This window comes from Hyperolius riggenbachi, chromosome 6 (assembly GCF_040937935.1).
Source record: "Hyperolius riggenbachi isolate aHypRig1 chromosome 6, aHypRig1.pri, whole genome shotgun sequence".
Taxonomy (NCBI): domain Eukaryota; kingdom Metazoa; phylum Chordata; class Amphibia; order Anura; family Hyperoliidae; genus Hyperolius; species Hyperolius riggenbachi.
The window spans coordinates 336,132,808-336,193,755 of NC_090651.1; the positions used below are offsets into that span (position 1 = coordinate 336,132,808).

At 46.3% G+C, this 60,948-nt stretch overlaps 1 protein-coding gene across 1 annotated transcript; it reads right to left on the minus strand.

Annotated features, from left to right (window-relative positions):
- Positions 1–29,741: 29,741 nt before the first annotated feature.
- On the minus strand, positions 29,742–59,042 carry LOC137522937 (phospholipase A2 inhibitor NAI-like). Its single transcript, XM_068243094.1, has 5 exons — positions 58,961–59,042; positions 54,882–54,998; positions 40,124–40,273; positions 38,778–38,918; positions 29,742–30,039 (listed from the first exon to the last, which is right to left on the minus strand). Exons 1-5 carry the CDS (start codon positions 59,010–59,012, stop codon positions 29,804–29,806), a joined length of 696 nt encoding a protein of 231 aa, XP_068099195.1. The 5' UTR covers positions 59,013–59,042; the 3' UTR covers positions 29,742–29,803.
- Positions 59,043–60,948: the final 1,906 nt, after the last annotated feature.

The window sequence follows — 60,948 nt, forward strand, 5'->3', positions numbered from 1 at the left end:
AAAACTGGTGTGTGTGGGTATGACTTTGTGGCTCCATTGATTGATGTGTGGGAACTGATTTTGGATGATTTTTATGTGACCCCGAATTCGCAAATTTGGCGTTCTGACCCGCCTGCTTCAGCACCTTTGGCTGATTAAGCAGGTGATTCGGAGCTCTTTTTGTGTGAAATTGAAGTTCCTGCAATTCCACCCTGTACCATGGATAACTCAGTGTTACTTACCAGTAAAACAGAAGCCACTGATACATTCTTAACCTTGCCCTGCGCAAATTTCTCAGCAGAGAATCCAGAGGTCCTGCTGACTTCCGAGTCCAGCCTAGCCAGTACTCATGACTCTTTGTTCAGTGAAACAGACACCAGAAAAATCTTGCCTGCCTCTGCAAACACTTCTGCAGAAATTACCTGTGTTAATAAAGTTCAACTCCTGTCTGATCCAGCAGATGCCAATAGATGCACTACATCAGTTTCCGAGTTCCAGCAATCCTGTCTAGAAACCTCAGAACCCCAGCATCTGAATTTTCCAATTTTACAAATGAATGGTGATTCAGATGCGCAAACATTGTGTCTTGATCTTCCTGTTTCTACACCTCGCTCTAGTTTCGTGAATAGCTCAGAGCATCTGCTATGTGAACCTGAAATCGCAGAATTATTACCTTGTTCAGAAAATATTCCAGTAAATTTGCCCTGTACCATGAATTGTGCAGTAGATCTTTCCAATGAAACTCAGGTCACAGAATCATTATGCTGTCCAGCAGGTGCTTCCATGGTTTTGCCCTGCAATATGGACTGTTCAGTGATCCTGTCCAGTGAAGCTGTGGTCGCAGAGTCTTATGCTTCACCCAGTACTTTGGATACTTCAAACCCTCTAGCAGAGGAGTCTGAGGCACTGCTTACCTCAGTTGGTGTTGCAGTAATATTCACTTGTCTAGCAGCTGTTTTGGAATTACAGTCTGCTCTAATAAAACTTGATGAATTTCTGCCCAGCAAAGCAGAAGCCATTGAAATATTGTCCTCGTCAGCAAGTGTGTTAGATACCTTGCCCTGTACACAGTCTGATTTAACCAATGTTGTTGAGTCCCTCTCCAGTGTTGTAACAGCCGAGGAACTCCAGCCCTGTCCTCTGAATGTTTCAGAAGTCTTGCCCTGTAACATGGATAATTCTGATTCTCTGGTCAAAATAATAGAAATCTCAGAATTTCAGTCCGGTCTGATGAGTGTTCCTGAAACCCAGCCCTGTATCCTGAAAGATTCTGGTTCTCTGGCTGCTGTGGCAGAGGTTCCAGAGTCCCCTTCCTGTCCATGGAATTCCTCAGTTTTGCCTAGTCCAGTGGGGGCTGCTGCAATACTGACTTGTTCTGCAGCGCCTCATGAGCTCCAATCCAGTGTATTAGATGAGTCTCTGTCCAGTCCAGAGGTAGTTGTGGAGTCCCTATCTGGTTCAGTGCATACATCAGAAGATTTGTCCTGTCTTGTTAGTGCCCCTGAATCTGATTTGTTACTGACTGCTGGAATCAGCGACATCTAAGTCTGATCCTGCATTCTCGTGTAAAAGTCCAGTAGTTGCGAAGTCTAGTCATAATGATTTTTTTTGGCCAGTCCTGGTTTTGGTCCTGTCTGGGCTGACCCTGAGGCTCACAGTTCCTTGACATGCCCAGAGGTTTCTCTTGTGCCAGTGTGCCCAGATGTTCTTTGTGTGCCAGAATGCCCAGGTGTGTCTAAGGTGTTAGCGTGCTCTGATGCTTCCTTAGTGGGAACATGTTCTGATGTTGCCAGTCTGCCTGCATGCCCAGAGATGGTTCTGGTCCCTGAAAGCCCTGATCTTGATGTTTGTCCTTGTGGCCCTGACTCGGGAATTGCCCTAGGTTCCATAGGGGTTCTTGATAGTTCTCCATGTGAGCGTAAGGGGCGTTCTGACCTATGGGGATCTCTTTGGAGCTTCAAGGTGTTCTGGGAGGTCTCTGAGAAAACTTGTCCTGGTGCCTTGGACTGGTTCAACAGTGGGTTTTGTGTTGGTAAAGACAGTCCCGGTGGGCATTGCAAAGGCTTTGGCGTTTTTGAACGGTTCCTGGAAGGCGGTGGGTATCGCTCAGGGAGTTTCGGAGGGCTTTCTTCTGGAAATCATGGTTCTGATGGGTGTCACACTGGGGCTTGTAGTACTGATGGGCATGGGTCTGTAGGTTCTGGTTCTGATGGGTCCAGTCTTGTGGGGACTGATTCTGGAATTCGGTCTTGCCGGGCTGTCCCGGTCATCATGAATTATCAGTCAGACTGTTTTGTTGGGAATTTCAGTTTTGAAAAGCGTCTGGAATCCGCTTTTAAGGGCGGGGGTACTGTAATGATCGCTGCTGCAGCAGGTGTTGCTGGAAGTAGTAGTGCTGCAGCTCAGGCAGATCTGATCTCTTTCCATGCAAGCTGCATAGCTTTGTCTGCCTTTCCCTGCTGTCAGCTTGTGACTGATTATTATTCACCTGTGTGGGAATCTGCATGTCTGCTCCCATTGGATGACCTCAGTATAAAGATCTGCTTCCTGCAGGACTCCTCGGGTTTTCATAGCTTCAGTTTAAGCCTGCCTTGCTGTCGCTTCAGCCCCCGATCGTGTTTCTTGTTCTAAAGATACTTTGCTGGTTTTGCATCATATATTGGTTCATTGCCCATATATATGCATACCAGCACGTTTATTATTTTCCTTGTATTCGTGTTACGTTGATACATCAGTGTCGCTGATGTATACGTACAGGAACTGTTTATATCCTGTGTGCAGTTAGTCAGCTTTCCAGCACGTTTTGGTAGTTTGCGCGTATCGTGAGCACCCGTGCTGAGCTAGTATCCTGCTCCTGGTCATGTTCGTGGATTGCGTTCATCTCTGCGAGGAGATAACAAATCCTTCTGAATCCTGTCCTGTTACCGTTTGTGGATTGCGTTCATCTCTGCGAAGAGATAACGAATCCTTCTGAATCCTGTCCTGTTACCGTTTGTGGATTGCGTTCATCTCTGCGAAGAGATAGCGAATCCTTCTGAGCCCTGTTCCCTGTATTGCTCCAGTGCTAGTCAGCGTTCCTGCTTATGTCATATATCGGTTCATTGCCGATATATACATATGTTAGTCAGACGTTACAAATAGTTTCATTGATAGCTGTAATTGTAATACGCTAGGAAAACATACTTATTGTATATTTGTCTGTGTTACGTTCATCTATCTTGATCCTGCTACTTCCTGACTATCCTGTCCTGTCTTTGTGAGGCACGCCATCGCTGCAATCGCATTGGCTGCCTCATTCCAGTCTGTCTTGTTTTGGACGCTTGCTGTCGCTAAGTAGCCGCTAGCTAGCAAGCGTTCATTCTGTCTACCTGTCCTGATCTCCTCAGTTCTGGTTTATGCGCTCAGCGCTACTTTGCGCTGAGATGTTATAACGAAAGCATTGTTTGTGGCTGTCAGATCTGCACCGGCTCTGTGCGCCACAATCTCCTATTGGAGTCAGTCCTCCCCTCCACTATACTAGGGATAGCCTGTTTCCTTGTGCTAGTGTGTGTACCTCCTTCACGTCAGCTCATGCGTTGCATGCTGACTGTGGAGAATACACCACTAAGCCTTACATGGGGTACTAACAGTGTGCACAGGAAGATAACGGGCGGGCACATCTTGTGGCCAAATAGTAAAATGACACATCACCAATTTTTTTTTTTTTTTTTTTAATAAAAATACATATCCCATTAAAAATAACCTCTTAACTTCCCTACTCTCTCTCTCATAGTGACTAAAATAAAACATTTGCATATAAAAAAACAAACAAACATAGTTGCCTGAGGGACTCAACTTTTTTTTTTTTTAATATGTATTTCATGGGGTATATTACTATTTTTGCGAGTAAGGGCATGTAATTGGTGATGGATGTAAAACGGAAAAAAAGACACCTTTTTATTTCCAAATAAAATACTGTTGCAATATGCTGTACTAGGGACACAATTTAAATGTTGTAATAACCAGGGCAAATAAAGTGTGCATCTTTTATCCACAGTAGTATGTATTATTTTAAAGTAGAATGGTCAAAAACTGAGATGTGTTCCCTTTTTTTTTTTTTTTTTTTAATTTATTTTTTATTCCCGTTTAAATGCGTATCGATGTATGAATTTGTATGTATGTGCCGCGATCACTCAAACGCCTTGACCGATTTGAGCAAAACTTTGTATACAGATCCCTTACTACCTAGGATGATCTAAGGGTCTCGCGTAATCACTGCACACCTGCACGGAGCTTCAAACAGCAAATCAGATTTCACCCATTCACGTCAAAGGAAAAAATATAAAAGGCTGCCATTTTCACAGTAATCAAGCCAGAGTTCCCACACCTGGCCCAGTTGGTCACCTGGTGACCAAGGTTACAAATCCAGGAAAAGTGGGTGGAGCATAAAACAGCCAATCAAATTTCAGCCATTCATTTTTAATGGGAATATGTAAACTGCATTAATTCTTAGTCAATCGCAGGGTTCTCAAACTTGCCACACTTGGTCACTGGGTGAATGTGATTAAGATTTAGGAAAGTGGGTGGAGTCTACAACAGCCAATCAAACTGCTGCCATTCTTACACTGTTTATGGCAGAGACTTCAAACTTGCTACAGTCGGTGATTGGGTGACTGAGGTTCAAATGCACTAAAGGGGTGGCGGGGCCACAAACAGCCAATCAGGTTTCCTTGCTGGATAAAATGCTTCCATTCTCACATTTTTGATGCCAGGAACCTGAACGCTTACAAACGTGGTCATTGAGTGACTGTGTGTCAAGGTTACAAAAAAGTGGGCCGAGCCAAAAACAAATTTCACTGGTCAAATATAAACCGCAGCCATTCTAACGCTGTTAATGGCAGGGTTCTGAAACTTGGTGACTGGGATTAATATTCAGGAAAATGGGTGGAGCAGACAATCAAAATTCACAGATTGATTTTCAAGGGGAATATTTTATATTGCTACCATTCTTACACTGTTAATGGCAGAGGCCTCAAACTTGGTACAGTCAGTCATTGACTGGGGTTGTAATTCACGAAAGGGGGTGGAGCCAAATGCAGCCAATCACATTTGTAAAATTGATTTTAGCCATTCTGTTATTGGCAGGCTTCTCAAACCTGACACAGATGGTCACTCGATGACTGGGGTTAAAGGACAACTGTAGTGAGTTATATTGCCTGGCAGTCCTGCTGATCCTCTGCCTCTAATACTTTTAGTTATAGCCCCTGAACAAGCATGTCATATTTGACAAGATTAGCTGCATGCTTGTTTCTGGTATGATTAAAACACTACTGCAGTCAAACATGCCAGCAGGGCTGCCAGGCAACTGGTATTGCTTAAAAGGTAATAAATATGGCTGCCTCCATGTATCTTTTACTACAGTTGTCCTTTAAAATTAAGAAAGGGGGAGAGGCGACACAAACAGCCAATCAGATTTGTTTAATTTTACTGGGAATATACAAATTATTGATACCAAGGACCCCAAAGATCAAACTTGGTAACTGAGCGACTGTATGTCAAGGTTACAAAAAGTGGGCAGTGCCAACAAGAGGGTGGAACCACAAATGGCCAATCAAATTTGTTAGAGTGATTTCAGCTATTCTGATATTGGTAGTGTTCTCAAACTTGACACAGTTGGTCACTGGATGACTGGGATTAATATTCAGGAAAGTGGGCAGAGCCTACAACAACTAATCAAAATTCACCTATTGATTTTCAAGGGGAATAGTTACATTGCTGCCATTCTTAAGGTGCATACACACATCAGACCATAGTCTTTGGAAAATGACAGATCACAGACCAATTTTACCCCCTTCCATGTAGTAGGAGAGCCATACCTACACAGTCTATTCTATTGAGCTGAACTCCCCATCAGATAGAAATCCTTGGAAGATGCTGCACACAAAGATGCTGTACACATTCAACTGATCAGTATCTGCAAAAGATCAGTTCCTGCAAAATGCATTCATAGTCTATGATATCTGCAGATCCTCATACACACCTTGTTTAACAGACATTTATCTGCAGATCTAAAGATCCATCCTAGTGGATCTGATCTGCAGATGAATGTCTGTTAAACAAGGTGTGTATGAGGAGCTGCAGATATCATAGACTATGAATGCATTTTGCAGGAATGGAGCTTTTGCAGGAATGGATCTTTTGAATGTGTGCAGCATCTTGCAAAGATTTCTATCTAGGCTCATCTGACCACTGCATCATCCACCTGATACCTACTTACAAAAGGCGCTTGAAAACCTCAAAACCTGTCACCAAATCCTTCAAAGTGTGGTCAAGTGAGGCTAAACTACAACTTCAGGCCTGTTTTGACTGCACAGTCTGGAAGGCTCTGGAATCGCTTAACCTGGACTAGTGGGCAGACAATGTATCCTCGTACATTGGCTTCTGCGAGAGCTCCTGCATCCCTACAAAATCCTTCAAACTATATCCAAACGATAAACCGTGGTTCTCAAAAAGACTTAGACAACTGCGACGCAGCAAAGAAGCTGCACACAAGTCTGGCAACCAGGAGGACTACAAGAGGGCAAGGAACGACCTAAACGGGGAACTGAGGTCCGCAAAGAAGTGCTACGCAGAAAAGCTGGAACAGAATCTCTCCTCAAACGACTCACGAGCTGTGTGGAAAGGGCTTAAGGCCGCCACAAACTGCAAGCCTCCCCCTCAGCATACTACACCCAGCACTGAGCTGGCAGAGAGTCTCAGCGACTTCTACTGCAGATTCGATAACCAGCCAACACCTGAGGGACTCCCACAGCCGCCTGCACAATCCTCTGCAATTGACGCCCTGGGCCGGAACCCGCCCTCACCATCAGTGAGGGAGGCGGATGTACTGAAACACCTGCTAAGGCTAAATGCTAGGAAAGCCTCCGGTCCGGATGGTGTGTCACCAGCCTGCCTGAAAACTTGCGCTCGTCAGCTTGCTCCCACCCTCTCTTCCATCTTCACAAGGTCCCTCCAGGGAGGCAAAGTACCCGCATGCTTCAAGAGGATCACCATTATCCCCGTCCCCAAAAAGCAGGGTACCCTTGACCTCAGCAACTTCAGGCCCGTGGCACTTACATCCGTGATCATGAAAGCTTTTGAAAGCATGGTGCTCCCCCTCCTTAAGCACTCCACAGAGGGACTGCTAGATCCACACCAGTTTGCGTAGAGAGCAAACAGGTCCACTGACGATGCCATTAACATCTGCTTGGAGCTCATCTATGATCATTTGGACAGACCAGACTCCTACGCCAGGATCCTCCTACTGGACTTCAGCTCAGCATTCAATACCATCAGCCCCAAAATACTGCAAGACAATCTTGCCGCAATAGGAGTTCACCCCACCATACGCCTGTGGATCACGGACTTCCTCACCAATAGGTCCCAGGTTGTTAGGCTGGGCACGATCTCCTCACAACCTAGGATCACCAACACAGGAGCCCCACAAGGCTGCGTTCTGTCGCCGTTTGTGTTCTCTCTGTATACAAATAACTGCAAATCCACGTCAGATTCGGTAAAAGTAATCAAATTCGCTGACGACACGACCATTGTCGGTCTCATCACCAATAATGATGAGAAAGAGTACCGCCACCAGGTTGAAGGTGTCTGTCACTGGTGCAGAGAGAATGGATTGGTCCAAAAACACAGCGAAAACTGTGGAGATGATTGTTGATTTCAGGAGATGCGCCTCCACCACGCCCCCAATCTGCATCGATGGCAAGGAGGTGGAAAGAGTCCCCAGCGTCCGCCTTCTGGGCACAACCATCTCTAATGACCTGAAGTGGAAGGCCAACACTGCCTCCACACAGAGGAAAGCCCAACAGAGACTTTTCTTTCTCCGCCAACTAAAAAAGTTTGGTATTGCCCAAAAACTTCTGACAAACTTCTACTCCGCTACAATCGAATCTGTCCTATGCTCTTCCATCCTGGTTTGGTACGCCAGCTCCTCTGCCAGCGACAGACTCAAACTTCAGAGGGTCATCAGATCAGCGGAGAATATCATCGGGAGATCCCTTCCCTCTCTGGACCTCCTTTACCATTCCAGGCTGTACTCCAGAGCATTAAAGATCACCAGCGACCCCTCACACCCAGGCCATCGCTTCTTTAGTCAGCTCCCCTTGAGCCGGAGACTCCGGTTCCGGTCCATCTTCACCAAGACCTCAAGGCATAAAAACAGTTTCTTTCTCTCGGCTGTCAACCTTCTGAACTCTCTCCACGTAACTGCCCATCCCCACACCAAACACCATGCCGGCACTGCAGCACTCTGAACATAGATAGACGGCGCTCTAGCTCAAGCCGACTTTCTTTTGACTTTCTTTTGGTTGTTTTTTTGGGTGTTTTTTTTTTTGTGTTGTAACTTATGCTACATTGTCTCTCTCTGCAAATGTGTTCCTTTCTGACTGCTTGTTTTGTCCTGTATCTGTATTTATATCCTGTATCAGTACCCTGTACGTGCCTAGCCCAATTCCGGGCACGACCCAGTCATGCTTGGCGATAATAAAGATTCAGATTCTTATTCTGATGGGGAGTTCAGGTCAAAAGAATAGACTGTGTAGGTATGGCTCTCATACTACATGGAAGGGGGTAAAATTTAGTCTGTGATCTTTCATTTTCCAAAGACTATGGTCTAATGTGTGTATGCACTCTTAATGGCATAGGCCTCAAAGTCAGTCACTGGGAGACTGGGGTTTAAATTCTGAAAAAGGGCTGGCTACAATCTGCCAATCAGATTTGTTTAATTTCAATGGAAAAATGCAACTTATTGATGCCAAAGCTCATAAACTTGGTCATTGCGCGACTGTATGTCAAGGTTAGAAACAGTGGGTGGAGCCAAAAACCACTGTTTACATGGGGAAATATAAACTGCAGCCATTCTTATTTATTGCATTCTTATTTAATGTATTCTTACACTGTTAATGGCAGAATTCTCAAACTTGACAAAGTTGGTGACTGGAATAAATAGTCATAAAAGTAGGTGGAGCCTACAACAGCCAATCAAATTTCACCTATTGATTTTCAAGGGGGATATTGAAACTGCTGCTATTTTTACACTGTTAATGGCAGAGGCCTTCAACAAGCTAGTCGGTCATTAAAGAGGAACTCCAGTGAAAATAATGTAATAAAAAAGGTGCTTAATTTTTACAATAATTTATGTATAAATGATTTAGTCAGTGTTTGCCCATTGTAAAATATTTTAAATCCCTGATTTATATTGTGACATTTATTACATGGTGACATTATTGCTGGCAAGTAATGTAGCTGCTACTTGCTGTTTTGGCAGTTGGAAACCTCTGTAAACAGCTATTTCCCACAACGCAACAAGGTTCACAGACAGGAAACTGCCAGAAGTACCTCAGTACTCAGAGCTTCTTGTGGGAGGGGTTTCACCACTATCAGTCATACAGCGCCACTCTGTTTGTGAAAAGGAATAATTTCTCATGTAAAAGGGGTATCAGCTACTGATTGGGATGAAGTTCAATTCTTGGTCGGGGTTTCTCTTTAAGTGACTGAGGTTCAAATTCATTAAAGGGGTGGGGCCACACACAGCCAATCAGATTTCTTTGCTGGATAAACTGTTTCCATTCACACAATTTTGATTCCAGGAACCTGAAAGCTCTCAAACTTAGTCATTGAGTGACTGACTGACTGTGTGTCAAGCTTACAAAAACTGGGTGGAGTCAAACAGATTTCACTGGAAAAATGTAAACTGCAGCACATCTTCACTGTTAATGGCAGAGTCCTCAAACTTTGTACAGTTGGTGACTGATTAATATTCAGAAAAGTGGGTGGAGCCTATAATAGTCAATCAAAATTCATCTGTTGATTTTCAAGGGGAATATTACAATTGCTGCCATTCTTGCACTGTTAGTGGCACAAGCCTCAAACCTGGTACAGTTGGTCAATGGGTCACTGGAGTTTAAATTTAGAAAAGGGGGGGGGGGAGCTACAAACAGCCAATCAGATTTGTGTTTGTTGATGCCAAGGACCCAAAAGCTCATAAACTTGGTCATTAAGTGACTGTGTGTACAGGTTGCAAAAAGTGGGCAGAGCCAAAAACAAATTTCACTGGGAAAATGTAAACTGCAGCCATTCTTACACTGTTAATGGCAGGGTTCTCACACTTTGCCCAGATGGTCATTGGGTGACTGAGATTAATATTTAGGGAGTGGGTGGAGCCTATAATAGCCAATCAAAATTCACCTGTTTTTCAAGGGGAATATTTATTTCTGCCATTTTTGCACTGTTAATAGCAGATGCTTCAAACATGCTACAGTTGGTCATTGGGTGGCTGGGGTTCAAATGCTGGAGAGGGGCGGAGTCACAAACTGCCAATCTGATTTAATTTCTATGGAAATATACAAATTATTGATGCCAAAGCTCGCAAACTTGGTCATTGAGTGTTTGTGTGTTAGGGCTAGAAAAAGTGGGCGGAGCCAACACCAGCCAAATACATACCCGAGCAACGTCGGGCCATCAGCTAGTTTAGAATAACATAAAATAAATCTTAAAGTACCACCCAAAGAGAGCCTAATTTGGTAGTGAAAAAACAAGATATAGATCATTTTGTTGCAATAAGTTTATTGGCGAATTAATGGGAGGAGCGCTGAAAGGTGAGCATTGTTCTGGTCCATAAATGGAAAACCCCTCAGTGGTTAAAGGGACACTTAAGTCAAACAAAAAAAATGAGTTTTGCTCACCTAGGGCTTCCAATAGCCCCCTGCAGCTGTCCGGTGCCCTCGCCGTCTCCCTCCGATCCTCCTGGCCCCGCCGGCAGCCACTTCCTGTTTTGGTGACAGGAGCTGACAGGCTGGGGATGCGAGTAATTCTTCGTGTTCCCAGACACATTAGCACCCTCTATGCTGCTATATGGTATATGATATATGCTATAGCAGCATAGATGGCGCTATTGTGGCCAGGAACGCGAAAAATCACTCGCGTCCCCAGCCTGTCAGCTCCTGTCACCGAAACAGGAAGTGGCTGCTGGCGGGGCCAGGAGGATCGGAGGGAGACGGCGAGGGCACCGGACAGCTGCAGGGGGCTATTGGTAGCCCCAGGTGAGTGAAACTCTTTTTTTTTTTTTTTTACTTAAGTGTCCCTTTCAGGACACCTGAGATCCCCCCCCCCCCCAAAAAAAAAAAGTATAATGGTAGTACATATTGACCCATCTTTAGTGATTATTTAACGGACATCTGAGACCAAAATAACCTATGTACTTTTTGTTATTTGAGGCCTTGTTCACATTATAAATCGACAGAGCTATCGCAAGCAGTGGTGCTCAGCAGAGCTCGAATATTCGAGTAGCTCGAATATTCGAGCTCTTTTCCAGCTATTCGAGCTCGGTATTCGAGCTCCGAATAGCTGCAGCTATTCGAATGGGCTATTCGAGTAAACGCGAATAGCCCATTCACTATTCGAGCTTTTCGAGCAAACGGCGCTATTCGAGCTCGAATACAGAGCTCGAATAGCGTCATAGCCCAGATTGATGTCCTTAGAGCCAATCAGAGGGCTCCCAGGCCCTCTGACGGCAGCCAATCACAGAGGGGGACCCTGGCCAGCCCCTACCCTATAAATAGCGGCCGCCATGTTCCGTTTCTCCGTCCTTGCCTGAGACTTGCATAGAGAGAGAGTTGCTCCTTTGTGCTTTGGCTTAGCAAGAGCTCTATTGTGGTCATTTACCTAGCGTTTTTGCTCACATACACCTCCTATACACACCTATATTGTTGTTAGTTAGATAGACATTGTATTTTAGTTAGTAGCTTTTGTGTTACATAGAGAGAGACTCAGACAGCTGCTGCAGGCTTACAGCTTTAGGCCTCAGAGCCTTGCCTGTGTGGGCAGCTGTCCTCCTGTCCTCTGTTAGTTTATTTCTCATTAGTATTTAGACAGTATTAGATAGTATTAGACAGTATTTCTGCTGTCCTTTACTACTTAGTGATTGTATTTTGTATTGTAGTTATATACTGTAACTGTACTAGGGCACTCACTGACTGTCACTGTTCATAGGCTAGCTCCTGCGTGTGCTTGCACTCACTGTCTGTGTACACACACTCTATTTCCTTCTGAATAGTTATATACTGTAACTGTACTAGGACACTCACTGACTGTCACTGTTCATAGGCTAGCTCCTGCGTGTGCTTGCACTCACTGTCTGTGTACACACACTCTATTTCCTTCTGAATAGTTATATACTGTAACTGTACTAGGACACTCACTGACTGTCACTGTTCATAGGCTAGCTCCTGCGTGTGCTTGCACTCACTGTCTGTGTACACACACTCTATTTCCTTCTGAATAGTTATATACTGTAACTGTACTAGGACACTCACTGACTGTCACTGTTCATAGGCTAGCTCCTGCGTGTGCTTGCACTCACTGTCTGTGTACACACACTCTATTTCCTTCTGAATAGTTATATACTGTAACTGTACTAGGACACTCACTGACTGTCACTGTTCATAGGCTAGCTCCTGCGTGTGCTTGCACTCACTGTCTGTGTACACACACTCTATTTCCTTCTGAATAGTTATATACTGTAACTGTACTAGGACACTCACTGACTGTCACTGTTCATAGGCTAGCTCCTGCGTGTGCTTGCACTCACTGTCTGTGTACACACACTCTATTTCCTTCTGAATAGTTATATACTGTAACTGTACTAGGATACTCACTGACTGTCACTGTTCATAGGCTAGCTCCTGCGTGTGCTTGCACTCACTGTCTGTGTACACACACTCTATTTCCTTCTGAATAGTTATATACTGTAACTGTACTAGGACACTCACTGACTGTCACTGTTCATAGGCTAGCTCCTGCGTGTGCTTGCACTCACTGTCTGTGTACACACACTCTATTTCCTTCTGAATAGTTATATACTGTAACTGTACTAGGACACTCACTGACTGTCACTGTTCATAGGCTAGCTCCTGCGTGTGCTTGCACTCACTGTCTGTGTACACACACTCTATTTCCTTCTGAATAGTTATATACTGTAACTGTACTAGGACACTCACTGACTGTCACTGTTCATAGGCTAGCTCCTGCGTGTGCTTGCACTCACTGTCTGTGTACACACACTCTATTTCCTTCTGAATAGTTATATACTGTAACTGTACTAGGACACTCACTGTCACTGTTCATAGGCTACTAGCTCCTGCGTGTGTGTGTGCACTCACTGTCTGTGTACTGTACACACACTCTATTTCCTTCTGATTACTGATTGATTATTGTAAATTCTACTTCCTGACAGTTACTACTTACTTACTGTAGTAGGGACACTCACTCAGTCACTGTTCATAGGCTAGCTCCGGCACGTGTGTGCGCGTGCGTGCACTCACTGTCTGTAGTGTACACACACTCTATTTCCTTGTGATTACTACTGATTATTGTAACTTCTAGTTGTACTTCCTTACTGTTACTACTTACTTACTGTACTAGGGACACTCACTCACTCTCTGTTCATAGGCCAGCTCCTGCGCGTGTTTGCGCGTGTGTGCACTCACTGTCTGTAGTGTACACACACTCTATTTTCTTGTGATTACTACTGATTATTGTAACTGCTAGTTGTACTTCCTGACTGTTACTACTTACTTACTGTACTAGGGAGTCGGGACACTCACTCAGTCACCTCACCCACCAACCCACTCCATTAAAGTACCCCACTTTTCACCCGCCCTTTTCAAAAACGTTTGTGTTTACGCCCAAAACATCGAAGATGTCTGGAAGTGGCAGCCAGCGCGGTTTGGGCAAGGGGAAGGGCAGCAAGGGAATCAGGAGGAGAGGGAGCAGCATTGTGGCAAGCCGCGGGCGCGGCCGTGCCACCATGCACAGTTCCGCAGCAGCAGCAGCAGCGTCAGTGGCTAACATTCCTCCCATAGCCACTGGCCGTGGACGCCTTGGGCGCCGCCCAGCAGGAGCATCTGCAACTCACGCTGCAGAGACACAGCAGCAGCAGCAGCGTGTAGCACCTGCTCCGATTTTCCTCCAGCCGGGTCGGAAACGTCCCATTGAGGAAAAGGATGCAGACACTGTGGTGCAACTGATGACGGAGGATGAGCAGCCTACCATCAGCTCTGCATCCGAGGCCTCCACCCTCACCACCACCACCACCACCCCAGCAGCCGCCCAGCAGGGCCTGGGGAGGAGGCCAGTTCACCGTCAGTCGCCGACCTGTCACTCAGCACTCTTTTGAGCCCAGGCATGATGCGTCAATTGTCTGCTGTTGTTGGCGATTTGGAGGAGGAGATGCTGATGGGCACTTTGGGGGATGAGGGATTGGACAGCAAGACTGTGGCGACAGTCAAGCAGCCCATCCATGCATCAGGAGAGGAGTTTGGGGGGTCATCATCCCAGCAGGACATGTTTCAGGAGGGGGAGGCTGATGATGACACGGTGACAGACAGAGACTGGGTGCCACCACCTCCAGGGGATGTCATCTTCAGCAGCTCTGAGGAGGAGGAGGAGGATGCGCTTGTGGGCCTTGCAAGGAGGCGCATCATTGCAAGCATTGGCAGCAGTAGGCAGGTCCCACAGCCTGCTGGTGTCTCAGGCTCAGCAGCAGCAGCAGCAGCATCTGCCAGTACCACCACCAGCCGCACCCAAGCCCCCCCCCCAACCACCACAGGGAGACAGGCAGCAGCGGTTCCATGCCGTAGGGGGTCGTTTTTGTCACCAATCTGGCGTTTTTTCACCATGCCCACAGTGTACAGCAAGTACGCCACTTGCAACCACTGTCAGCGGAAGTTGAGCAGAGGTGCAGACCCCTTAAAGTTCAGCACCAGCTCACTCATCAACCACCTTGCTGCGAAACATTTCCACCAGCATGAGGAGTTCCAGAGGCTGAAGGCATCTGGTGCTGGCAGTGGCACCACACCCATCACTGCACAGCCTTCAGCAGCAGCAGCAACAGCAGCCACCCGCCCTCCTGCTCCTCCAGCAGCACCAGCAGGAGTGCGGAAACGCACTGCTCCTCCCCCCTCTGCAACTCCTGCCGCCGACACTGAGGCCTGTTCTGGCAGCCAGTCCTCAGTGGCCTCCTCTGCTGTGTCTGCTGATTCCCGTGCCAGCAAAAGGCCACGCCAGAGCCTTTTGAGCGAGTCCTTCCAGGGGGTGGTTAGGGCTCTGCCTCCCAGCAGCCGTCGCGTGCGGCAGCTGAACGGCTTGCTGGCACGGGCCATGTGCTCCCAACTCCTGCCGTACACGCTTGTGCAGGAGGGGAGCGAAATGCGTGCGCTGCTTGCTTGCGCAGCCCCAGACTGGCAGCTCCCCAGCAGACACTTCTTCGCCCGCAAGGCCATTCCTGCACTGCACCGCTTTGTGATGGCCAATGTGGAGCGAGGGCTGGAGCACGCGGTTGGTGAAAGGGTCCACGTCACCATGGACTCCTGGAGCAGCCGCTTCGGGACAGGCCGCTACCTGTCCTTCACTGTCCACTGGGTCAGCTTGGTGGAAGGGGGTGAGGATGGGAGAGCAGCAGCGGGCACAGCAGCAGCAACACAGTGGGTGGTGCCCACCCGCAGGGTCAGGGGAACTGCAGCAGGTTCCTCCGATCCTCTGCCATCCTCCGGCACACCTGGCCAAACCCCCCGCCTCAGCAGCAGCGTGAAGGCCCACCACTGCCAAGCGCTGCTGCACTTGGTCAGCCTTGGGAAGACCAAGCTGACGGCAACCCATGTGTTGGCCAAACTCCAGGAGCAGGAGAGGATTTGGCTGACCCCCAGAGGCCTCAGAGTCGGAGAGGTGGTGGCCGACAATGGAGCCAATCTGGTTGCCGCAATAGACAGGGGAAACCTGACCCACATCCCCTGTCTTGCCCACGTGCTGAACCAGGTGGTGCAAAAGTTCTTGCGCACCTACCAGGGGATGGGCGAACTGCTGGAAACGGCAAGGAACGTTGTGCGTCACTTCCGGCGCTCGGCTGCAGCCTGTGCGAGCCTGGAAGACGTGCAAAAGGAGCTGGAGCTGCCACGCCATCGGCTGATCCTTGACGTTCCGACTCGCTGGAACTCCACCCTGGCGATGTTGGAGCGTCTGGTTGAACAGAAGCACGCTGTCAACCAGTACCTTGCCCTAGCCACTGTTTCCGCCGCTCGGAGAAGGGACAAGACCAGCAACATCCCGTCCATCGTCCCCGATGATGACTGGAGGCACATGCAGCAGGTGTGCTTAGTGCTGGCTCCCTTTCTGCAGGCCACTAACATGGTGAGCAGGGACCATGCTATGGTCTGCGAGTGGGTGCCCCTGGTTTGTCTGCTGAACAGGGCCCTCGATGCTTTGCTGGAACAGGGAGCGGCAGCCTTGGACCAGCAGGAGCGGCAAGCAGCTGCACAGTCCACCTCTGAGGGGGAGGAGGAGGAGGACTTGGTGGAGGTCCCTGACCTTGCTGCTGATGAGGGGGATCAGCACAGCGCAGCTGAGTTGGTGCGGGGGTGGAGAGAGGATGAGGCGGCAGAGGAGGAGGATGAGGAGGACAGCACTGCCGTCGATGTGCCAGCACACGAGGCCCGCCTCTTCCCAATGGCAGCGCACATGCTGGCGTGCCTGCGCAAGGACCCCAGGGTGATCCAGATGAAGCAGAGGGAGGACATCTGGATCAGCATGATGTTGGACCCACGCCTCAAGGGGAAGTTGAGCCAGTTCCTGCCGCCTGCAGGAGGAGACCCAGCGCAATAAATAAGGAGCTTGCAGCAGGCCCTTGTTGAGCGCTTGGAGGAAGCCTTCCCCCAGCCTTCCACCCCCACTGTCCAGCAGCCAGCACAGAGGCAGCAGCAGGTGCCTGCATCCAGCAGCAAGCGCCCCACAGACCTGCTGTCTCTCAGCCACGAGCTCTACAGGACTGTAGAGGCTCCGGCAGCAGTGACTAGAGAGGAGGTGCATGATGCAGCAGCATCCTCCTCCGGTCACAGCCAGCGCCTGACCCGCATGGTGGCTGACTACATGGGGTCCTACAGCGGGCTTGACAGCGATGCCCCTGTTGATCCCATGGAGTATTGGGTCAAGCGCCTGGAGATCTGGAGCGAGCTGGCGCAGTACGCCCTGGAAGTGCTGTCCTGCCCCCCTTCCAGCGTGCTGTCCGAGCGCTGCTTCAGTGCAGCTGGTGGCGTGGTCACCGAGAAACGCTCACGTCTGTCTCACAAGTCTGTGGACAGACTGACGTTTCTCAAGATGAACCAGGCGTGGGTGGAAGGCGAGTTCCTGGCCCCTGTTGTCGGCGAGAGGGGGACATGAACTGGCTAAGAACCATCGTTAATGTGCCTTACCACCCTTTACCACCTCCTGGCTCCTGCTCACTAAGCCAGCCTGGTTCAGTTTGACTATTACGTCGCCTGCAGCCACACATTTTACACCTACAGTGGGCTGCTGTGTACTGCTCTTCTGCTGTCTGTCTGTGTTTCCCACTGCCAGGGTACACAGAATTACATTCTGCTGCCACTCTGCCACCAGCTATTACGTCAAACAATAGCTATATATCTGTGTAATTGGTTGTACAAACAAAACCAAAAAACCATTAAAAAAAAAAAAAAAAGGTTTAATTTTTCTGAGGTGCCCGGGTTGAAAACTGTGTTGTCCCAGTTGTGTATTGGACACGATGTGGGCTGCACGACCGCTGTCTGGGACCTCCTGTTGTGTTTATTTACAGCCCTGGTATCACCGCTAGGTACTAGGGCTATTATGTCACGCTGCCTGCCTGCTGCCACACTCACACTACTCCTCCATTCCTCCTGCTGCTGCTGTCTGTCTGTGTTTCCCACTGCCAGGGTACACAGAATTACCTTCTGCTGCCACACTGCCACCAGCTATTACGTCAAACAATAGCTGCTCACATTACTCCTCCATTCCTCCTGCTGCTGCTGCTGTCGGTCTGTGTTTCCCACTGCCAGGGTACACAGAAATTGCAGAATTACATTCTGCTGCCACTCTGCCACCAGCTATTACGTCAAACAATAGCTATATATCTGTGTAATTGGTTGTACAAACAAAACCAAAAACCATTAAAAAAAAAAAAAAGTTTAATTTTTCTGAGGTGCCCGGGTTGAAAACTGTGTTGTCACAGTTGTGTATTGGACACGATGTGGGCTGCACGACCGCTGTCTGGGACCTCCTGTTGTGTTTATTTACAGCCCTGATATCACCGCTAGGTACTAGGGCTATTATGTCACGCTGCCTGCCTGCTGCCACACTCACACTACTCCTCCATTCCTCCTGCTGCTGCTGTCTGTCTGTGTTTCCCACTGCCAGGGTACACAGAATTACCTTCTGCTGCCACACTGCCACCAGCTATTACGTCAAACAATAGCTGCTCACATTACTCCTCCATTCCTCCTGCTGCTGCTGCTGTCGGTCTGTGTTTCCCACTGCCAGGGTACACAGAAATTGCAGAATTACATTCTGCTGCCACTCTGCCACCAGCTATTACGTCAAACAATAGCTATATATCTGTGTAATTGGTTGTACAAACAAAACCAAAAAACCATTAAAAAAAAAAAAAAAGGTTTAATTTTTCTGAGGTGCCCGGGTTGAAAACTGTGTTGTCCCAGTTGTGTATTGGACACGATGTGGGCTGCACGACCGCTGTCTGGGACCTCCTGTTGTGTTTATTTACAGCCCTGGTATCACCGCTAGGTACCAGGGCTATTATGTCACGCTGCCTGCCTCATTGACTGCCTGCTGCCACACACTCATCCTCCTCCTCCTGCTGCTGAATTTACCTCCTGCTGTCTGTGTGTTTCCACTGCCAGGGAGCACATACAATGGCGCTTCCAACATGCGTGCGCCACCAGCTATTTGTTACGCTCAAAAATAGCTGCATTTCTGTAAAAAAAAAATTGAAAAGAGAAATAAGTGAAGAAGAAGACGATATAGAAGAAGATGAAGAAGATGAAGAAGAAGAAGAAGAAGATGAAGAAGAAGAAGATGAAGAAGAAGAAGAAGGAGAAGAAGAAGAAGATGAAGAAGAAGAAAATGATGAAGAAGAAGAAGAAGAAGAAGAAGAAGAAGAAGAAGAAGAAGAAGAAGAAGAAGAAGAAGAAGAAGAAGAAGAAGAAGAAGAAGAAGAAGAAGATGAAGAAGATGAAGAAGATGCAGAAGAAGATGAAGAAGAAGAAGATGAAGAAGATGAAGAAGATGCAGAAGAAGATGAAGAAGAAGAAGATGAAGATGAAGAAGATGAAGAAGATGAAGAAGAAGAAGATGAAGAAGAAGAAGAAGAAGATGATGATGAAGAAGATGAAGAAGATGATGATGAAGAAGATAAAGAAGATGAAGAAGAAGAAGAAGAAGAAGAAGAAGAAGAAGAAGAAGAAGATATAGAAGAAGATATAGAAGAAGAAGATATAGAAGAAGAAGATAGAAGATAAAGAAGAAGAAGAAGAAGAAGAAGAAGAAGAAGAAGTATATACAGTACTGAACAAAATTCTGGACACAACTTCTCTTTTCACCTTTTTTTTTTTAAAGGAACATCCCCACATAATCACTTGCTGTTGTTACTTGGAAAAAAAGATGTTTCTTGCATCATTCACCCTCAAAACAAGTGTTGGAAGCTATTTAAGGCCAATTCGAATAGTCAGCTCGAATAATGAGCTCGAATACCGACTCGAATAGTGAGCTTGAAGTCCGAGGTCGAATCGAATAGTAAAAATTATTCGACTCGAATATTCGACTGACCTCGAATAATTTACTATTCGAATTCGACCAAACTCGAATTTTAAAAAGGGGTATTTGAGCACCACTGATCGCAAGTGCTGAGCAATTTATTAGGATTTTTAAAAGTGCTTTGTACTTAGAAAAGCGCTTTTGCTGGCGATTCTTCTTCTTTACTGATGTCAGGAAGTGAACTCTTTGACCCAGAAATGAATAAATACAATGTATTTATTCATAAAAGCGCTCCTAAAATATGCTTTGCAATTTTTCTTTCTACCTTCCATTGAGCCAAAGTGCTCAGAAAATAGGTACATGTAGCGGGTTTGTGATTTCAAATCGAAATGCTCACATGTGAACACTCTTTCATAGGAAAACATTGCACAAGCGCTTTTAGGGCAATTTCTAAAATTGCCAGTGCTTAAAAAAAAAAATCGAAATGTTCATAGTATGAACGAGGCTTGATGGCAGGCTGTGTCCTTCAAACCCCCCCCCCCCCCCCTTCCAATACCCTTCGGTATAAGTCCCATTAGTAGGCTCCGACTAGAACTAGTCAGGACCTTTGAACAGGAAATAATGGCCCTTGCGCATGCACAGTAGCCACCGCATGCCTGGTGCTTGATCATGACTATGGGGGAAGCTACTGCACATGCACGAGGGCCATTACTTCCTGTTCAAAGGTCCTAACTAGTACTAGTCACAGCATAGTTACGGGACTTAACCTTCCTGGCGGTAAGCTCGAGCTGAGCTCGGGCTATGCCGCGCAGGAGGATTTCATCGGCCCTGCTGGGCCGATTTGCTTACTTTTTTTTTTTTTGCAACACGCAGCTAGCACTTTGCTAGCTGTGTGTACATTTTGATCACCGCCGCACCGCGCTCGATTGCCGCTGTTCGCTGCGCCGTGCCTCCCCCCCCCCAGACCCCGTGCGTTGCCTGGCCAATCAGTGCCAGGCAGCGCTGAGGGGTGGATCGGGAGTCCCTTAGACGTTATGACATCGGTGACGTCATCCCGCCATGGCGACGGGGGAAGCCCTTCAGGAAATCCCGTTCTTTGAACGGGATTTCCTGATCAAAGAATGCCGGAGGCGATCGAAGCGGGCGGATGCCGCTGTACAGTGGCTATCATGTAGCGAGCCCTAGGCTCGCTACATGATTTGAAAAAAAAAAATTTAAAAATAGTGCTGCGCTGCACCTTGGCGGTTTCTAATAGACCGCCAGGAGGGTTAAAACTGACGAAAGGAGGCTACTTACAGGACTTATGAGTGAAAGGAGGCAGATGGGGCAGGGGGACAGAAGACAGAGCCTGCAGAGGATGCAATTGGTAATAAAAGTGTGTATTCCATAATAATTTTTTTTTCCGTCTCGTCTCAGATGTCCTTTTAAAAAAAGGCAATCATTAGTGATGGGTCAGTGAAATGCAAATAATTCTGACTTGCATGCAAATGTAATGCAGATTATAATGTATAAATCAAAAAGTGCAATTTCATTGACTCAATTCCAATACTGTAGCTGCACAAAATTTGCCTGTAAGTTGGTATTACTTGCATCTCTGGTATTTACATTTGATTGCATTTACCTTGCCTGAAGCTCCCATAATATTAACTAGCGGACCTAAGCCCGTTTAAAAACAAGCTCTAGGTCTGTGTTTTTCGCCGCGGGCGCCCGCCACCTGCTGACCAGCCGCACACCCAGCCTCCCGCTGACCACAGCCGCACACCCGGCCGCCCGCTGACCACAGCCGCACACCCGGCCGCCTACTCACACGCTGCCCGCTCAGCTCCCTGGCCCCGTCCCTCTCCTCCTGTCTCTGTGAGGCTTAGAGATGGCCCAAACCTCCGATATTTTTTTTTTTTCCGCGAACCGCAATAGACTTCAATGGGGATGCAAACTTTGAAAACTAGAAACATTTATACTGGCCACAAAAGTGATGGAAAAGATGTTTCAAGGGGTCTAACACCTGGAGGGGGGAATGGATGAGTGGGATAGACGCCAAAAGTCCCGGGGGAAAAATCTGGATTATACGCAAAGCATCGTTTTAAGGGCAGAAATCACAGTGAATGTTGAATTGCAGGCCTAAACTGCTTTAAAACATCTTGCAGCTGTATACATCTATCAGGAAGTGTAATCCTTTCCCTTCCTCCCTCGCCTCCTCCTCCGGAGGAGGAGGATCTTGTCTTCCAGGAATTTGTAGGATGTTAAAAGCAAGCTCACATACATTGGCCAGGAATCAAACCCAGGTCAACTGCTTGGAGGGCAGCTATGCTCACCACTATACTACCAACACTACAGGCTGAAGCCAGCCTAGCTGGCCTGGGAAGGATGAAAAGCTAGGTGGCCATTCCTGCTAACCTGAAGCTTACTTGTGTCTTACAACACATTGGCTTAAGACTTTACCAAATCCAATGCTTCAATATGGGGAAACTTCTCTGTTTGCTGTTTTTTTTTGTGTGTGTGTGTGGTGTCAGTTCACTCATCTCTTCAACTACAAGACAGGCCCAGGAGTAGTCTTAGCTGCCGTACTATCTATGTTATGGCAGGGCCCTTATTACACTTTCTCTTACAGGGCTATGGAAACCAGGGGCGTAGCAATAGGGGGTGCAGAGGTAGCGGCCGCATCGGGGCCCCGAAGGGCCCTCCCTCAACTAAAGTATTAGCTCTCTATTGGTCCTGTGCTCATACTAATCACTTCTATAGATACTTTGAATAGTGGTAATTATTAACAAGCTGTTCCCCATCCCCTTCTTGCACCTCTGACACTGTAGTTGCCATTGGCAGGTTTTGGTGCGCTGTATCAATTGTTCTGTATAGAGTGCTAGGGGCCCCATTGTAAAACTTGCATTGGGGCCCGCAGCTCCTTAGCTACGCCACTGATGGAAACCGTTTTACCCATGCGATAAAGCGAGGTGCAAAAATGAAATCATGCCTAGCAGAGGTTGGTTTCAATCCATCAACCTTTGGGTTATGGGCCCAGCACATGTCTTCCACTGCGCCCAAATAAACACCTTTATTTATTATTTGGGAACATAAAATGTAACAAAGATGAGGTGAAAAAGCTTTTTGAATTGCACCAAATGTGTTTTTTTTTTTTTTTTTTAAACATTTCAGATTCATTTACCGCAAACCATTTCATTTAAAGGGATACTGTAGGGGGGTCAGGGGAAAATGAGTTGAAAATGAGTTGAACTTACCCGGGGCTTCTAACGGTCCCCCGCAGACATCCTGTGCCCACGCAGCCACTCACCGATGCTCCGGCCCCGCCTCCGGTTCACTTCTGGAATTTCAGACTTTAAAGTCTGAAAACCACTGCGCCTGTGTTGCCGTGTCCTCGATCCCGCTGATGTCATCAAGAGCGCACAGCGCAGACCCAGTATGGTCTGTGTCTGCACAGTACACTCCTGGTGACATCAGCGGGAGTGAGGACACGGCAACGCAGGCGCAGTGGTTTTCTGACTTTAAAGTCAGAAATTCCAGAAGTGAACTGGAGGCGGGGCCAGAGCATCGGTGAGTGGCTGCGCCAACACAGGATGTCTGCGGGGGACCATTAGAAGCCCTGGGTAAGTTCAGCTCGTTTTCCCCCGACCCCCCTACAGTATCCCTTTAAGTAAACCTTTAAACTGTAATAAAATCCTCACCTGGGGCGCCTTCAAGCTCCCCATAATCTTTGTGACCCCTCTGTAACCCCCTCCATGGCTTCTCTTCAAATCTGACAAGGTCCCTATTTTGCAGCTGTGACGCACTCTGTCCTGTCTGTGCCCCTCAATCTCCCTCCTGAGCAGGTGGCCATATGAAAATTGGAAATTATGATTTCTGCTGAGAATATATATATATATATATATATATATATATATATATATATATATTTTCTATAAAATTAAGCAATTTTAAAAGAGAGGCCCAGTGCACACCAAAACCTCCAGCAGATCTGCAAAACGCTAGAGGTTTTTGATGCAGCTTTCAGAGCGATTCTAGGCATGTTTAGAGAGGTTTTCTAAACACGCCTAGCGGTTTTTGGACTGTTTTTGTGTAGCAGATTACAAATATTGTTACAGTAAAAGCTGTACAGCTTCTGTAACAAAAACGCATGGAAAACCGCTCTGATCTAGCGTTTTTTTTTGTTTTTTTAGAGCGTTTTTCTACTTTCCTATACTTTAACATTGAGGCAGAAACGCCTCAGAATTCTAAAAAAATGCTGCAGTCCCCGAGTTTGCGTTTGTGGAAAAAAAAAACGCTCTGGTGACTGGTGTACATCATCCCATTCACTTTCATTAGCCAAGAGGTTTTCCCTCTGCAAGCGCTTCAGAAGCGCTCTGGTGTGCACCAGCCCAGAGGTTGTTTTTGCGGAATTTTTGAGGATGCCCATTACTATGCGGACATTCTTGACACACTACCGAATTCTCTGAATGGCCAAATATTTAAGTCAGAATTATTGTACCGAATCAGGGAATGAAAAAAATTACAGCGGAAATCAGAATACTGCGGACATTTTAGACCAATCTCAAGACTGGGATATTACCAAATTTTTCTGAGTCTTATTTGCCTGCAGTTTTCGTGGTAATCAGACATCTGCAGTAAACCTCCGTATTTCTTGTCCAATATACTATTTATTTATTTTTTTAGTCTTTTGATTGGCCTAAACTTTCCTGTGATTATAGGGATAGCTCCCAACTGTCCCATATTCAGAGGGACAGTCTCTTTCTTCCTCATTTGTCCCTCTTTCAGGACTGATGTACAGATCTATGTAAATATATTTTTCTACTGAAATTTTTTTTAATCTAGGCCTCCTTTTCCCACGCTCATTTGAACTGTGTGCTCAGCAAGCAGTTACCAGGCAGCAGTTACCAGGCAGCAGTGAGCAGTTGTGAGAGTTTGAGAGGCATTTCACTGCATATCAACAGTCCATGGAAAAGAGACCTGGATCCACACTATAAGCGCTTTTGTTAGTGCTTGTTAACAAACCATTTATTCATTCAATCCGTTCACTTTCATAAAAATCGCATAAAAATTGACGCGTACATGAGAAAATTTATGCGATCATCGCTTTTTTTACGCGTGAATGGGAGTGATTTTGTTTTGCTTTTTACAAGTGCTCAGCAAGCGCTAATCAAAGCCAAGCGCTCACAAAATCGCTTATAGTGTGGTGGATCCGGCCTTACTCTAAACTTTATCCCTACTCTTTAAATTGACATACAGGTATTTCTTGGTTTAATTAGGTGAAATGAACCAGGCAGGTTTGAATGAACTACGGGCTCGCTTCCACTATTGTGGTGTGGAATCGCCTGGATTCCACCTCTGATGAAATCGCATGCGGATGCGATTCACCAATGCGTTTTTTGCCGCGAATTCGCATAGGTGAGGGTATATGCGACTTTTAACCATGTCACTGCCTGTGTGAATTTACATTGGTACCTATGCGAATTCGCGGCAAAAAACGCATGGGGAAATCGCATGCGATTTCCCTATTAAATACATTGCATGTGATTCGCATGCATTCCACTCTCAGGCGAATTCTGCGGCTCTTTTGTGCGTTTTTTCACTGCTGAAAAAAATGCACCTCAACAACGCTACAGTGGAAACAGGCCCATCCACTTGCATTACATGTGCGAATCCGCATGCGTTGGACGCATGCGGATTCGCGATAGTGGAAACGAGCCCTACATCTTTTGCTAATTGATTATTTGTAATATGTGAGAGTAGGGGTGTGGTTAGAGGGGTAATAGGGGTGTATTTAAAAGGGGTCCCTCTTTATTATCACAAAAAGCTGGGAGGTACAAATGTATGTATGTATGTATGTATGTATGTATGTATGCATGGCCGGATTTCTGGCAAGGCCACATAGGCCATGGCCTAGGGCACCAGATAAACAAGGGGCGGCCTGCAGACAGAGGGCATTATTTGCAAGTGTCCAAACAAATGAAAGGGGTCAGGATAACTGTACTATTAGTACCAGCTGGCATCTGTCTGTGAAGTGCTCAGGCAGCTGCAGTCCGTTAACCAAACGTTTGTGAACAGTGTGTGACTCGCAAAAAGCCAGACCTTGTCCAATGACATAGCAGCAGCTGCAGGCAGTTACAGAAGGCCGGTTCTCACGTACTTGGTGTGGGGGATGAAAGGACCAGGGGCAGCACCAGCAAATAGTACAGAATGCAGAAAGCAGCCTCTCACAGTACCCATTTCTTAATTATTCATTGGCCAGCGCTGTTACCTTGGAGACAGCAGTGGGTACAGGACTCACTTTTACGTGTTGCTGACCCCACCCAATGTCCAATTGTGAGCCACTTTTGACTATGTGTGTGTGGTGGACGGCTCCCACCACGCCCATCACCTGTAGATCGCTTGATTTACCAGTTCCCCCGTGTGACGTGATTGATTCACTTCACGTTGCCATGGAGACCTCGGCACTAGCCGCAATAGTGGACACCAGCGGCCCAAACATTTTTGTGTGTGTGTTTGTGTGTGTGTGGAGAGAGGTGGTATGATACGGTTTTGGTTGGGGCGGCTGGTAATAGTCGCCTTGGGCGGTAGGAAGTACAAATCCGGCCCTGTATGTATGTATGTATGTTGAAATGAATAATGGCACATATGATTTCCTTGTTGTTGTGTGTTTTTTTTTTTTTTTTTTTAAATGCACACATAAACACAGCCATTACATAGTGTTTTGATGCCAGTCAGTGGATTAGCACAATTGTTTGTGTTTTTTTCTTTTTACTGTTAATTTTTGGGAAATTCTTAGCCCGCCATTAACTGAAATTGTAAAAGGACAAAAAATAAATAAATAATACTCCAGGGAAAATATGTATTTACGTTTGGGTAGGGCAGTGGGGAGTTGGAACCTGTTGTTGAATTTGTATTGCTGTCTCCCTCTAAAGAAAAAAAAAATCACACCCAGTCTAACATTGACTTTGTTTGCAAATCATGGCTACATTGGTGTAGAGGCTGTGGTTCCACTTACAAACACACGGTGGCAGTGGTCTCCCCTCTGTTGGCTGGTTGTTAGATTGGTTATTGTCACACCCAGGACTGCAAGTATTCCTCTTTCATGCCACAATGCTCAATGTAGTCCTCAGGGACAGGAAGAAATCTCACCAGTGGGGCAAAGAAAAAAAAAAAACCTCAAATGTTTGTAATCCCTCTCCACGCTATGCAAAACTAATATGAAAAATATAAAAAAAAAAATACTCTTGCCATATAGCATAACTCCAAATCTGAAAATAAGCATTTATCAGGGGTTTCCAATCAATCTACAGATCCACATGTAGGGACATTTATTGGTCTGTCTGTGGAAGTAAATACAGATGCATGTTTCTGTACACCACAGTGTATATTGATGCTGATCTATTTTTAGACTAACGGCAGCGAATCTCTCTAGTGTGGATCCCCCTCTGGCCCTTCCCAGAACTCTATTTAGAAGCCGGTCAGATGTCAGGGATATCAATGTCTCATAGTTATTTCACTCCCAGATTCCAGACACTCCAGCCACAGACTGAGCGTCTCTTGGAAGTGGTGTAACAGAGGCACAGGGGCAACAAGCAGGCTGTCACTATACAGCAACTGGCAGGCTGTCGCCATAAATTGTACAATTAAACATAAAGCTACATACCAACGGTGTGAATGTACAAATGATTTTTCCCATTACTGATTATTTTTTGAGAGATTTGCGATTTTTTTTTTGATTGTCCCTGCGATCTTGCGACGTGAGTATGTGTGCGCAATTAAGCAAACGACACGTGGTGATAATGACTGTCATGGTGGATTGGATCTTTAAGATCCCTGACAACTCCCATGCAAAATGCTGCAATTGTTTGAACGCCCAACGTGCGACGTTGCGTGTTCCTGCGGGTCAGAAGATGGATCGGGGGAACTCTCGTTCCTCAGGCTGCGTCACTGAGCGTTCCCCGATTCATCTAGCAGTTGGTACAGGGCTTAACCTTTTGTTTCTTAGGCTTGTTTCCACAAGCATCTGATGGGCAGCAAATTCAAGACCTGTCAACTGCTCCCATCCACCAGCCTGGCGCTTGCTAGCGCTCGGCACAGGCAACGAACAGGCGCCCACTCCCCCCCATGGAGTTGTATCTGAGTATAGTGGTTGCCATGCTCAGATGCAACATGAGACTGTTTTGCACCCCACTTTAACACCTCCATGTGGCAGCTCTTGACATACGCGGTGTTACAGCCGCTGTCATGCAGTTGCATTATAATTGCACCCGAATGGTAGTCATGGGAGGCAGACAGGACCCTGAACTGCTCGACTAACAAGCAGTTCAGATGTCCATGGAAAAGCAGCATTAACAAAATTCCCATACATGTGTTCTATCCAGTTGGAAGTCAGGGGCAAGGCGTGTGAAATACAAAGCAGACATGTTAGGGCCCATTTCCATGGGCATTGAAACCACGATAAATGCCACACACTCGATCCCATCGATCTGGCCCTCTGCACCTCCTTTGAGACACCGCGCTGCCAACTGTCCTTTCTTCACACGTTGAAATTGTTTATTGCAGATTGATTTACAAAGCTATGAAAACAACAAAAATGCTTTTGATAACAACTTGCCAAAGCAGCAGGTAAAGATCCAGAATAGATACCTTTTTAATTTGCAATATACCAATATTATAGAGATAAATATAGCTATAGAATGTATATTGTAAAAAATAAGAAAACAAATCACTCTACATTCTCTTTTGAAGCCGGTTTTAAACTGATTTGTTTTTTTTTTTCATATGCTGATTTAGGCCCAGTTCACATACGTGTTAAAAAGCAGAACGGAACGCATAATGTGCAAACAGATCGGATGTGAACAGATCCACTGTTAACCTATGGAACCGTTCACATGCATCCGTTCCTTTGGATCCGTTGCGTACATTCCGCTGAATGAAATTCAACTTTGCTGCAGCACCTATTTTTCCCGTATATGAAGCCCTGCATTGGGGGCAATAGGGAACAGAACGCCTGTTCACACTAGTGAAGAAATGGACTGTTCTAGAACCAAAATCCACTGGGGGTCTGGGGGGGATGTGGGTATTGTGGATGCTAGATTCCTGAGCGGGCGAGGGAGAGAGGGAGGGTTTCTTATCCAGGTTTCTGTTTCTTGCCCTTGTCTCACGTCACGTTACCACTAGGCTTCCTGGTAGTCAATGAGATGCCTGTGTCACTTCCGAAGTAACACAGCTACGCAATACTTCCTATTTGCGTACTTATTGTACGGGAGTAGGATATAATGTGCAAGGACATCTTGTGGTCAAGTAGTAAAATTATATCTACAGACATAAGGGACTACATTTTAATTGATGTGCTTGCATATTGTGATGAATGTAAAACTGAGCAAATACACCTTTATTTCCAAATAAAGTATTGTCACCATACATTGTACTAGAAATATAATTTAAACATTGCCATAGCTGGGACAAATGGGCAAATACAATGTGTGGATTTTATCCATATTTTTATGCTTTATTTTGAAACTATAATGGCTGAAAACAGGGAAATAATGATTTTTTTTTTCATTTTTTTTTTGTCATTATTCTCAATAAGATGCATTTAGCATTAAACTACTACTTAGCATAATGTACTACCCATAGAAAGCCTAATTGGTGGTGAAAAAAAAAACATCATTTTGCTGTGATAAAGTTATTGAGGAATGAATGGCAGAAGCACTGAAATGTGAACATTCCTTTCATCCATAAGGTGAAAACAACCTGCAGCCTGAAGTGGTTAATGAAAACCTGAAATAAGCATACACAGGTCATACTTACCTCCCATGTAGTCTACTCGTTAATCTTTCTCCTCTCCCACATCCTATTTTTCCACTGTGATCATTAGAATTCTCCATACTACATTTTAAAAATGACAAACCTGTAACAGCTTCTGGGTCAGCACATTGTCAAACTGTAATATCCACTGGAGCCATAGGAAAACATGGACATTCCCTTGTACATCAGTTGTACTTTCAGTTATAACTGATTGCCACTGATATATAACTGATAGCAACTGAAATATTTCAGTTCTGACAAAATGTTGTTAGAAATGGAAGGAATCGTTGTTAAAAGAAAATGGTAAGCTTCTGAGAGAAAGTATGTAATATACATTTGCAGGTATATCATGTGTTTATTTTAAATAATTTTACTTGATTTAGGTTCACTTTAACTGATCTACCACTCTTCTACTAGTATATAGCTGCCTTTACAATATACTCCACAGATTTAAACACACCAGTCCACTGATAAGAGGTCCTAAAAGGTAATGACCATAATTGGAAGGGCTGGAATTTCCTGGGTCGGTGAGGGTCTGGTTTTCACCCGGAGTACACGTATGGGTTAGTTCTATACTCCTTGTCTCTGATTTCACAGACTGCTTGAGAAGATCACAGTAGGTTTTGGTGGAACACCCTCGAAAGGCCTCCTGACTGGGCGCAGCACCTGTAGAGTGAAATAACAAACTCACGTAAGCATATACCGAACGGCCATATTGTGTAGAGTCACCCTGGTTTCCCTCTGAATTTCACCCTTGAACCTGTGTGTGCCCCTGTTTATAGAGTAATAGTCTGCGATCTGTGAATAGCCCCCCCCCCTTTCCTCACTAAGCTGTAATCATGGTCATGGACCATCTTCCACATCTTCCACCATATCTGTGTGAGAACGCGGAAAAGCCGCTGCGTGTGCTCAGAACAAGGCGGCTGATTCCGCATCCAACGCAGCGGTTTGCACGCGTAGGCCTAAATCTGCCAGTATGGCTGAACGCGGAGAAACCGCCGCATGCCTTGATAGCGGCGTGGCTGGCTCCGCGTCCAGCACGGCGGGTGGTACGCAAGACATGTCTGGTGTGGCTGGGACTGATAGTTCACACAGGTTCAGAAGGACGCGCGTGCGCGCTGAGAGGCAGAACTTTTATGACAGCCAGAAGGGAGTCAGCTGACCAAGGCGGTCAGCTGACGATTGTACCAGTTCCCATTGGTCCAGCAATTAGGGAAGGCGCTGGAGAGCGCTGGGCTATATATACTGGGTGTTGGTCATTTGCTGGTTGTCTGCCGTTGCGATCACTACGTGGAAGCACTCAGACCTTATTGTCAGAATCTGTGTTATCATTCTGTTATACTTCAGACTAGTTCCAGGGTGTTGATGATCAAGGACCTCACACCCAAGATTAGGGACTTGTGTTATCATTCTGTTATACTTCAAACTAGTTCCAGGGTGTTGATGATCAAGGACCTCACACCCAAGATTAGGGACTTGTGTTGTCATTCTGTTATACTTCAGACTAGTTCCAGGGTGTTGATGATCAAGGACCTCACACCCAAGATTAGGGACTTGTGTTGTCATTCTGTTATACCTCAGACTAGTTCCAGGGTGTTGATGATCAAGGACCTCACACCCAAGATTAGGGACTTGTGTTATCATTCTGTTATACTTCAGACTAGTTCCAGGGTGTTGATGATCAAGGACCTCACACCCAAGATTAGGGACTTGTGTTGCCATTCTGTTATACCTCAGACTAGTTCCAGGGTGTTGATGATCAAGGACCTCACACCCAAGATTAGGGACCTGTGTTACCATTCTGTTATACTTCAGACTAGTTTCAGGGTGTTGATCACGGAGCTCACACCCAAGACTAGGCATTGTTTATTATCTGTTATGACTTTCTGCTTTTCTGACCACTCTTCTGTTCACTGATTCGGTACTTCGCTATATCTGATACTCTGTTGCCAAACCCTGCTTGCCTTAGGATTACCGAATCAGCCTCCTGTCTTTGTACCTTGTATGTCCGTGTGTTGCCGACCTGGCTTGTCCGACCTTGAGAGCTATCTCCTCAGTTAAGAGAGAGTTCACAGATCAGTTAGTGACATCCTCCTATTGGTGTCACTCACGCACTGGTCCTGCCCTCTCCCAGTCTGACTCCTCCCGACAGGAGATTCTCAGGCTGCTTGAATGGACTCATACTCTAGCAGTATTCCTTACTGCCTTGTACCTGTCCTCCTGTTATTGTTCTCAAAGTATTACTGTTGCACCAAACACTCATATCCCTCAGGTGTCCAGAGGTTAGTAATATATCTGATTATCGGTGATACTGCAGATCATCAATAATCAGGTATATATCTGTATTTTTGGTGATACTGCCGATCACCAATAATCAGATCCTCTCTGTGTTACACCGATTGTTACAATGTCTAGTCATGTGATGTTTGTGACAGGATTAGTGGGCACTGGTCAAGTGACAGTTGGCCAATAGGATGAGTTTGGTGAGGCATGAAGGGGCAGGCACAATTTACAGCAGTGGCCCGAGTCTCTCTCCATAAAGGGTACTAACACAGCATATTTAGTTAACCTCCCTGGCGGTAAGCCCGACCTACGTTCGGGGCTAGCCGCTGGAGAGGATCACATGGCCCCCTGAGTATTTTTTTTTTTAAATAAAATTTGTTTTAAATGCTTAAGCTAGCACTTCACTAGCTAAATATGCCACCCAGGTGCCTCCGCTCGCCCCCGATCCCCGCCGTTATATGTACCCCCCAGAGATCCCACGATGGCGCAGCCTCCCAATTAGCTCCAGGCTTTGCTATGGGGAGGATCGGGACTGCGCATGACGTCGATGACATCATGTCCGATCATCGCCATAGCGACGACTGAAGCTAAATAGTGAAGCTGCGGCTCTCGCGGGATCGCGGACGGGTAAATATTGCCGGCGGGGATCGGTGGGATCAGAGGGGTGCCGGAGGACTTGGGGGGCATATTTAGCTAGCGAAGTGCTAGCTTAAGCATTTAAATCCAAATTTTATTTTAAAAAATCCTCCCGCGGATGCGGCATTTGAAACTGCGTACCGCCAGGGAGGTTAAAGGACAGCTGAAGTGAGAAGAATATGGAGGCTGCCATATTTATTTCCTTTTAAACAATACCAGTTGCCTAGCAGCCCTGCTGATCTATTTGGCTGAAGCAGTCTCTGACTCACACCAGAAACAAGCATAGGGCTAATCCAAATCCAGTCATATGTGACAATAATGTCAGAAACATCTGATCTGCTGCATTCTTGTTCAGGGTCTATGGCTGAAGGTAATAGAGGCGAGGATCAACCAGATAGCCAGGCAACTGGCATTGCTTAAAAGAAAACAAATATGGCAGCCTCCATAGCCCACTCGCTTCAGTTGTCCTTTAAAGCACAACTGAAGTGTGAGGAATATGGAGGCTGCCATATTTATCTCCTTTTAAACAATGCCAAAATGTTAACCTTTTTTTTTTTTTTTTATTATTAATAACAAAATAAAAAAAACTAGAAATCACAGCAGCTATCAAATACCACCAAAAGAAAACTATATTTGTCAGAAGAAAAGTGGGTCAAATTCACTTAGGTGCTACGTTGAAGGACTGAGCAATAAACTGTTAAAGAGACACTACGTTGAAGGACTGAGCAATAGACTGTTAAAGAAACACTTAAGCGAGTCCCCTGCAGCCGTCCCATGCCCTTGCAGTCACATACGGAGCCTCCTGTCCCCCGCCGCCAGCTAGTTTCACTTTCGCTGACAGGACCTGACAAAGAGTTGACGGGCTTCCTATGCCTGCACAGGCCTGGCCACAAGTATCCTTCATGTTCCCATCCTCAATAGTGTCAAGCATAGGTGCAGGACGTTATTGGGGATGGGAGCGCAAATGAAAATACGTGTGGCCGGGCCTGTCAGTGAAATTGAAACTAGCTGGCAGCGGGGACTGGAGGACGCAGGACGGCTGGAGGCAGGGCCGGCCTTTGACCTGAGCGACCGGTGCGATCGCTTAGGGCGCCGGCTTCCAGGTGGCGCTCCTGTCCCCTGGCCGCATGTTTAAACGCGGAGGCTGCCGCTGCAGCCCCAGCTGGGTCCTCCCGCTCCGCCCCCTGGTGCCGGTGATGGGGGGGGGCAAACATGGCCGTGATGGAGGAGGGAGCCGCAGCACGGGGAGGGCAGCCCGACCTCTCCCTCCCTTCCTCTCCGGGCCACCCTCCGTGCTCCCCCCTCCGATGCAGCAGAGAGAACAACTCACCTCCCTGGTTCCGATCGCCGGCGCCTCTCACTTGCCGCTGGTATCTTCTACATTAGTCACTGATGCACACTAAACTTCCTGCTTAACAGGAAGTTTAGTGTGTATCAGTAACTATGTAAAAGAGAGTATACCAGCGGCAAGTCACTGGCGAACTCAGGGGGCTGTTCCGGGTGTCTGGAACCTCCCCCCTGCACTGAGCTGTGTATTCAGCCAGGGAAGCCCGCATAATATAAACAGCCTCATTCTCCCTCCCTTCTTACTTCTGGTGCTTCCCTCCAGCTAATAGAATGAGAGAGGCAGCCGAGCTTCCCTCACAAGAAGATGCAGCCTACAGTGAGAGAATGTTGATTATGGAGTCCTGGACTCTCCACAGCACAGAGGTGTTAGACATGATGAAATTAGAGTGCAGGCAAGCTGGTAAATATGCACAGCATGATGCAGAGCTTGCCTGGACTCAGGGTCCGTGTGCAAACATCTGTCTGGTCTCTCCCCATTGTTATAATGACTGCATGTGTGGGTAAGGTGTGGATAACAAGCTGAAAAGTTTTTGACAGTCCCTAGACTCCAGGAGGGCTTCTTTCTGACTTGTGTGAGAGACTGACAGGGACAGGAGTCCGATTACAGGCAAGTAGCCTGTGTGATGTGGGACTTCAATACAGATAAGTTCTCTGCTCCATCTCCGGAGCTATTCTCAATTTCTCCACTCCTCTCTCTGGGCTAGTGCACGCCAAAATGACAATAGCAATCGCTAGCAATTTGTGAGTGTGATTTTGTGAAGTGATTTTCAGAGCGATTTTTGAATGAATTGCTCAAAAACATGCTACATGCAGTATACCTGCGATTTTGAAAAAAATCACAACGCTGCTGTGGGAACACCCACATAGGGTAACATTAGCCAAGCGCTTTTCAAATCACTGTTGATTTGAAAAACGCTCAGAAGCACTCTTGGTGTGCACCAGCCCTCCCTCATTCACCTTTGTTTCCCTCTTCCCCTAGAGCTGACTGTGTGTTCTTGTCTTACAGGAAAGCTAAATAAAAGTGCAATCCTGGTGAGGCAAAATATTATTATTTAGTATTTATATAGCGCCGCCATCTTCCGCAGATGCATTTATCCCTGCATCATATGGGTATCGCTTGCGCTATGTGACACTATGTAGCATATTCCACTGAATTGTCCAAACTAAGTCTATCTCCTGTTCCTCTCTTGGGGAGTTGTTCCAGCGCTGTACCCCGTTCACATTTGCTGCTACCAGAAGCCCTCAGAAACACTCGTGTCCTTGAGTACTTCCAAAGATAGGCAGCTCCGTAATACGCCAGCGCACTTTTGTGCATGGGCAGTATGGAGCCACCTGTATTCGGAAGCACTCGGGACATACGTGCTTCTGGACTTGCTTAACAGGAAGTTTAGTGTGTATCAGTAACTATGTAAAAGAGAGTATACCAGCGGCAAGTGAGAGGCTCCGGCGATCGGAACCAGGGAGGTGAGTTGTTCTCTCTGCTGCATTGGAGGGGGGAGCACGGAGGGTGGCCCGGAGAGGAAGGGAGGGAGAGGTCGGGCTGCCCTCCCCGCGGCTGCCCCCTCCACTATGAGGGGAGAGGAGGGGTGGGGGGGGGGTACCTACCTACCTACCTACCTACCTACCTACCCTATACTGGGGGCAGCTACCTATCTAGCCAATACTGGGGGCACCTACCTATCTAGCCTATACTTGGGGGCAGCTACCTATCTAACCTATACTGGGAACGGCTACCTATCTAACCTATACTGGGGGCACCTACCTATCTAACCTATACTGGGGGCAACTACCTATCTAACCTATACTGGGAGCAGCTACCTATCTAACTTATACTGGGGGGCAGCTACCAATCTAACCTATACTGGGGGTATCTACCTATCTAGCCAATACTGGGGGCACCTACCTATCTAACCTATACTGGGGGCACCTACCTATCTAACCTATACTGGGGGCAGCTACCTATCTAATCTATACTGGGGGCAGCTACCTATTTAATCTATACTGGGGGCAGCTACCTATCTAATCTATACTGGGGGCAGCTACCTATCTAACCTGTACTGGGGGCACTACCTATCTAACCTATACTGGGGGCAGCTACCTATCTAACCTGTACTGGGGGCACCTACCTATCTAACTTATAGCTGGGACAAATGCCTACCTAACCTATACTGGGACAAGTATACTGGCTACCTATACTGCGGGCACCTACCTGGCTAACCTATACTGGGGGGAATCTATAGCTGGCTACCTTTACTGGGTCACCTATGCCTGGCTACCTATACTGGGGGGACATATATATATATATATATATGTCAGGAATCAGGATGGACGGAGGCACGCTGAGCCTCAGGCTGCTGCAGAGAAGCGCGCAGCACGTGTGCCACTCAGCCCTGTGACAATATCCTGAGTGACGACGAAGTCCCTCTCTCCTGCTCCCAGAATCCTGGCACTCAGCCCCTCCCCCCCCCCATTAGTGTATGTGTGTGGTGCGCTCACACGCAAAGAGGATGAATGTGGGGGGGGGGGGGCACCAAAATCTGGTTACGCTTAGGGCGCTGTGAAACCTAAGGCCGGCCCTGGCTGGAGGTGCTGGTAGAAACCCCACGAAAGTAAAACAGATTTTTTATTCCTGGCTTAAAGAGAGTCTGAAGCGAGAATAAAAGCTCAGTATGTGTGCCCCTGCTAAAACGCCGATATCCCGCAGCTGAACGGGGGTTCCTTACCTCCCAAATCCCCTCCGTTCTTTGCGGGGATCTCTTCCTGGTGAGGTAGGGCTAATGGCCGCAGCCCTGCCTTACACGCGTCTGTCAGCGTGTATCTCCGCCTCTCGCCCGCCCCTCTCAGTCTTCCTTCGCTGAGAGGGGCGGGGGAGAGGCGGCGATGCGCCGCTGATAGACGTGCTGAGAGGCTGGGCTGCGTCCGTTAGCCCTGCCTCCAGCAGCAGCAAAATCTACGACCAAGGTGGTCATAGTTTTTGCAAGGGGGGATTTGGGGGGTAAGGGACCCCCGTTCAGCCGCGGGATAGCACACATGCCCCTGCTGAATATAAGCTCTGAAGCGAGTTTTATTCTCGCTTCAGAGTCTCTTTAAGTGTCCCTTTAAAGATGTGAAGTGAGAATTATAAAAAATGGCCTGGTCACTAGGGGGGTATAAACCTCTGGTCCTCAAGTGGTTACATTTTTATACGCCTAGGAACATTTTAGTGGCCCAGTCTGTGCTAATTGCATATATTTTGGTTGTTTTTTTACACATACTTTAGTTGTCTCCATTTGACTTCTCTAGACATGTCCATAGACCAACAGCCAGATCTGAGCACTAGTGATGTGATGTGGCCCTGGCTCCAGACAAAATGACATGTCTTGGAGGAGAGAGGGATACACGCCCACTACTCAAAAATCGCTGTACTCACTACTCAGTTCTACTTCAGTTTTTCCTTTTAGATAGACTTTTATGAAATTCAAAAGGAATCAGAGTACTTCTACTTGATCTGCACTTATTCTGGGTCAGTGACTCTAAAAATATGAGGGGAAGGAGATCTTTGCAATAGCCAGGCAACAAGTGTTTTCTTATGTCCATCATGTCCACTTACACCGAAAGCCGCTTTCAGATTTTAGATTTCTCTTTGCTACCCTTGCCCAAAACGACTTTTTTTTCTCCTATTAGGTTTTGTTGGGGTCAGTGAAAAATGGCGCCCAGCACCGTTAGATAAAAATGGCGCCCCATTCACTTACATTAGCAAACGATATTTATCGTTTAAAAAGGTTAAAAAATGGCGCCGACCTTTCGAACGAAATTTATCGTTTTAAAACTTTTTTTTTTTTGTCCTGCCTGAACGATATTTATCGTTTTAACCCCTGCTTTGCTGCCATTTGGAAAATATCTGCCCGCCGGCTTTAATGTTTAATAGCAAAGCCCCCTTAAAAGCTAAAAACACCAAATTTGCAGGGAATGTTAAGAAGAATATTGTGAACAAGAGGACATTTTTTTTTTCAAAAAGACCTTAGGGGGAGGGGGGACCCCACGTCGTTTTTTTTTTTAAATTTGGTATCAATTTTTATTTTTTTAATGTTCTGAGTGTGGGAAATAAATAAAAAAAAAAAAACGACTTGGGGTCCCCCTCCCAAGCCTCTGCAACCCCTTCTCTCCCATGCAGGCTGGGATAGCCAGAATGCGGAGCCCCGTCCGACTGGGGCTTCGCACCCTGAGCTATACCAGCCCGCATGGTCCATGGTATGGGGGAGCTCCGGGGGGGAGGGGCGGCCAAGCCTTCCCCTCTTCAATCAAGATGTATCAGAAGATCGCAAGATGGAGGATACTGTCGTGGGACCTAATTGACGTGGGATTTTTTCCTTAAAGGTACAGGTAAGTATTTCTGAAGATCGCAAGACAGAGGATACTGTCGTCGTGGGACATAACAGATTATAGCGCGGGACCTTTTCCGAGGATAATGGCGTGGGAATTTTTTCTTAAAGGTACAGGTAAGTATTTTTGAAGATCGCAAGATGGAGGATACTGTCGTGGGACCTAATTGGCATGGCAATTTTTTCTTAAAGGTACAGGTAAGTATTTCTGGTGAATTTAGAACATTAAAGGACTTTTCTCTCGTGGTTGTGTTTTTATTTCATTTAACCCTTTATGGAAATGGGTAAGGGGTACTTTGCACCCCTATACTCATTTCTCCTGGGAGGGGGGCAGGCATCTGGGGTCCCCTTCTTAAAGGGGACTCCCAGATGCCACCATGAACCCCCCCGGGAGTCGTCGCCCCCACCTCCTCCTGGGGCACCGGAGGTGGGGAAGAGCCCCTTGTCCATGGATTGGACAAGGGCTCCGGGGGGGAAGGGGAAGGCTTGGCCGCCCCTCCCCTCCCGAAGCCCCCCCCATACCATGGACCATGCGGGCTGGTATAGCTCAGGGTGCGAAGCCCCAGTCGGCCGGGGCTCCGCATTCTGGCTAATGCGTCCCACCCACAAATATATGTGCCACATAAAAATGAAAAATATAGTGCCACCATAGGCACCAATAGAAATTTGGGTTGTAGGGGGAAATTTGCATAGTGGGTGGCCCCACCACACGCTATTTTATCGGCCCCCAAATTTCCACAATAGCTGAAATTCCTATGGGCACCTATGGAATTTTACCTGTGGAGACTGAAGTTTGGAGAAGGCACATGTCCTCCTTCCCCATGCATGCCATCCTCTCCTCAGCCGTGCAGTAGTTTGACGTTGTCGTCATGCAGGTGCCACAATATAGTCCATTGGCTTCCTGGTCATCTGCTGGTACTATGAGAATGTTGTGAGATAACATTAGAATCTTCAGAACCCAACATTGTCTAAGAAAATCAGTCTACAGATATAAATCGAGGTTATTTTTTTTTTTTTACTTTTTTACTATACAGATTTGCAAACAGTGGCATAGCTAAGGAGCTTTGGGCCACAGTGCAAGTTTTTTATATTGGGCCCACAAGCATTCTATACATAATTCATGTGGTTCTAAAAAACCTGCCAAGGACATCCACAGTATGAGAGGTGGAAGCAAAGGAGGGGACAGCTTGTTAATGATTACCACTATTCAAAACATCTACAGAAGCGGCCCTTACCAGCATAGCAGCATTGAAGAGCCAATACTGCAGTCGAGGGAGGGCCTCTAATGGGCCCCTCTGGTCCGAGGGCCTGGCGCGGTCACAACCTCAGCATCCCCTATTGCTTCACCACTGTTTGCAAATTTTAGTGTAAATACAGTTTTTTAAATTAAAATGTATCCCTGGTTTCAACCAATCAAAAATGTACCTGAACTGTTTTGAATTTCTCACATGGTTGGTAGTGTGAATGGTGCTGTACCATGCTCTGCATCTCTTTTAGGGCCCGTTTCCACTATTGCGGTGCGGAATCGCCTGGATTCCACCGCTGACGAAATCGCATGCGGGTGCGATTCCGCATGCGTTTTTTGCCGCGAATTTGCATGCGAATTCGCATAGGTGAGGGTATATGCGATTTTAACCATGTCACTGCCTGTGTGAATTTACATTGGTACCTATGGCAAAAAACGCATGGGGAAAACGCATGCGATTTCCCTATTAAATACATTGTGTGCGATTCGCCTGCATTCCTCACGCAGGTGAATTCTGAGGGCTTTGCCGTGCAGAAAAATCCTGCACAGAAAAACGCACAGCAAAACTGACAATTGGAAACAGGCCCATCCATTTGTATTGGCTGTGCGAATCCGCATGCAGACAACGCATACGGATTCGCGATAGTGGAAATGGGCCCTTAGATGGAATGGGCCTTTACACCACGGCACCGTCCCATCCCTTCCATCCTGTGACTAGCAGTTGTGTCCAGTATCTTAATGCCATACAAATACAGGAACTGGTCTGGTTTCTTGGTGCCTCCTGTTTCTTTCTGCCCTAGTTTGCTATAAAAACAGCCTTGGATATATGTAAGCACACACTGAGAATACTCATATCTAATATCCTTCACACACTTACACAGCGGAGTGGGCGGTACGCAGTGACTTGTGTAACAGCAGCTGGTCCCTCTCAGAATCTTCCCATAGGGCAGGCTGATGCTTCCTGGGGTGCTGCATTGCTTCACCGGGGTGCAGGAGATGCTGAATTGCTCATTCACTTGGTTTCCATCTATGGGAATGCACAAATTACACTAAAAAGAGACCTGATTTGTGTCTTTCTCTTTATCCTCTAAGACCACCCATGCATTTCTGCCTTTGTCACTTACTAGTAGTCGTTATCCAGCTGCACCACCAAACCCCGCCCCACAAAACAATGGGGATGTAAAGTCAAAGGGGGGGTCTGTTCCACCAGGGCAGACTCCCAGGATGCATTTAACCCTTTTCTGGACCGGACAGCTCTGGCATCTTAAAGAGTAACTGTTAGCCCAAAAAATCAAATTTAAATCTCTATTGCAATGTGTTAAATAGTTTGTAAGGGAGCCAAAAAGGCAATGCTGAAGTTAAAAAGCAATCTAATTTTTTTACTGTGTGGCTATCATTTAGCCTTTTCTCCAAGCTCCTAAGGAGGACGCAAAGCCGCATAACAGATACTGCAGAGCATGCCCATGTCTGCCCAACCCCCCTCTCCCCCCCAGGACCAGGTGCCGATGTCTGCCCGACCCCCTCTCCCCCCCAGGACCAGGTGCCGATGTCTGTCCGCTCCCCCCCCCCCCAAGAGCCGATGTCTGTCCGACCCCCCAGGACCAGGTGCCGATATCTTCTCACCCCAAACAGCTGACACGGAGAGAGAGCGGAAGCAGAGTACATCTACACACTTCCAGCGCCGCCACCGCAGAGCAGCCGCCACCGTGCATCTCTCTTCTGCTCGTGATTCTCTCACATGTGACTCGGCGGCGGCTGCTCTGCGGTGGCGGCGCTGGAAGTGTGTAGATGTACTCCGCTCCCGCTCTCTCTCCATGTCAGCTGTTTGGGGTGAGAAGATATCGGCACCTGGTCCTGGGGGGTCGGACAGACATCGGCTCTTGGGGGGGGGGGAGCGGACAGACATCGGCACCTGGTCCTGGGGGAGGGGGGGAGAGGGGGTCGGGCAGACATCGGCACCTGGTCCTGGGGGGGAGAGGGGGGTCGGGCAAACATGGGCATGCTCTGCAGTATCTGTTATGCGGCGTTGCGTCCTCCTTAGGAGCTTGGAGAAAAGGCTGAATGATAGCCACACAGTAAAAAAATTAGATTGCTTTTTAACTTCAGCATTGCCTTTTTGGCTCCCTTACAAACTATTTAACACATTGCAATAGAGATTTAAATTTGATTTTTTTTGGGCTAACAATTTAAGGAACTAGTGATTGCAAACACAACATGTTTCTGTATACCTGAAGAAGGGGGACACCCGAAACATGTTCTTTATAGCAATTTATAGCAATTGCTATAAATAACCACAAGTTTATTTACACCTTTGGAGTGCCTCCTTCGTAACTATATTGTGCTTCTATATGTGGATTGGTGACCCACAGAAGGATTGTGCACCAGCAGACCAGGTGTGTGAAGCCTAGTAGTGGCTACTCCAGCACACTTGACTTTCTCATTCAGAATAACTTCCTGTCAATTGTTATTGGTCCAACTTAGACCTGCATAATATTTACATGGCATTTGAATGCTAGAAGAAATGATTTGCATCTCATTGATCATCCATCAAAGAAAGGCCTTAGTGTCACACTCACGCTGGATGCACATCGGTGCATTCCCATCGTCCAGCAAGATGTTCACACTCATTGTTGTGCATCCGGCCTGCCGCTGCCGCCATCCTCGCTGCCATTTATGCCCTCCCACAGCTGACACTGTTGCTGGAGATGGGGACAAGCACCAATAAGCAAAGAACACGGCAGAAACATATGGATACTATTGGTTAGATCAAGGGGAATAATACCTAGCAACAGGGAGGATTCTCATTGGTCCACCACTTAGTGAACCAATTAAAATCCTCCATAGTGCTAGAGAGGATTTCCATTGGTCATTTTCGAACCTTCTGCTGAGACTCTGCGATTGTCTGCGAACCCTGCAGCAATGTCAGTAGCGGGAGGACTTGACACAGAAGACCGGTGGAAGGAGAAAACAGCCTATTGGAAACAGATACTGCCCATTCCCATAGGCCAGCACTGGTTCTGTGATCATCCGCAGTGTATGTATGTTCTGAAAAAATCGTGCCAGTCAGGAACATGCATTCTGCTCTTGCTGTGTTGTAATTGGCAAGTGTAGATGGATCCTATGCTTAAAATACAAATGTGCTTCCACCCTGCTGGATTGGAGCATATTTAGTGGATCAGTGAATAATGGCGCACAGCGCCTATGCATAAAAATGGTGCCGCAATTAAAAGATACGCTTATCGCTATTTATCGTTAGTACTGCATAATAATGGCGCACAGGGAAAAAAAGAAGAAGATTGGCACACAGTAACGTTATTTATCAATAGCGCCGTTCATATGCCAAACAGCAGACGTTATTGCTCACAGTAACGTTATTTATCAATAGCTAACCTACAGAAGCTAAACTGCAGAAGTTATTCAACACCAAAACGGTGAATGGATTTAATGTAACACTGTCAAGGTTAGGGTTAGGCACCTCCAGGGGTGTGGTTAGGGTTAGGCACCTCCAGGGGGCTGGTTAGGGTTAGGCATCTCCAGGGGGGTGGTTAGGGTTAGGCACCACCAGGTGGGTGGTTAGGGTTAGGCACCACCAGGGGGGTGGTTAGGGTTAGGCACCACCAGGGAGATCTTAGGGTTAGGCACCACCAGGTAGGTGGTTAGGATTAGGCACCACCAAGGGGGTTGTTAGGGTTAGGCACCACCAGGTAGGTGGTTAGGGTTAGGCACCTCCAGGGGGGTGGTTAGGGTTAGGCACCACCAGGTGGGTGGTTAGGGTTAGGCACCACCAGGGAGGTCTTAGGGTTAGGCACCACCAGGGGGGTGGTTAGGGTTAGGCCCCACCAGGGAGGTCTTAGGGTTAGGCACCACCAGGTAGGTGGTTAGGGTTAGGCACCACCAGGTGGGTGGTTAGGGTTAGGCACCACCAGGGGGTGGTTAGGGTTAGGCACCACCAGTGGATGGTTAGGGTTAGGCACCACCAGGTAGGTGGTTAGGGTTAGGCACCACCAGGGGGGTGGTTAGGGTTAGGCACCACCAGGTAGGTGGTTAGGGTTAGGCACCACCAGGGAAGGGGGGGGGGTGTGGTTAGGTACAGAGAGGGTTCTGTGTGTTAATGCTAAATAATGATAAGGCTTTAACGCTAAATAACAATAAGGCTTTAACGTTAAATAGCGATAAGCGACAAATGGATTAGCGGCAACACCGTGCGCCTAGGGATGAGCGTAATGACCTAATTACGAATTTCCGAAATTTCGCGAAATTACTACAATTACGATTTCAGCAGTAATCGAAATTTCGTAATTTTCGCAAATTACGCAAATTTTCGTAATTACGATTACGAAATTTAGTATTTTAAAGTTTGCAAAGGTTTCTATCCCTGTAGATGCCTAAAATGAATAACCACCCAACCACCTCCTCCTTCTCTCTCTCTCTCTCTCTCTCTCTCTCTCTCTCTCTCTCTCTCTCTCTCTCTCTCTCTCTCCAGAGATTTGTAGTATTTCAAAACCATACTCACATTCATGACATGTCCAGGGATCAAACCCAGGCCAACCACATGGAAGACAGCTATGCTCACCACCATACCACCAAACACACACTAAATAGACTGCTAACCTAAATCTTACTTGTAGACAGTCATATGAGACACATGCTGGGTGCAGGGCTTTGTGATTGGACCATGCGATAGAGTGAGGTGCAAAAATGAAATCATGCCTAGCAGAGGATGGTTTCACAGTGCTAAATGCTAGGCTGGCTGTGGTGCAATTGGTTAGTGTGTCTGGCTGGTAACAGCAAGGTTACAGGTTCGATTCCATCCAGGCATGTCTTTTCCTTTTGCGTTCAACAGTTGTCCAAACAGAGCCAACAGAGCCCCAGATAGCCATGTAGAGTTAGGTCACAGCTAGCCTGGCTGTGGTGCAATTGGTTAGTGTGTCTGGCTGGTAACAGCAAGGTTACAGGTTCGATTCCATCCAGGCATGTCTTTTCCTTTTGCGTTCAACAGTTGTCCAAACAGAGCCAACAGAGCCCCAGATAGCCATGTAGAGTTAGGTCACAGCTAGCCTGGCTGTGGTGCAATTGGTTAGTGTGTCTGGCTGGTAACAGCAAGGTTACAGGTTCGATTCCATCCAGGCATGTCTTTTCCTTTTGCGTTCAACAGTTGTCCAAACAGAGCCAACAGAGCCCCAGATAGCCATGTAGAGTTAGGTCACAGCTAGCCTGGCTGTGGTGCAATTGGTTAGTGTGTCTGGCTGGTAACAGCAAGGTTACAGGTTCGATTCCATCCAGGCATGTCTTTTCCTTTTGCGTTCAACAGTTGTCCAAACAGAGCCAACAGAGCCCCAGATAGCCATGTAGAGTTAGGTCACAGCTAGCCTGGCTGTGGTGCAATTGGTTAGTGTGTCTGGCTGGTAACAGCAAGGTTACAGGTTTGATTCCATCCAGGCATGTCTTTTCCTTTCGCGTGCGCGCGCTGCGCCATTGAACCCCATGGGGTATTTTGCGTGCGTAAAACTTTACGCATGCAAAACTTTGTGCTCTGTGTTTGGACAACTGTTGAACTCAAAAGGAAAAGACATGCCTGGATGGAATTGAACCTGTAACCTTGCTGTTACCAGCCAGACACACTAACCAATTGCACCACAGCCAGGCTAGCTGTGACCTAACTCTACATGGCTATCTGGGGCTCTGTTGGCTCTGTTTGGACAACTGTTGAACGCAAAAGGAAAAGACATGCCTGGATGGAATCGAACCTGTAACCTTGCTGTTACCAGCCAGACACACTAACCAATTGCACCACAGCCAGCCTAGCATTTAGCACTGTGAAACCATCCTCTGCTAGGCATGATTTCATTTTTGCACCTCACTCTATCGCATGGTCCAATCACAAAGCCCTGCACCCAGCATGTGTCTCATATGACTGTCTACAAGTAAGATTTAGGTTAGCAGTCTATTTAGTGTGTGTTTGGTGGTATGGTGGTGAGCATAGCTGTCTTCCATGTGGTTGGCCTGGGTTTGATCCCTGGACATGTCATGAATGTGAGTATGGTTTTGAAATACTACAAATCTCTGGAGAGAGAGAGAGAGAGGAGGAGGAGGAGGAGGAGGAGGAGGAGGAGGAGGAGGAGGAGGAGGAGGCTGGCTGTGCTATTCATTTTAGGCATCTAGAGGGATAGAAACCCTTACAAACCTGAAAAAGTAAAATTTCGGTTGGAGAAACGAAATTCGTAATTACGGGAGTGAAATTTCGATTACGAAATTGTAAATTACGATTTGAAAATTAATTACGAAATTACGAATTTAGGTCGTAATGTTAAATTTCGCATTCGTAATAAAAGCAGTTCGAAATTTCGAAAATTTCGGCTCATCTCTACGTGCGCCATTATTCGCAGGCGCCATTTTCAGATGGATCCCATATTTGGCCCATTGTGAATGGGCCCTTGTTAGAGTCAGACTAATTTGAAAGTCATTTTCAACTCTTCTATGTTCCAGTGAAAGCAACACGAACTAAGGCAAACATAGTGAGGCTGCATCTTACTGAAGTCATTCAGTGCCACTGCTGGAGTCTTAGACAGCAGGAAAGGTGGCCCTTTGTGCTTGTTCACAACTAGGGGCATTTTCGGTTTTTATTTTAAGCGCCGGCGATTTTGAAAATCACCCTAAAAGCACTTGTGCAATGATTCGCACATCTGTGCATTTCGATTGCTTTCCGCTGACCAAAGAGCTGCCTGTACAATATTCTGAGCGTTTTGACTCAATGGAAGGTATAGGGAAATTGCTAGGTGCTTGAAAAAGTGCTTTGTATGGTGATTTCCTGAGTGCTTTTAAGAACAAATACATTGTATTTATTCTTTTCCAGGTCAAAGAGTTCACTTCCTGACTGAATTCAGGAAGTGAAAAAACAAATCGCTCTGTAAAATCGCTTAGAAATGCACTTTACAAAAAAATCGATAACGTGCAGGTAAGCGCCGGGAGGCCATAAAAAAAAAAATCACGCACAAAAACGCAAGTGCGAGCGCTGGTGATTTATGATGCGAACAAGGCCTTAGTGCACTCCAGTTGGTGGCAATGGAGAACAGAACTGACGATAGCAAGCACAAAACAGGAAGTATTTTACATTGGCATTTGTCAGCTTTTTCAGTAAATCAGCCCCAGAGACCAACAGCAACCAATCAGAACACTTTTCTTTCTACTGTGATTCTCTTGCCATGGGCCACTGAACTTTGCAAATCATTCTTGCAAAATAAAAGTTACTTATTAGGTCATTTTGGAAGAATGAGTGTAATTGGACTCAATTCACCAGGACCTATTCAGTAATAAGTCAAAGTCTTTGGTACACTGAAGTAGGAAATTGCACCCGACACCCGGCTGTTTATCTTGAGGGTTAGCCTCTCTGCAGGAGCTTGTATACGTAATGGCAATGCTTCACTTAATCCACACACTCCTCCATAGGCTGTAAGGGTCATAACATGAGACGTGCAGCAAGTACAGTAGTGCAGAGCACAACTAAAGGACATACAGCACACAAGGAGATAACTGTGCACCTGTCTCTTTAAGACCCTTTATTCAGTAGACAGCATACAGCCACGAATACAACAGTTTGACAGGTAGTAAAGATGCATCAAACCTGGGTGGTGGAGGGTGTCTTGGTAAGCTGGGAAGGGTGACCAGGGGGTGAACAGGACGGCACTACAGCCGTTTCACGCCGGAACTGGCGCTTGCTCTCGTGAAACAGCTGTAGTGCCGTCCTGTTCACCCCCTGGTCACCCTTCCCAGCTCACCAAGACACCCTCCACCACCCAGGTTTGATGCATCTTTACTACCTGTAAAACTGTTGTATTCGTGGCTGTATGCTGTCTACTGAATAAAGGGTCTTAAAGAGACAGGTGCACAGTTATCTCCTTGTGTGCTATAAGTCAAAGTCTATCGAGCTGTGGAGTAGGTCTTGGCAGTAAGCTGTGTTTTGCTACGGTGATGTTTTCCGACTTCTGGACAGAGTTGTGCAAATTATTCATGTGGTCTGCCTAAAATATGAGCCGTTCCTCTGCAAGAGCTTCTTGTGACAGCGTACAATAGTAAAAGTCATCCCCACCATTCCCTTAGATCTGCAATTATGCCACTAGAGGGCTCTCTCTTGAAAAAGGCCAATGGGAATCCTCTCTAGCACCAAGGAGGATTTTAATTGAGTGGTGGACCAGTGAGAATCCTCCCTGTTGCTAGGTAATATTCCCCTTGATCTATCCAATAGTAGCCCTATGTTTTCTGCTGGACCCTTAGCTTACTGATGCTCGTTCCCATCTCCAGCAATGGTGCCAGCAGCAGGAGGGTACAAATGGCAGTGAGGATGGCGGCAGCGGCAGTCTGGTTGCACAACGATGAGTATGATTGAACATCTTGCCGGACGATGTGAATGCACCATGTGAATCTGGCATAAGTGTGATAGATGTCAATAAATGTGAACATCTAAAGGTATACTGTACAGGGGAAACTCTATCAATTTTCCCTGGGCCTGTATCTTGTGTGTGTGCTTTTTTTTTTTGTAACTTTCTGCTTTCTAGCAGTATATCGGCACCAATGGAGCGAGGAGTAGGACGGGGTGGCTCATCCTATTAGCTGTCCATAAAAACAAGTAAATTAAAATCATGTGCACCCCTTAAGGATTTAAAGTGCAGAGAGCAAGCTGATTTTCACTGGCCAATGAAATATTCACAGTAGGTTGCTTGTAATAAATCCAAGGAATAGTTTCCAGTTGCATAAACATATAATGAAGCTCAGTATTGCACTGACAATGGGTTCTGGGACTAATATCCCATACGAAGTGGTAGCAGGCTGCTTGATACAAATGCTATTGCATCCTCATACGAATGTCTCAAATGATATAAGTGACATGGAAACAAACAATGCATGACATGATACGTCTCACCGTTCCAATTCCGTATGCATGTAGTGGAATGCTGTTGCGGGAAGCCGCTCAATCTCACCCGCCCCGGCCGGCAGCTAAGTGAGAGAGTCTGGACGAATGCTAACGTCGGGCTGGATTAGCCCGGCTCCCTTATCTGGCGAAGGCAGTGTTGGGTGAGACCCTTGTCCGGAGATGAAGCTTCCGTGTAGTACAAGCGGTGCTAGCAGCCGCGTAGTTTCACCACGCCTCCTTCCCCTCTGGTCTGTGACGTCACAATTGCAGCCACTGCTGACGTTTCGGGAGGAACGCCTCCCTTTCTCAAAGCTGGGCTGCAGAGGGGATCAGAGACTCTTCTTATGAAGCTTTCCCCGCATACTGTTCTTAATCAAATGCATATAGATCCAAATCCTTATTTAGTCCATGGGGTATCAAGGTATTAAGATTAAATATCCACATAGTCTCTCTCCGGGACATTTCTAATAGGTAGTCCCCACCTCTCCAGGGTTTACTGACTTGTTCTATTGCGCAATATTTCGTTCCCTTAAAGGAACATCCATGTGATATCTTATAGTGCTCTGAGAGGGGATGTTTTTTATTCCCTTTTATAATATTTGTACAGTGCTCACTGAGTCTTTCTTTCAGAGCACGCTTTGTTCTTCCCACATAGTGTTTTTGGCAGGGACAGGTTAGCAAATAGATGACTCCCTTTGTGTCACAATTAGTGACATCTTTAATCTTGAAAGTTTCTTTACTTGTCATTGCTGTAATGTCATAGACCCTTTCCACAGGTAAATTGGACTCCCGACAGGCCCTACAGAATCCACATTTCTTAAAGTACCCATTGTTCTTCTTCATTCTAATTGGTTTTATAGTGGGCGCTAATATATTGCCCAGATTTTTTGTTCTCCTAAAAATCATTCTAGGGTTCTCAGGTAAAATGGAGGTAAGTAAAGGATCCTCCCGTAACAGGTTCCAGTACTTCCCCACTATATTCCTAACTTTTGGGGCCTGTGAGGAGTACTGCATTATTAGATTGGGTTGTTGGCCAATTAAATCAGGTTGTTTGACTTTATTTTCTAATAATTTACATCTCTCTGTGTTTTTGGCCCTTTCCTTAGCCTCCACAATCAGTTCCTCAGGATATCCTTTGTGTTCAAACCTATCTTGTAGAATCTCTGCTTCTACTTCAAAGTCTGTCATCTTAGAGCAGTTCCTCCTGAGCCTTAAAAATTGGCCACCTGGGATGTTCATGAGCCATCTAAAGTGGTGACAGCTATCCACATTGATGAAGCTGTTAGTGTCCACTGGTTTCAGATAGGTTTTTGTTAATAACCGCCCTTCTTCCCTATATATTGTCAAATCCAGGAAATTGACTTGTTGCTGACTGTACTCACTTGTGAATTTCAAATTATGATTGACACAGGCTCAGTGACAGTCCCAGTCAAGGAGTCTGTGACTACCAGTTCAGCAGATACCATCATTTCCAGATCCCCCACCCACGATCCCCTCGTGTCCTCTAGGGAAGATACTATAGAAACAATCCTTCATAACAAGAGCGAGACCCCCGTATCCAAAACGATTAATTTAACTAATCCAAGGACAACTGGGATACCTTCTATAACCACTGCATTAACAAGCAGTCAATCTAATATAGCTTCTTCTGACCCCCCTATTCAATATAGGGCAGCCATGCATTTTGGTGTTAATACACCAATATGTACCATAGAAGCCAATGAAGATCAGAGGAGGCAAGAGGAGGCAGGATCTTGTATAGATATTCCCACATCAAATAGATATAATGTACTGGGGGCCAACCCAAAATCCAATGTGCATTTTTTAGACTACCGCACAGCATTAACCTTTGGGATGCCAAATTTTCAAAGGGAAACAAGAAGTGCTACAAAACAACAGCGACAGAAAAAAAAACCCGCCAGACAAATTACAACAACAGAGGATAGAGCATTATATCAAGGACAAAAGACAAAATGCAGGCCAAGAGGGCGGAGGGGAAGGGGGCTATCCAAGAAATCGCAAAAAATAGAGAACCCCATTCACGTTGCTTTACCTATGGGGGAGGGGGGAATATTCAATCTTAGTCACAGACCCCTCTCCTTGGTGGAGCATGGGGTATTATCAAGGGGCATTAAGTTTGCACCAGGCAGCAAGCTTAACAAATTTGAGGCCTTCATAGGCGTTAAGAAGTTTATGAGGAAGTTATGTCTCAAAAAACACTTCTTGAAGAAAACAGAAAAGCAGTTAATTGAAAATTCCACACAAATAGATATCTATAAACACTCAGGGCTGAAATGTAAGTCTAAATTCAAACCAATCCAGGAAGCAAGTAAAGCAATGAATTCCTTTGAGACCCTGGTCTTGGAAGACATTAAAAAACTTAAAACTCATTTCGTAGACAATTTATCCCCACAAGAAAGACAGGCAATGAGAAATTTACAGAATGACAATACTATTGTTATTAGGCCGGCTGATAAGGGGGGAGGTGTAGTTTTACAGGACATTGAGCAGTATCATCGTGAAGCAACACGACAATTACATAATGTGGACACCTATCTACCATTATCGATGGACCCCACTCATAAATTTCTTAAAAGATTGAAGGTCATGTTGGAGGAGGCTAAAACCATAGGGATCATTAATGAGGATGAATATGCCTACCTATATGAGATGAATCCCAGAATCCCTGTGTATTACCATCTTCCGAAAATCCACAAGGGACTGGTAGATCCACCAGGGAGACCGATCATATCGGGGATCGGCTCCATAACATCAAATTTATCCCATTATGTCGATATATACCTGCAAGAGTTAGTTAAGAATACTCCAAGTTACATTAAGGATACAGGTCATTTCTTAAGGATACTTGATAATTACACCTGGAAGGATGGAGATTGGCTATGCACAATTGATGTGAGTTCCCTATATACTGTGATTCCTCATGACAAGGGAATTGAAGCTGTCAAGTTCTTTATGCAGGAAGCGCAATGTTTAATGGAAGACCAGATTCATTTTGTTCTAGAGAGTATACGCTTCATTTTGAAGCATAACTATTTCAATTATGAGGGTCAGTACTTCCTCCAGAGCACCGGGACGGCGATGGGGACACGGTTTGCCCCTTCCTTTGCAAACCTGTATATGTCCCACTGGGAACGCCTCCAACTACATGGCCCAATGGGCCCCGGGGCCTCCTTGGTGCTCTGGAGGAGATTTATAGATGACGCCTTTTTTATATGGCGGGGGAGTAAATCTAGCCTTGACACATTTATTGGGTGGATCAATAATAATAATTATAATTTGAAATTCACAAGTGAGTACAGTCAGCAACAAGTCAATTTCCTGGATTTGACAATATATAGGGAAGAAGGGCGGTTATTAACAAAAACCTATCTGAAACCAGTGGACACTAACAGCTTCATCAATGTGGATAGCTGTCACCACTTTAGATGGCTCATGAACATCCCAGGTGGCCAATTTTTAAGGCTCAGGAGGAACTGCTCTAAGATGACAGACTTTGAAGTAGAAGCAGAGATTCTACAAGATAGGTTTGAACACAAAGGATATCCTGAGGAACTGATTGTGGAGGCTAAGGAAAGGGCCAAAAACACAGAGAGATGTAAATTATTAGAAAATAAAGTCAAACAACCTGATTTAATTGGCCAACAACCCAATCTAATAATGCAGTACTCCTCACAGGCCCCAAAAGTTAGGAATATAGTGGGGAAGTACTGGAACCTGTTACGGGAGGATCCTTTACTTACCTCCATTTTACCTGAGAACCCTAGAATGATTTTTAGGAGAACAAAAAATCTGGGCAATATATTAGCGCCCACTATAAAACCAATTAGAATGAAGAAGAACAATGGGTACTTTAAGAAATGTGGATTCTGTAGGGCCTGTCGGGAGTCCAATTTACCTGTGGAAAGGGTCTATGACATTACAGCAATGACAAGTAAAGAAACTTTCAAGATTAAAGATGTCACTAATTGTGACACAAAGGGAGTCATCTATTTGCTAACCTGTCCCTGCCAAAAACACTATGTGGGAAGAACAAAGCGTGCTCTGAAAGAAAGACTCAGTGAGCACTGTACAAATATTATAAAAGGGAATAAAAAACATCCCCTCTCAGAGCACTATAAGATATCACATGGATGTTCCTTTAAGGGAACGAAATATTGCGCAATAGAACAAGTCAGTAAACCCTGGAGAGGTGGGGACTACCTATTAGAAATGTCCCGGAGAGAGACTATGTGGATATTTAATCTTAATACCTTGATACCCCATGGACTAAATAAGGATTTGGATCTATATGCATTTGATTAAGAACAGTATGCGGGGAAAGCTTCATAAGAAGAGTCTCTGATCCCCTCTGCAGCCCAGCTTTGAGAAAGGGAGGCGTTCCTCCCGAAACGTCAGCAGTGGCTGCAATTGTGACGTCACAGACCAGAGGGGAAGGAGGCGTGGTGAAACTACGCGGCTGCTAGCACCGCTTGTACTACACGGAAGCTTCATCTCCGGACAAGGGTCTCACCCAACACTGCCTTCGCCAGATAAGGGAGCCGGGCTAATCCAGCCCGACGTTAGCATTCGTCCAGACTCTCTCACTTAGCTGCCGGCCGGGGCGGGTGAGATTGAGCGGCTCCCCGCAACAGCATTCCACTACATGCATACGGAATTGGAACGGTGAGACGTATCATGTCATGCATTGTTTGTTTCCACGTCACTTATATCATTTGAGACATTCGTATGAGGATGCAATAGCATTTGTATCAAGCAGCCTGCTACCACTTCGTATGGGATATTAGTCCCAGAACCCATTGTCAGTGCAATACTGAGCTTCATTATATGTTTATGCAACTGGAAACTATTCCTTGGATTTATTACAAGCAACCTACTGTGAATATTTCATTGGCCAGTGAAAATCAGCTTGCTCTCTGCACTTTAAATCCTTAAGGGGTGCACATGATTTTAATTTACTTGTTTTTATGGACATTTATTATCTTGTATATATATATATATATACACATAATTTTTCAGTCAATCAATTTTTGATCAACTGAATAATTTTAATATTTTTGATCCTATTAAATAATCTTTTTAGCGCAGTCTGTTATTTTATTTATTTCTTCAATACAAAGGAAGTGGGATCCCTTAACAGAACTTGCAGCATAGTGGGTAGGCGCAACACTATTTGATTTTTGTCATCCTATTAGCTGTCTCCTTTGCGTGTCCATTTGACCAAATAGCTGATTGTCAGTAAGGCCTAGTAAAGTGATTTCCCCCCCCCCCCGCGCATTTTTTGAGCCATTTGCAATTTTGTAAAGCACTTTTGTAAGCGCTTTTTTTTTTCTGCAGAAAATCAGGAAGTGAACTCTTTGACCTGGAACTGAATCTCTTTAATGTACTTTGTGCTTAAAATAAGCTCATAGGGGTTGATTCACTAAACCGTGCTATGACAAATATCACACCTAATCAAAGTTAACTTGCCTTATCAGAGTAGCATAGCGAGCACTACGAACCCGCAGGGGCTCAGGGCAGGACGAGTGCCATTGCCAATCAGCAGGCATAAGTTTGTAGTGCTACTCTGATAAGGCATGTTAACTTTGATAAGGTGTGATATCTTTGATAAGGTGTGCTATTTGTCATAGCACGGTTTAGTGAATCAACCCCATAGTGTGAACAAACCCTTAAAAAGTGCTTCTAAATTTTGCTTTTAAATTTGCTAGTGTTTCGAAAAGCGATTAGCTAATGTGTTTGCATGGGTGTCTTCACACCAGAGCAATGTGTTTTTGTTTTTTTTCTTTTCACAAACGCAAACGTGGGTCCTGCACCATTTCGTAGGTGATTACGCATCAATGTAAAGTATAGGAAATAGGTAAATTACTCTATTAAACAGAGCTATTTTCCTAGCGTTTTTTTTTATTTTTTTTAAAAGCTGATCACTTTCAGGTCAAAGTTTACAGGAATTACAAAATCACTACAACAAAATGTTCCAAAATGTCTAGGCCTAAATAGGAAACCGCGAGGAACATGCCCAGAATCACTACTGCAAATCACTATAAAAATCACTGGGCGTTTTCAATAAAACCTAGCGATCTGTGGTGTGCAATAGCTCTTACCGACAGCTCCAGGCTGGAGGGAAAATACCAAACATCTTACTACATGATGCGTCTTACCACATGCATCTTTGTGAATTGGCATTTATTGAGGCAGTTACCACACAAGTCAATAATTTACCTCACTAGTCGGTAATTTTACTTTTCCGTGCACTAACAGCCTTACTGAATTGAAATTTGACAAGATGTTCAGTAAATTCAGCTATTTCCTGTGTTACCGAATGCGGCAATGAATTGAGCCTATTGGGCTTGATTCACAAAGCGGAGCTAACTGTTAGCACGCCTGTGAAAACCCCCTTAGCACGTCTAAACAAGCTTTTCGCATATAAAACTTTATGCGCATAAAACTTTACGCACGTAAAACTTTACGCGCGCACCGCACAGAGCACAGGGCGCTCCGCGCGAAGTGCCCATTAAAGCCTATGGGACTTAGCACACATAAAACTTTGCATGCGTAAAACTTTGCGCGCGTAAAGTTAGCGCGCGATCTGATTGAGAAATCCAGTGCTAACCTACTTAGCACCCTGGTTAGCACGTCTAAAGTCTTTAGACGTGCTAAGTAGGTTAGCACCGCTTTGTGAATCAAGCCCATTGTGTCTTACATAACTTACTTGTTTTGGTCACTGTACGTACAGCGCCGCATGCATTCTCTGGGGGACACGTCTCACTGCTGCCGTAACAGGAAGAAGCATCCGGACCCATACACACCTTACACGAAAGGGAAAAACCTGCAATTCATAAATTGATGATTACATGAAGGAAATGTAATGGGATCTTGTCAGATTTGCACTAACTTGTCTTAAAGCGGTATAAAACCCTGACATGTATTCAATAAAAACATGTTTTCCTACTTTATATGCCATACGGTTATCATATTTGGTTTTGTGCATAAGTATTATTCATTTAGAAATTACAAGTTCCCACTGTAACGATTGTGGAACTTCCTCCGTGATCAGCGCACAACGCGTGCGCTGATACGGCGGAAATCCTCCACAAGCGTATAATTGCAGGAACCCAACAAAAGGTGCTACGCACCCGTAGAGGGAAATTCCTGTCGGCAGATGGCGTTGGGGAGTGCAGAGGAACCAATCCTCTGTACCTCCACAAATGCCAGACAGGAATTGTACGAAGCGCAGCACGCAATCGCAAGAGAAGCGATTGCGAATGAGAACGAGCAAAGGGACAGGTTGTATGTATGTGCGCCAACCTAGTCGCAAACCCGCGACGGTGCACACACCACAGCAGATATGAAGCAGGAACGCGATCGCGAGAGGTGTGATCACCAGACGTGACAAGGCTACAGCAAGGCAGAGCACGAGAGTAGCAAAGGCACAGCAAATCATACAACGAGAAGGCAAAGAAAACAACAAACGCTAACTGAACGCGAACACCGCACTCATTCGCAACAGTGCACGCGTTCATGCGCGGTCTCCACGTGATAAGCACAATAGAGACAAGCATGCCTAACTAACCACTGACAGACAAACATGAAACAGAGGACGCGAGCGCTTGCTTAACGGTTACCTTACCGAGCCTCCAGCAAGCGTTCGTAACAGACAAGACAGACACACGAAAACAGGAACAAGCGAGAGACAGGATCCACAACACTAGCGAAAAGAGGCCAGTGCGATCCAGGGAGACAGAACAGAAGGATCCACAGCACTAGCGCAGGATGCTAGTGCGATCCAGGTACAGAGTAGCAGAACAGAAGGATCCACAGCACTAGCGCAGAGAGGCCAGTGCGATCCAGGGAGACAGAACAGAAGGATTCACAGCACTAGCGCAGGATGCTAGTGCGATCCAGGGAGGCAGAACAGAAGGATCCACAGCACTAGCGAAAAGGGGCTAGCGCGATCCAAGGAGACAGAACAGAAGGATCCACAGCGCTAGCGCAAGATGCTAGTGCGATCCAAGTGAGACAGATCAGAAGAGATAGCTAGTAGCAACCGCTGCACCAGCTATACTCCAAGAACAGAGATCAGAACGATTTCCTGTCGACCACCGCTGGGACAGGACAATCGCAACAGAACAAACAAAACAGATAAGCAATCCTAACTGCACTAGAGAAACCTGCCTAGCGCAGTTTCAGGAATTACTCTAAGCTGATCTTCAAACAAAGAGTAAGGCTGACACTCCTCCAGGAGTGTTTCACAGGAAGGAATCCTTATGACCAGCCAAGCATTGTGGGAAACACATAGTACTTATAGTACATGCCTCCAATGAATGTGGCCAGGCAATTTGCATGACAACGTATGCAAATTTCTCAGCAAGCACAAGCTGCAAAACTGACAGAAGGTCTCCTTTCCAGAGTCCTGCAGCATGCAAACCTAAACAATGGTCAAAAGGCTGCCTGCCTGCGCAGGCAGTTAGGCGGATTCTCACACCCAAAAGTACAGTTTTTTTTTCTCTGAAAGCTGCCTTTGCATTTTATTCATAACTGATTTATTCATCTTGAATTTTGAGCAGAAATGCTTTCTGAGTGTCTGTCTGTGCTCAGGAGAGTCTGCACAGTCAGAGAATGTGTCACATTCCTCACTTGATACAATTAAGTAAACACAAGATAACATTATCTCCAGTTTGGATGCGTCCAGCTTTCTCTGCAGGGAGCTTGGAAGTCCTGTGTTTAACTAATTAAATGCTGATGTAGTAAAAACAAATGGTGGTAGTATATAATATGCTGTAAATTCCCCTTTAAGCAAAACCTGAGAAGAAGGAAAAAATAATTTACCTGGGGTTTCCTCCAGCCCCTTTCAGGGCAATCGATCACTCACTGTCCTCCCAGGCCGCCTTGATTCTCCGCTAGCTGGCCCGTTAAGTCCTTTAGTCAGGGAGTACTGCACATACCTGTCCTGGCCGCGTGCGCCCCCATCGCACTCCCGCCGCCAGGAGCATTCCGCCCCTGCGCAGTACTACTCCGCTAGCACAGAACATGATGAGGGTAATAGCGCGGCCAGACTGTGCATACATCAACTCACCCTGACTGGAATAATTACAGGCTAGCAGAGGTTTGAGGCAGCCCAGGAGGACAACGAGGAAGCAAGCAGCTTGCAGGGGGCTAGAGGAAGCCCAAGGTATGTATCATTTTTTTGTGCTTTGTGGTACCATGCTGGGTATTGTGGTGCCTCCATGGGGCATACTGGGTGCTGTGGTGCCTCTATAGGTATGCTGGGTGTTCTGGTGACATGTTGAAAGCTGTCGAGCCTTCATAGGGAGCATGCATCTTTGTGTGTGTCCTCACTGTTTCTCCCCCCCCCCCCCCCGCCTTTTCAGTGTAGCGCAGCGGGAGGAACTACTCATCTCTTCCAACCACTCTCCAAGTCTGGAGACCTCTTCTGCAGCTGGTGATTCTCCCCCTAGCATCCGAGAATCAGACACCAGGAGCTCTAGCTTCTGATTCCTTCTCAGACACTCGGGGGAGAAGCCCAGAAGGGAAGATGTCTGCAGAATCTGGAGACCAAGAAGCTGGAGGTGAGTACTTCGACCCGCTGCCTGGGGGACATCCAGGGGGAAGGGGCCACTGACCTTTGGGGCTAGCAACGCCCCTGGAGGTAGTGCAGAGGTATCCTGGACATGCTGCTCCACCCATCCCTGCCCCTACAGTGATACTGCTCACCAGCCATCTTCCATTTATTCCAGTGATGGTGGGTAAACAGCTACATTACTGTAAGGGTGGTGATGTGATTAGTAATGTATGGCTTCATAGGCAAAGCTGCACTACCTCTCTGCAGTCGAGTCAGATGCTCATATTTACAGTGACTGACACATTTTGTTTTCACTTCAGGCACACTTTAAACATGGACGATTAGGTCTTAGGAATAGGGGTTAACATTAGGAGGAAGGTCAGGGTTAGGCAGTATGCAGGGAGCACGCCTGTGTTAGCGTATTTGGATGTAAATTTGGGGTTCCCGGTGCTCTGTGATAACATTTGCATTTCTTTGTATTTGTTTGCTATATTCTGGAATGTGGCAAAGTACATTTTAATACGGAACACACCCGTCATGCGGAAAGAGAAGAAGGCTGTCCTATTTTAAATGGTGCTAAAAAACACAGAAACGGAACATAAACAACATGTGATTCCCGAGCCAGTGTGGCGGTGCCCATTTTGCCAGGTCAAATAATCAAATAACTGTGCTCCCTGCCTCAGTAAGGGGTTGACATTAAGGGGGGAGATTAGGAGTAGGCATCAGGAAGGTGATAACAGTAGGGAAGAGGGGTGGCATCAGGTAGGTTTAGGCCTGGGACCCACTGGTGGCACTTTACAAGGAATCGCAAAGTGCCACAGATTCCTGGAATTGCGGAAGATAGTGATTTTAGCATGATCCCTGGAGCAACACGATTTGAACCCTGCATCCCATCAATGCGTTTGTTCTGGGATCGCTCCAGAAATGCTGCAACCCAATTGCTAAATGCAAGCATTGCAGCAGAGTTCCACTGCTGTAGCGCTTTGCCAATTACTGGCGATCGGTAAACGCTACCAAAGAGCTGCTAGTAGGTCCCAGGCATTGGGGGACGGAGTAAGGTACTGATAATTGCCATGCCGATATGCTACTTATCTAAAGCCTAATTCAGCTAAATCCGTATGTATACTGGCCTGGGGAACTCTTAAAACAACTGCCTTCCATTCCGTTTCATGCCCCTAACCGTTTATACTGCAGATAGCTTTATGTATTGGCATAGAGATCAGACTCACCAGTTGCTGTGAAAGCTGAGAGCACACAGAGGAATCCCAGGACTGAGCTCATGATGATGTGAGGCAAGTGCTGGGCATTGGAAATAAGTCTCTGTAATGCAGAACCCCCAGCCAACTCCTTTATTTAATGCTCTTGTAGAGGGAAGGGCTGAGATAAGCGGCCAATAACCTCACACACAGGATTTGTTCTTCAAAACGTTGCTCCTCTTGAGCTGTATAAATGGTATCTGTGCAATAGCTACAGAGCAATATTGTTTCTGATGGTGGTCATTTTAGTACAGAAGTATAACTGTAAAGGATAGGACTCCGGATCCATACGAAAATGGCGCCTGCGAATAATGGCGCACGGTGATGCTGCTAATCCGTCTTCCGCTTATTGTTATTTAAAGGGGCATTATGGCGAAAAATTGTAAAATTTAAAATATGTGTCAACATAGACAAATAAGAAGTACGTTTTTTCCAGAGTGAAATTAACCATAAATTACTTTTCTCCTATGCTGCTGTCACTTACAGTAGGTAGTAGAAATCTGACAGAAGCGACAGGTTTTGGACTAGTCCATCTCTTCATGGGGGGGATTCTCAGGGATTTATTTATTTTCAAAAGCACTTAGTGAATGGCAGTTGCTCTGTCCAACTGCCAAAAAAACTGTAGCAAGCAGGGAAGTTGGCCAGCATCATTGTTTAAATCCTTTTTAGGGAATATCTTTATAAAGATTAAAAGCCTTGCTGAGAACCCCCTATGAAGAGATGGACTAGTTCAAAACCTGTCGCTTCTGTCAGATTTCTGCTACTTACTGTAAGTTAGTGTTGGGCGAACAGTGTTCGCCACTGTTCGGGTTCTGCAGAACATCACCCTGTTCGGGTGATGTTCGGGTTCGGCCGAACACCTGATGGTGTTCGGCCAAACTGTTCGGCCATATGGTCAAACTAAGAGCGCATGGCCGAACGTTACCCGAACGTTCGGCTAGCGCTGTGATTGGCCGAACGGGTCACGTGTAGTGTTGGGCGAACATCTAGATGTTCGGGCCGAACATGGCCGAACTCCGAACATAATGGAAGTCAATGTGGACCCGAACTTTCGTGCTTTGTAAAGCCTCCTTATATGCTACATACCCCAAATTTACAGGGTATGTGCACCTTGGGAGTGGGTACAAGAGGAAAAAAAAAATAGCAAAAAGAGCTTATAGTTTTTGAGAAAATCGATTTTAAAGTTCCAAAGGGAAAACTGTCTTTTAAATGCGGGAAATGTCTGTTTTCTTTGCACAGGTAACATGCTTTTTGTCGGCATGCAGTCATAAATGTAATACATATAAGAGGTTCCAGAAAAAAGGGACCGGTAACGCTAACCCAGCAGCAGCACACGTGATGGAACAGGAGGAGGGTGGCGCAGGAGGAGAAGGCCACGCTTTGAGACACAACAACCCAGGCCTTGCATGAGGACAAGAAGCGTGCGGATAGCAATTTGCATTTTGTCGCCATGCAGTCATAAATGTAATACAGATGAGAGGTTCATTAAACAGGGACCGGAAACGCTAACCCATCACAGATGTTCATTGTTCATGTTACTTGGTTGGGGTCCGGGAGTGTTGCGTAGTCGTTTCCAATCCAGGATTGATTCATTTTAATTTGAGTCAGACGGTCTGCATTTTCTGTGGAGAGGCGGATACGCCGCCGATCTGTGACGATGCCTCCGGCAGCACTGAAACAGCGTTCCGACATAACGCTGGCTGCCGGGCAAGCCAGCACCTCTATTGCGTACATTGCCAGTTTGTGCCAGGTGTCTAGCTTCGATACCCAATAGTTGAAGGGTGCAGATGGATTGTTCAACACAGCTACGCCATCTGACATGTAGTCCTTGACCATCTTCTCCAGGCGATCGGTGTTGGAGGTGGATCTGCACGCTTGCTGTTCTGTGTGCTGCTGCATGGGTGTCAGAAAATTTTCCCACTCCAAGGACACTGCCGATACCATTCCCTTTTGGGCACTAG

Bases quoted from the DNA above. Each gene is read 5' to 3' on its own strand.
- LOC137522937 (XM_068243094.1), bottom strand. From the start codon at position 59,012: ATGAGCTCAGTCCTGGGATTCCTCTGTGTGCTCTCAGCTTTCACAGCA. The intron at 40,274-54,881 runs GTAAGTTATGTA...GCATTCCCATAG, and splicing joins ACGTACAGTGACCAAAACAA to ATGGAAACCAAGTGAATGAG. The intron at 38,919-40,123 runs GTAAGTGTGTGA...ACATTCTCATAG, and splicing joins CGTACCGCCCACTCCGCTGT to TACCAGCAGATGACCAGGAA.